At 46.0% G+C, this 71,696-nt stretch overlaps 1 protein-coding gene across 2 annotated transcripts; it reads left to right on the top strand.

Annotated features, from left to right (window-relative positions):
* The first annotated feature begins 22,120 nt into the window (after positions 1 to 22,120).
* MARCO (macrophage receptor with collagenous structure) lies at positions 22,121 to 54,695 on the top strand. Of its 2 annotated transcripts, none has more exons than XM_067025866.1 (13): positions 22,121 to 22,422; positions 34,600 to 34,701; positions 35,615 to 35,767; positions 37,143 to 37,187; positions 41,588 to 41,686; positions 41,795 to 41,830; positions 42,327 to 42,425; positions 42,519 to 42,581; positions 50,883 to 50,927; positions 51,854 to 51,952; positions 52,480 to 52,524; positions 53,013 to 53,189; positions 54,392 to 54,695. In XM_067025866.1, the coding sequence occupies exons 1-13, from the start codon at positions 22,314 to 22,316 to the stop codon at positions 54,520 to 54,522; spliced, it is 1,203 nt and encodes a 400-aa protein (XP_066881967.1). In that variant the 5' UTR covers positions 22,121 to 22,313; the 3' UTR covers positions 54,523 to 54,695. The 2 variants fall into 2 exon arrangements, with proteins under 2 accessions (XP_066881967.1, XP_066881969.1); XM_067025868.1 differs by lacking the exon at positions 22,121 to 22,422 and adding an exon at positions 28,746 to 28,821.
* The last annotated feature ends 17,001 nt before the right edge of the window (positions 54,696 to 71,696 follow it).

Raw genomic sequence — 71,696 nt, 5'->3', positions numbered from 1 at the left:
TTAAACAATGAACAAGATGAGGGAACCAGACCATCATTCTAAAAAGAACTCAGGTCAACGTTAAAATTGTTAACACTGCTGGTGGCAGAGCCACTGGGAGGGAGCCCAGTTCCTTGTACCACGGGCAGCCTAGCCTTTGCTCAGGCTCCAAATAGAAGGTACGGGAAGTGGCACTTGGTGCCTCTGAGGAAACAGTGCCCATGGGATAGGATGTGTGATGGGTGTACTGCCACAATGTACCTGGGCATGGAAGCCACAGCGGGGATTTGAAGTGTGAATACCAGCTATGCCACTAAATTCCTGTGTGACTTTGGTAAATTATATCACCTCTCTGAACCTCGGCTTTTTCATCTGTAAAATGGGGATAAGGAACGTTCCCTTGCAGGGTTTTGTAAAGAATTTCTATCAGTCTCTTGGTGACGTGCCTGGCTAGTTTCTCTCATCAGTGTGGGAACTACAGAAGATTGTAGCTATGCATTTCCCACAACACTGGGCTCTCGCAGGGCAGTCAGGCAGTTCCCCACATTGGTCAGGAAGCTCCCCAAGGCAGGGAGCCCCACATAACAGGTAGCTATTGTTATTCTTATCGTTGTTGCAATGACCATATTCCTACCTGAGGAAAAGGCCAGGAGGAAGCAGAGTAGGAACTCTAGAGCTCTTGTGACATGTGTTAAGTCTCAGCAAACCCAACCTGGTGGTGTTTGTTCTTTCTCTTCATGTCTCCCTGCCTCCTTCCATGGACTAGAGGCTCCCTAAGGCCAGGGACCATGTATTGTCTTGTCATAGGTAGACAAGGACAAACTCATTTACTGCACCTTCATAATATTTTTGATATTTGGTAAGATTTGTCTTGCTTCAGAACTCTTAATTTTCATTTTCTGATTATTCTGCCATGTTTATTTTCTACATAAACTGTAGGGAAAAAAAACTTGTCTAATTCCCTGCTCTCAAAAAATGCTGTTTGTTTTTTTATTGAGCTTGCATTACACTTATACATTCATTTAGGGACAATGGCATTGTGATAACATTGAATCGTCTTATTCAAGACATTTATTGAAGTCTTTTAAAAATGTACGTTAGTAGAATTTCAAACTGTTCTTCACATAGAGCCTTAACATTCTTATGAATGAGATATTTTCTTATATTTATTATGTTTTCTAATTCATGGTTGTTTATAGAAAGAAAGCTATGGTTGCATATTAATTTTGCTACCAGTCCACCTCACTGGATTTTCTTAATATTTTTATTATTTCATCTGATTCTTCTGTTTTCCAGGTATATAATTACAAATCTGACCTCACACCCAAGGGAATGTAAAATGGTACATATATTTTGGAAAACATTTTGGCAGTTTTTTAAAAAGTTAAACATACATGTAACCATATGATCCAACCATCCCACTCTTAGGTATTTACCTAGGAGTAAACTCTAGAAAATACAGACTAATCTAATATGATAGAAAGTAAATTCTTGATTGCTTGTGGGATGAGGGCTGTGGAGAGAGGCAGGATGGCGGCATTACAAGGGACCCAAGGGAAGTTTTTTGGGGTGATAGATGTCTTGATTGTGGTGATGGTTTCATAGATGTATACATATGCCAAGCTTATCAAATTTTACACTTTGTACATTTGCAGTTTATTATATGATGATTATACCTCAATAAAATTGCCTTAAACCCCTATTTAGTATTTTTAATGTAATATAAGCACGATTTGAAAAATTCAAGTAGTATAGAAAATTATTTGATTACGAAGTTCAGGATAGAGTTTTCAGAAAAACAAAATTCACAGAGTAATATTTGGTCATTTGAAAACTAATATTTATTGTCTTTAAACAGATTTGATGGAACATTTGGAAAAACTTAAGGATGGATTCATAGGAAACTAAGCCAATGGAAAAAAATAAGCCAAGTATTAACTCAAGAAAAACAATTAAATGAAAGGGAAGGCAATCATAGTTGACAATTTGGCTCACTCATGAGCATATGTACATGGTCATGAAGATTTAAGCTTTGACTATAGATTGAGTTAAATTTTGGGAAAGCAGGCTTGAGAGAAGTAAAGGGTGGAAGTAGAAGAGAGCTAAATCCTTATTTCCATAACAAGAAATCAATAGATTATGTTCTAGAGTTGGTAAATCCAATATAGCAGCATAAACATATTATCATAAAAACATTGAAGGAGACTTCCCTGATGGTCCAGTGGTTAAGATTTTGCCTTCCAGTACAGGGGGTGCCGGTTCCATCACTGGTCAGTGAGCTAAGATCCCACACGCCTCTGGGCCAAAAGACCAAAACAACACAAAACAGAAGAAATATTGTAACAGATTCAATAAAGTTTTAAAAATGGTCCACATCAAAAAAATCTTAAAAGCAAAACAGGCAAAAAAACATGAAGATAATAACCAGAAGAAACAACTAGAAGAGTTCGGAAGTTTTTGCCCCTGGGGAGGAAATGTGGGGCAGCAGACCGCTCCTTTTTAGCTATTAGCCTTTTTATCAATTTTTACATTTTAATTTATGTGCATATATTATGCTATTCTAGGAGGCAGTGTACGGAAGTGGTTATGAGCCTAAACTCTGGAGTCTGAGTGCCTGAGCTCAAACCCCTACTCTTTCAGTTAATAGCTATGAGGCGTTGAGCAAGTTACATAAATTCCCTGAGCCAGATTTCCTCATCAGCACAAGGGAGCTAAAAATGGTATCAATCCCCTAGGGTTATCATGTGGATTAAACACACTCAAATACATAAAACACTTGGGATAGTGCAAGGCTAATGTAAACATGACATAAAGCTTAACAACTCTTATTATGAAATGGTGATTAAAAATGATTTAAAAATTATATCCCTCCCACCCCCAGTCTCTTATATCAAAGACAGCCACTGTTAAAATGTCTCTGCATACAATTTTACTTGTAAGAAATTTTATAAATAACCTATCATATAGTGAATATATGCATATACTTTTAAATTTGTATCACTGGGATCATACTATTCATTTGTTCTGCCCCTCTTTTTCCTCCTTAATAACTCTTGCAATTCTTTCCTAATTAACATCATCAGATCTATCTTTCTTTTGTTAACAACTGTGTACTATTCCACAATTTATGATTTTTTAATTTTTTATTCCACAATTTATTGATGGTACCCACTACCGAAGGCCATTCAACTACTTCCAGATTTTGCTATGACAAACAGTGCTGCAATGTCTTTGCATCACAGTGCCTTCTGTGAGTATCACTTTAGAATAAATTCTGGCTGTGGAAATGCTGAGTGCACAGCCTCTTTCAGAAGAGGATGTCAAGCAGGGCAAAGGGCATCAAAAGCATATGTTACATATTTCATGATTTTCCTATGCGCTCACCAGTTTCTAGTTTTTTTGTATTTCTTACAGTGGATAGCATCAGCTTTGTTGCCTGAGATAAAAATCCCCTCATAACTGCACCATCTAAATAACTCTGGCCCCCTTCAGGTCCAGTGACATTCAGTGTTCATGTAGTGGACACATCTGGGCTATGTAGTCAGATGGACCCGGCTATGTGACCTTTGGCATGTGTATTTTAATGGCCCCAGGCCTCAGTTCCTTCATCTGTGAAAAAGAAACATTGACATGTACATTTAAAGAGGATCATTGTGAAGAAAGAACCTGTGTAAATGTCTAACTGTGCCAGGCTCAGAGTAGGTCCTAAAATGTAAAAACTCACTTCCCTTTCCTGGGGAAGTGACTCTATAAAATTGACCACTTTGAAAGTGAGTCTAGGGAAATGCAATTACTTCAGCTCCCTCCACCCAGCCTTTAAAAACTCTGCATCAGCACTTCACTTCCTTTCTTATTCATATCCAGTTTGCACAATCATTGTTAGATAACTCCTTTCTCTGATCAGAAATGACACAAAAGGGACAGTAATAGCCTGGGAATTCTGTAGACTAATAATACAACTCCTTGCATGTATGTTTTACATAGTTTCACCATACTCAGGACAGACTTTAGAATCATGAGCCCCAAGACTTCAGCCTCATCTAATGAAAAGCAGTGTCAGACCAAACGATGGAGGCAAAGTTGTATTGTTTATTGCACATTTTCCCACTCAAAAATAGTTTAAAAGGAGGGGCGGGAAGAGTTTGGCTTCAGATGACTAGAAATGCCTTCATGTGTACATTCAATTTCTCAATCAGGGCAGAGAAGTGAGGAAGCACAGCCTCAGCAAAGACCTTCGGCTCCAAGTCTCTCACCTCTGCAGAAATGTAGTCAGTTGACAGTCTAGTGTCTCTGTTAAAGTGTCCAGTTCTTGGGAAGATGAATATCCAGCATCAGTAGCCACTGTTAATATCCTGGGACTAAGGTTAAGGACCCTGAAGAATGAATCTCAGATGGAATTGGCGATAAAATTCCTTAGAGTTTTCTCAGGACAATATTTTGTGCTGGATAAAAACAAACCACAGGTCCCCACAAAGCCTTTCTGGATCACCATTCTTTTGATCCAATCTAACAAATTAATAAGAGAATAAAAGGGCCTCTGACCTGCCCTTTCGTCCTGTCTCCTTCCACATATCACGGGGGAGACACACAACTCTGGGTGCTGCTTGCAAGCTGTGTGGGACCCCCTTCTCAGCATCTCAGTGTTTCCCAATCATTCCTTCATTTCTTCACTCTGGGGTGAACTGGGGTTAAAGCAATGGGAATGTGTGGTTCCTGCTCTTGGGGAGCTCACAGCTTAGAGAGGAGACCAATAAGCACTACTACTGTGGCGTTATTTATACTATCCACAAATCTCTGCAGAATGTACGTTGAAAAGGTGGGTAGGAAGTGTAAGGGTCAGTCCTACTCAATGGGCTTCATAGACCAGGTGCACTTAGTTGAGTGATGGTCATTTGTCAGATGAGATTTAGGAGTGGGGAAGGCTCTTCAAGCTAAACAAACAGCCTTGGTAAACTGTAGTAATTCAGGATGACCAGAGAAACATGGGTAAATGGAGGAGAGGGCAGCAAGAGTCTAGGAGGTAGGCACTGGCACAATTATAGAGGCCTTTATTTGCCAAGCAAATAAGGAACTTGAACTTATTATTTTCCAAAAATCGAAACACTAGGGCTTCCTGAAGGTCTGGATTGCTGATTACATCTCTTCCTCTCTGCAATAGTCTGCAATATTCATTGCAAGCAACAGAAATGGAAATTTAAGCTGAGAAGGAAATTACTGGAAAACTACAGGGAGCTCACAGAATTGCTGCTTAGACTGCAGAACTAGGCTTACAAGAAGGTCAGGGTCAGGGATACCAGCCAACATCATGCTACAGAACTCATCCCGTGAGGATCCATTTGCTGTTACCACTCTCCTGCTGCCTATGCTGCCAGGGAGGGTTGAGATAAAACCCTTGGCATTGCTGCAGCTACTGTCCCTTCTCTGGTGTGCAGTAATCCCAGCTTCTCCTTTAAAGGAATATGGAGCGTGTGCCTGGCTGGCCACATACTCATGCTTGGCTTCCAGTGAGGCTGGGAATTCAAGTAACTAGGCTCATCAGCCTCTTTTAGTAGGACATGATTTCTGCCACCGCTTGACTCTCCAAAGGTGGAAAAGACTCCAGTCACTGAAAGGAGCTCAAATGCAGGCAGTCTTAACTAAGCAAATGGAAAAATGCTTCATCCAGAGTCTTTGGAGCATTCTTGACTTGATACCAAGTCATGATTTGCAAGAGGGAGGGGCCGCCCCTGAGTCATTGCCTAGCAGCTATTTGAAAGGGACACTCTACTCAATACCATCTGATGTTTTTTCTGGGTTGTCATTGTTGTTTTTGTTTAAAAAGTTTTTTGTTGCTATTTTACTATTGAAAAAATTGTTCCTTTCAGAAATAGGTAAAATTGAGAACGGTCAAAAAAGTATCGATAATTATTGGATTTGAATTGGGTTACTGGGGAGTGAATCAACCATATTAGTTCTGAAAACTATGAGCCTCCCCACTCTCCCAGCTTGAGTTCAGGCTGGTTGGGTGCTATGAGGCTAAGGCCTTTGAATGGGGTACCAGACCCAAAGCACCGGGAATCCAGAAACACAGGGCACATAGACCTGAGGTGAACAGAAAGAGGGTCAGAAGAAGGCCCTGGATGCCCTTTGTGAAAATCTAGGGGAACCTGGGTTCTTTAGCTATGCCCAATAAAAACCTATATCAAATCTAGCCAACTTAGCAAGAAGAAATTTATTGGAAGACTGTCAGGGACTTCCAGACTTGACTGAAAGAACTGGGCTTAGAAAAGAGAGAAACTGAGGCAGATTGAGATGGTAGGTAGCAGGGCAGGGCTAAGGTCAAGTAGAAGGAATGGCCTGCTCAGGACAACACTGCTAGGAAGGAGTAAAACCCCAACTATTTTTAACGAGTGTCCCTCCAGCTGTGATTTAAATACCAGAAGGGAATCATGCTATTGGCCTCGCTTTGTTTGCTTGCCTACACCTTGGCAGAGTTACTGCAGATCCTCTGATCACAGTGGACTGAATGACAATAGACAAAAGGTAATACTGATGAAAGAAATTGGGGGACTCCAGAAAGGGAAAATGGGTGTGGACAGCTCCCACAGCCATACTTGTCTACTCTAGCAATCCTGAGCAAGTACCTGGCACAGCTTCAGTAGTTCTGAGTGGCTGGAGGGAACTGAGAACTCATCTCTTCTCCACTTGCATCTGAGCTTAGCTCCAGGGAAATAGTCAAATGAGCACTTTTATAATTTCCCTTGTGAGTTCTTCTTTGACCCATTGGTTGCTTAAGAATATGTTGTTTAATTTCCACATATTTGTGAGTTTTCTGGTATTCCTTCTGTTACTGATTTCTAACTTCATCTCATTGGGGTTGGAAAAGATACTTTGTATGATATCTATCTTTTAAAATATATTGAGACTTGTTTGTGGCTGAACATCCATGCATTCTAGAACATGTCCATGTGTACTTGGGAAGAATGTGTATCCTACTGCTGTTGGATAGAGTTTCTACATATGTCTTTTATTTATTTATTATTTATTTATTTAATTTATTTATTTTTGGCTGAGTTGGGTCTTAGTTGCGGCACATGGGATCTTCGTTGAGGCATATGGGATCTTTTGCTGCAGTGCAGGCTCTTCATTGTGGTGTGTAGGCTTCTCTCTAGTTGTGGCATGCAGGCTCCAGTGTGCATGGGCTCTGTAGTTGTGACACATGGGTTCCAGAGCACATGAGCTCTATAGTTTGTGGCACACAGGGTCTAGCTGAGGTGTGCAAGCTCATTAGTTGTGGTACATGGGCTTAGTTGTCCCACAGCATGGGGGATCTTAGTTCTCTGCCCAGGGATCCAACCCACTTCCCCTGCATTGGAAGGTGGATTCTCTACCATTGGGCCACCAGGGAAGTCCCTACATATGTCTTTTTGGTCTAATTGATTTACTGTGTTGTCCAAGCCCTCTATTTCCTTACTTATCTTCCTTCTATCTGGTCATTCCATCATTGCTGAAAGTGGGGTTTTGAAGTCTCCAACTATTATTGTAGGATGGTCTATTTCTCCCTCAATTCCGTTGATTTTGGCTTCATATATTTTGAGGGTCTGTTATTGGGTCTGCAAATGTATATTATATATCTTCTTGCTATATTGAACATTTTATTAATATATAATATCCTTCTTTTTCCCTTGTAATCTTTTTTAGATTTAAAGTCTATTTTGTTGATATTAGTATACTCACTGCACTTCTACCATTTATAGAGAATAACTTTTGCCATCCTTTCACTTTCAATCTGTTTTTGTCTTTCAATCTAAAATGAGTCTCTCTTTTTTTGTTTTGTTGTTATCTTTGGTTTTTATTTGCTGTTAGCTTTTCTGTTTGTTTTCATTTGTTTTTGTTTTTATTATTTGTCCTGGGTTTTGTTTGTTTGTTTTCTTTTTCTTTTTTTTTTTGCCATGCTGCATGGTTTGTGGGGTCTTGGTTCCCTGGCCATGGGTGAAGCCTGAGCGCCTGTGGTGGAAGCATTGAGTCCAGGCCACTGGGCTGCCAGAGAATTCCCAGCCCCAGGGAATATCAATTAGCATGAGCTCTCCTGGAGGTCCCCATCTCAACACCAAGACTTGGCTCCACCCAATTGCCTGCAAGGTCCAGTGCTGGATGCCTCAGGTCAAACAACCAGCAAGACAGAAATACAGCCCTACCCATCAGGAGACAGGCTGTCTGTAGTCATACTAAGCTCACAGACACCACAAAACACACCCCATGATGTGGCCCTGCCCATCAGAGGGACAAGACTCAGCTCCACCCCCCAGAGCGCAGGCACCAGTCCCTCCCAACAGGAAGCCTATTGAGCCCCTGGACCAACCTCACCCATCAGGGAACAGACACAAGAAGCAACAGGAACTACAACCCTGAAGGCTGTGGAAAGGAGACCAGAAACACAGTAATTTAGACAAAATGAGACCTGCAAGACCAAATAAATAAAGAGGAAATAGACAATCTACCTGAAAAAGAATTCAGAGTAATGATAGTAAAGATGATCCAAGATCTTGGAAATAGAATGGAGTCACAGATGGAGAAGATACAAGAAATGTTTAACAAGGAACTAGAAGAACTAAAGGAAAAACAATGATGAATAACACAATAACTGAAATGAAAAATACACTAGAAGGAATCAATACCAGAATAAGTGAAGCAGAAGAATCGTGGAAATAACTGCCATGGAAGAGAATAAAGAAAAAAGAATGAAAAGAAATGAGGACAGTCTTAGAGACCTCCAGGACAACATTAAATGCACCAACATTTGAATTACAGGGGTCCCAGAAGAAGAAGAGAAAGAGAAAGTGTCTGAGAAAATACTTGAAGAGATTATAGGCTAAAACTTCCTTAACATGGGAAAGGGAATTGTCACCCAAGTCCAGGAAGAGCAGAGAGTCCCATACAGGATAAACCCAAGGAGAAATACGTTGAGACATTTATTAATCAAACTAACAAAAATTAAATGCAAAGAAAAAATATTAAAAGCAGCAAGGGGAAAGCAACAAATAACATACAAGGGAATCTCCATAAGGTTATTAACTGACTTTTCAGCAGAAACTCTGCAGGTCAGAAGGGAGTTGCATGATATATTTACAGTGATGAAATGGAAAAACTTACAGCCACGATTACTCTACCCAGCAAGGATCTCATTCAGATTCAACAGAGAAATCAAAAAGTTTTACAGACAAGCAAAAGCTAAGAGAATTCAGCACCACCAAACCAGCTTTACAACAAATGCTAAAGGAACTTTTCTAGGCAGGAAACACAAGAGAAGAAAAAGACCTATAAAAACAAACCCCAAACAACTAAGAAAATGGCAATAGGAACATACATATCGATAATTACCTTAAATGTAAATGGATTAAATGTTCCAACCAAAAGACACAGTCTCACTGAATGGATACAAAAACAAGACCCATATATATGCTGTCTACAAGAGACCCACTTCAGACCTAGGGACACATACAGACTGAAAGTTAGGGGATGGAAAATGATATTCCAGGCAAATAGAAATCAAAAGAACGCTGGAGCAGCAATACTCATATGAGACAAAATACACTTTAAAATAAAGACTGTTACAAGAGACAAGGAAGGACACTACATAATGATCAACCGATCAATCCAAGAATAAGACATAATAATTGTAAATATATATGCACCCAACATAGGTGCCCCTCAATATATAAGGCAAATGCTAACAGCCATAAAAGGGGAAATTGATAGTAACACAATAATAGTGAGAAATTTAACACCCCACTTACACCAATGGTAGATCTTCCAGACAGAAAATGAATAAGGAAACACAAGCCTTAAATGACACATTAGAACAGATAGACTTAATTGATGTTTATAAGACATTCTATCCAAAAGCAGCATAATACACATTCACATATGCACATGGAATATTCTCCAGGATAGATCACATCTTTGGTCACAAATCAAGGCTCAGTAAGTTTAAGAAAATTGAAGTCATATGAAGCATCTTTCCAACCGCAATGCTCTGAGATTAGAAATCAATTACAGGAAAAAATAAAAGATAAAAAATACAAACACATGGAGGATAAACAATATGTTACTAAATAATCAATGGATCACTGAAGAAATCAAAGGGGAAATCAAAAAACACCTAGAGACAAATGAAAATCTATGAGACACAGCAAAAGCAGTTCTAAGAGGGAAGTTTATAGCAATACAATCTTACCTCAAGAAACAAGAAAAATCTCAAATAAACAACCTATCCTTACACCTAAAGCAACTAGAGAAAGAAGAGCAAATGAAACCCAAAGTTAGTAGAAGGAAAGAAATCATAAAGATCAGAGCAGAAATAAATGAAATAGAGGTGAAGAAAACAATAGCAAAGATCGATGAAACCAAAAACTGATTCTTTGAGAAAATAAACAAAATTGATAAAGCTTTATCCAGGATCATCAAGAAAAAAATGGGAGAGGATTCAAATCAATAAAGTTAGAAATGAAAAAAGAGTACTTACAATGGATACCACAGAAATACAAAGGATCATTAGTGATTACAAAAAGCAACTATACACCAATAAAATGGATAACCTAGAAGAAATGGATAAATTCTTAGAAAGATACAACCATCCACGACTGAATCAGGAAGAAATAGAAAATATGAACAGACCAGTCACAAGTAATGAAATTGAAACTGTGATTAAAGATCTTCCAACAAACAAAAGCCCAGGACCAGATGGCTTCACAGGCGAATTCTATCAAACATTTAGAGAAGAGTTAACACCTACTCTTCTGAAACTCTTCCAAACAATTGCAGAGGAAGGAACACTCCCAAGCTCATTCTACAAGATCAACATCACCCTGATACCAAAACCAGGCAAAGATAATGCACAAAAAAGAAAATTACAGGCCAACATCACTGATGAACATTGATGTAAAAATCCTCAACAAAATACTAACAAACTGAATCCAACAACACATTAAAAGGATCATACACTCTGATGAAGTGGGATTTAACCCAGGGATGCAAGGATTCTTCAATATATGCAAATAAATCAATGTGACACACCACATTAACAGACTGAAGAAAAAAGCCATATGATCATCTCAATAGATACAGAAAAAGCTTTTGACAAATTCAGCACCATTTATGATAAAAAAAAAAAAAGAAAACTCTCCAGAAAGTGAAATTAGACAGAACCTATCTCAACTTAATAAAAGCCATATATGACCAACCTACAGCTAACATCATACTCAACGGTGAAAAGCTGAAAGTATTTCTTCTAAGATCAGGAATGAGACAAGGATGTCCACTCTCGCCACCTTTATTCAACATAGTTTGGGAAGTCTTAGCCATGGCTATCAGAGAAGAAAAAGAAATAAAAGGAATCCAAATTGGAAAAGAAGAGGTAAAACTGTCACTGTTTGCAGATGACATGATACTGTACATAGAAAATCCTAAAGATGCTACCAGAAAACTACTAGAGCTCATGAATGAATATGGTAAAGTTGCAGGATACAAAATTAATACACAGAAATCTCTCACATTCCTATACATTAACAATGAAAGATCAGAAAGAGAGATTAAGGAAACAATCCCATTTACCACTGTATCAAAAAGAATAAAATACCTAGGAATAAACCTACCTAAGGAAGCCAAAGCACCTATACTCAGAAAACAATAAGATACTGATTAAAGAAATCAAAGATAACACAAACAGTTGGAGAGATATACCATGTTCTTGTATTGGAAGAATCAATATTGTGAAAATGACTATACCATGGAAAGCAATCTACAGATTCAGTGCAATCCTTAGAGAAAATCCAGAGATAAACCCACACACCTATGGCCACCTAAGCTATGATAAAGGAGGCAAGAATATACAATGGAGAAAAGACAGTGTCTTCAATAAGTGGTGCTTGGAAAACTGGATGACTACATGTAAAAGAATGAAATTAGAACACTCCCTAACACCATACACAAAAATAAACTCAAAATGGATTAAAGACCTAAATATAAGGCTGGATACTATTAAACTCTTAGAGGAAATTATAGGCAGAACACTCTGACGTAAATCACAGCAAGATTTTTTTCAATCCACAACCTAGAGTAAAGAAAATAAAAACAAAGATAAACAAATAGAGCCTAATTAAACTTAAAAGCTTTTGCACAGCAAAGGAAACCATAAACAAAATGAAAAGACAATCCCCAGAATGGGAGAAAATATTTGCAATCCAAGCAACTGACAAGGGATTAACCTCCAAAATAAACAAACAGATCATGCAGCTCAATATCAAAAAAACAACCCAATCAAAAAATTGGCAGAAGACCTAAATAGACATTTCTCTGAAGAAGACATACAGATGGCCAATAAACACATGAAAGGTGCTCAACATCACTAATGATTAGAGAAATGCAAATCAAAACTACAAGGAGGTTTTGATTTGTACCTCACACTGGTCAGAATGGCCATCATCAAAAAATGTATTGATACAAACAATAAATGCTGGAGAGGGTATGGAGAAAAGGGAACCCTCCTACACTGTTGGTGCTAATGTAATTTGGTACAGCCACTATGGAGAACAGTATGGAGGCTGCTTAAAATATTTAAAATAGCACTACCATATGACACAGCAATCCCACTCCTAGGCATATATCCAGAGGAAACCATAATTTGAAAGGGTGCATGCACCCCAATATTCATTGTAGCACTCTTACAATAGCCGGGACATGGAAGCAACCTAAATGTCCATTGACAGAGGAATGGATAAAGAAGATGTGGTGCATATATACAATGGAATATTAGTCAGCCATAAAAAGGAACGAAATAGAGCCATTTGCAGAGATGTGGACGAACCTAGAGATTGTCATACAGAGTGAAGTAAGTCAGAAAGAGAAAAACAAATATATAATATCGCTTATATGTGGAATGTAGCAAAATGGTAGAGATGAACGTATTTGCAAAGCAGAAATAGTCACAGATGTAGAGAACAAACTTACGGTTACCAAGGGAGAAGGCGGGGTGGAATGAATTGGGAGATTGGGATTGACATATATACATTACTATGGATAAAATAGATAACTAATGAGAACCTACTGTATAGCACAGGGAACTCTACACAATGCTCTGTGGTGATCTTAATGGGAAGGAAATCTTAAAAAGAGTAGAAATATGTATATGTATGACTGATTCACTTTGCTGCACAGCAGAAACTAACACAACATTGTAAAACAACTATACTCTGATAAAAAAATTATTTGGGCATAGGGCATAAAAATTCATGAAATAAAACATCTCAAGGACAAAAAATAAATTTAAAAAGAATGAGTCTCTTGTAGACAAAATATAGTTGAATTATGTTTTTTTTAATCCATTGTTCCAAACTCTGCCTTTTTATTGGGGAGTTTAATCCACTTACATTTAAAATAATTACTGAAAGGAGGAATTTATTTCTGCCATTTTGCCTTTTGTTTTCTACATGAATTATAGCTTTTTTTCCCTCATTTCCTCCATTACTGCCTTCTTTGTGTTTAGTTGATTTTTTATAGTGAAACATTTTGATTTCTACTGTCATTTTCTTATGTGTAAATTTTATTTTCTTTTATGTTACCATTACATTCAACATCCTAAAGTTATAACATTCTAATTAGAATCTATCCCAACTTAATTTCAACAACATACAAAAACTCTGCTGCTGTAGTGTTCTGTGCTGTCTCACAGAGATCCTTATTGAGGATTCCTTGAAGTCACTTCTGTCTTGCTGCTTTCAAGATTCTTTTCATCTTTTGACAGTGTGACTAAAATGCATATCACTATGGGTCTCTTTGAGTTTATCCTACATGTTTATTGAGTCTTTTGGATTTGTAGGTATTAATGTTTTTCAGCACATTTGGAAAGCTGCCAGCCATTATTTCTTCATATATTCTTTCTGCCATTTCTCTTTTCCTTCTTCCCACAAAGTGTATGTTGGTCAGCTTGATGGTGGCCCATAGATCCCTTAAACTCTGTTTACTTTTTCTTCATTCTTTTTTTTTCTGTTCAGACTCAGTAATCTCAATGATCATATCTTCAAGTTTTCTGATTCTTTCGTCTGCTTGCTCAAATACGTTTTTGAACCCCTCTAGTGTACTTTTCATTTCACTTGTTGTACCTTTCAGCTCCAGAATTTCTTTTTGGTCCATCTTTATATTTTCTACCCCTTTGTTGATATTCTCATTTTGTCCATGCATTGTTTTTCTGTCTTTGTCCATGTGTTCCTTTAGCTCTTTGAGCATCTGTAAGAGAATTGCTTTAAAATGTTTTTATAGTCAATCTGACATCTGGGCTTCCTCAAGTATGTTTCTGTCCATTTATTTTGTTCCCTTGAATGGGCCATACTTTCCTATTTCTTTGTATATTGTGTGATTTTTTTGGTTGAAAGCTGGGACATTTGAATCTTATAATGTGGTAAATCTGTAAATTAGCATCTTCCTCTGGATTGCTGGCTTTTTTTAATTTAAAAACTTTGTTGTTGTTTTAATTTTTCAAAAATTGTTCTAGGGTGTCTCTGTGCTGGGGATCAGCCTACAGTGAAAACCTAGGGTTTTCTCAGCTTTCTTTTGAATCTGCCTCTTTCCCTGGACCTGCTTTCTAAATTCCGCCATATATAGGGTTGTTTTTGAATGCCCCAAACAGCAGGTACTGCTCCTATAAATCTCCTCGAAGCTGATTCAGCTATTGAGGGTTGAAACAAGGGCATACAGCCTTCATGCCTTCCCATTAGTAATCTGAAGGAGCAATCTGTAGTCAGAACCCAGAACCCTAATATTTGGAGGACAAGGTCCTTATTGTGCACTCTGGCTCTATCAAGTCATGCCAGAAATGTGTGTTGCTGTCCCTACAGTTGCCTGCCATGGGGTGAGGGGCAAGTAGGAGATGGTTAGCTGCCACCATGCTGATGGCTGAAATTGGTAGAAATGAACTGCAATTTATCAGCCAAGCTGTTTCATAGAAGCTGCAAATATTCATATAAATTTCAGAGTTACACCATAGTCACTTCACACTGTTTCTGTCAGTATAATTGTTGTTCAGCTGGAGAGTTAGATTCCTGCTAGTTTCTACTCCATCATCTTCCCTGACATCATGCCTGACTTATGTTTTAAAAGGGTAACTCTGCTGCTATATTGAATGTGGACCATATGGTAGTATGGACACCAGTTAGAAAATTATTGAAGTAGGGATGAAATGTAAAACATGATAAATATAATTGACACTGCAGAATGTTATGTATGAAAGTTGTTAAGAGAGTAAATCCTAAGGGTTCTCATCACAAGGGAAAAATTATTTTCTATTTCTTTAATATTGTATCTATATGAGATGATGGGTGTTCCCTAAACTTATTGTGGTGACCTTTTCATGATGTATGTAAGTCAGATCATTATGCTGTCCACCTTAGACTTACGCAGTGCTATATATTGATTATATCTCAATAAAACTGGAAAGAAAAGAATAGTAAATACTGTTTGAATATTATATTAATATCTTGTTTCTTTACAAAAAACAAAGTTAGTGAAGTAATTCAGGAGAGAGATTGTGGTGACTTGCACCAGAGTGGTAGTGGCGAGATGATGAGAAGTTTCAAATTCTGCATCTATTTGGGATGTAAAGCCAAAGGATTTCTTAATGGATTGAATGTGGAGAGAGAAAGAGTGTGAGAGAGAGAAAGGAGTCAAGGTTAGTGTCAGGTTTTTTAATCAAAACAACTGGAGTGATAAATTTGCCATCAACTAAGATGGAGCAAAATCAGGAGCACGTAGAGCTTGAGATGTCTATGTAACATGTATGTAGAAATAGGCATCTGAAGTTCAAGAGTGAAGTCTGTTCTAGAAATATAAATTTGTGAATAATGACACATAGGTGGAATTTAAACATGAAACCAGATAACATCACCAAAGAAGTGAGTATAAATGGAAAAGACTACAAAGGATCAAATCCTGGGGCACCCTAACATAAATAGGTGAAGAAAGAGAGAACAAATGAGCAAACTAACCAAGAGTGACCAGTGAGGTAGGAAAACTATCAAGAGAGTGCTATGTCTTAACAACTTATTGACCAGAGACGTCTTAATACGTCCGTCTTTTGTTACCCAAATGTTATTGACTGGAGACGTTTCACTATTCACTTACATAACAAATCTCGGGCCACAGGCATTAGTTTCTGCAAAAATCCGCCAGTCAATAATGTGTTAAAAGACAACATAAAAGATTATTTCAAGGAGGAGAGAGTGAGGAACCCTATGATGTACTTCTGATAAAAAAAAATGAGGACTAAAATTTGACCATAGGAGGGCACCATGTAGAATCCATTAGTGATTTAATGAGAGTAGTTTTGGTTAAGCGATGGGGATAAAAGTTCCATTGGAGTGGATTTAAAAAACATGGAAGGAGAGGAATTACTGACTATGGGTATCAGCAACAATTTTGAGGAAGTTTTCCACAAAGGAGAGCAAAAATTTAGGTAGTAGGTTGCATGAAGTGGACCAAGAATAAATGTTTCAGGATGGAAAAGTAAGAGTATGTATGTTCAGCAGTTGGGAACAGTCCAATGGAGCCTGTATCATTGATGTTGTAGAGGAGGGAGAAGGAAGGACTGCTGCTGGGAAAATACCCGGAAGTAGGTGAGAGGTGAGGGGATTTAGTGCACAGGTTGAGAGAGTGCTTCTTGACAGGGGCTTGGACAGTTCATCTAAGTCATAAGAAGGCAGGAAGATGGCATCCTGGTAGAGATGCCGGCAGTGGTGGGAGTCTGGTGTTTCACTTCTGGTTGCTTAAATTTTCTTAAGAGGAGGGCAAGGTCATCAGCTGAGAGTGAAGACAGGAGATGAAGTGAGGTGAAAGAGTTGTTCGGGAGAGCTACTTGAATAAAGAACTGTAGTCTTATCGCCAGATGGGATTAAGGTTCATTTGCAGTTTATGTCACAAGATTAAAATGAGACCACCACCATGATCACATCATTTACTCCAGTTACATTCAGTTGCACAGAGGGTTAGATCTAACCTCTGCCATGCTTTTTGTCAACTCAGTACAATGAAGCAAAACAGGAGCAAGGGAGTTGAGGATGTGTCCTGGGGGTGATTAAAATGACTGACCATAAATTTAAATGGGAGAAAGGACATGAACTGGGGAATGGACAGTGGAAGGGTGGCAGAATAACAGATCAGAAGTCCTAGAGGCAAGGACTGTTAGAAATAGCATACTGAAGGAAGAGCTGTAAAGATCTGTGCTGTGGCCAGAAGGTAGAATGGATGAGTGATTTTATGAAGGATTTACTATGAGTAAAAATGACAAGGTAGGGTATGACCCTGACAGCATGTGACTAATAGAGGGGAACAACCAGATCATCGGAGAGGTTATGCGTCTGTTTTCTTACCAGTGCAGAGCTTGGGACAGAGTAAAAACTCAATGAACACCTGTTGAATGAATGGGGGATGACTGACAACCACCTCCAGGCAATTCTGACTGATTTCCTATCTTCTCTGTTCCATCCCAATTGTTCTCAGTCCAGGATTGCTCAGGCAAAATTGTTTCAGATCAATGAGAATTAGCACAGGTGACCCTTGGTCCAACTTCTAATAGTGGCTCTTTTTCTTTTAGTGCATATTTAACATTTTCTTGTGCAGAGGCTTCCAGAATCCAGGGTGGTTCCAGCTCTCACCTGCTCCTGCATCTCCTCCAATTCCCAAAACCTTCTCTGGGAAAGGAATAATATTGCTTGTTTACACGTCCATATGAATAATCTCCAAGAAAGGGATACATTTAAATTGGGGTAATAAAATGTTTGGCCCCTGTGAAAACACTGTAGGTGTCCGGAAGACAGAGGGTGGCATCTGTGGTCAGGAGAACTTGTGTTTTTTAAATCAGGCCAGGGAAGCACAGCTACCTCTCTGGCCTTTGTGCTGGGTGTGCCCTGGGTGGGGGTGCTGGGTCAGTGGGGAAGTCCCACCATAAACCAGTCTGCTTCCCTTTTCTCCCCTCTATTCTGAGGACACAGGCTGCAGTCCTGATGCAGCAATCCCAAAATGTGTGTGAGCATCCCTACACAGGGAAGAGAAGCTGTGATGGCTCAGTGAGGCCTCACAGACACTTCACCCCATCTACACCCTCCAATGGCTCTCAAAGGACAAACTTCTGCGAGGTAGGCCAAGGTCCAACAATAATAATGTTCTCATCTTTTTCCTTTAATTTCTGTTTTAATTAACTCTACTTAGGTGTAATTTACATACAGTATATATATATATATATATATATATATATATATATATATTTCAAGAGTAAAATTTGATGAGTGTTGTAACTAACACCTTAATCAAGGCACAAAACACTGCCATCAACCCATAAATTTCCCTTATGCTCCTCTGCAGTCAATTCTCCCCTACCTCCACCCCTGGAAACTGTGGCTCTGTTTTCTGACACTATAGATGAGTGTGGCTTGTTCTGGAAACTAATATGACTGAAGTCATACAATATGTTCTCTTGGAGTCTAGCTTATTTCACTCAACATAATGGCTTTTGAGATTCACCCATGTTGCCGATTCTTTCTCTTTATTACTGATTAGTATCCCATTGAATGGATATACCGCAATTTATTTACCTGTTCACCTAATGATGATCATTTGTGTTGTTGATATTTTTTTTATTTTTAAAATGAATCTGCAGTAATTATGCTTTGTTAAGTATCATTAATGAAATTATTAAGTAGGTGCTGAGCTAGGCCTGGGAGACACCGACCACTACTGTCATGCACGACTGGTAAGAAAACTAAAGTCAATAGATAGAAATGTTTACTATTTGTCTCCTTTACATTTTCTTTAGCCCAGATCCCTCTCTCCATTGTCTCCACTTTCCACTGACAAGCTTATGAAGACGACAGAACAGATGGCCAAACTGCCAGTGAGGTGTGATGGGGACTCAAGGACCATCCCAGAGTCTGGCTTGCCTGTTTGCTGTGAGGTTTTGTTTGTTTGTTTGTTTTGAATACTTTGGTTTGATTTTTACACCATGTGTTAACATGGTTGCCCCAGTTTTAAGCGGGAATGGGGTTGCTCAGGAGTTCTTGGTGATCTGCCAGGTGGCCTATTGACTATACTAGTTTATAGAGAGTCAAGCTCTGCAGAGGCTACCATGAGTTGGGTTGTGCTTGCCTAGGACTCCAGCCCCATTACCCCTGTCTAATGAAGCCAGTTTGGAGAACATCAGATCTTGATGGAACTACATCAGAACCCCTCTGAAAATACATGTAAATTTTCCAGTGCAATTATATGCGCTCTGAAAGAAAAAGAAAGCCAAACCCTGCATCCCTTGAGCAGCATGGTCCCCAAATGCTAGTCGACCACTTCATTCGGTGCTCAAGGGAAGCAACAGCCACAGGTCTGTGTTCTGGAGGTAAAAGTGTCTGAGTAGGACCTAGGAAGAAACTGTACAATATTCTCCAAATTGTGTGTTTAGCACTTTATGGGAGACTTAAGGTATTTTTAAGGGTAGCATCGACAAGGCAGGAGTTTTACATTATGTGCAGGCTTCATATAAGATGTCATTCCCCTGAAAGCCTTTTCGCTCACACTTAGACTTCTATTATTTCGTTTAATCCTCACACCTACTCTATGGACAAACAGGGAAACTGTTGGTATCCCATTTTGCAAATGAGGGTGCTGAACCACAGAGTACGGAGCAGGGCTGAGACCAGGTGAGAGGGTGACCAGAGTCATTGCAAAATGCAGCATGGGATCTTTGTGGTTTATTTAAAATGTTGATTTTGTTTTCATTATGGGCTTTTTGCATTAATTTTGATTTTTAAAAATTGTGTTAAAGTATTACTTAGCTTGATTACTGAATCTTTTGCATGCCATGTTAGTGCCTCATTTGCCTAGTCTGGCCCTGCTGACTAGATGGATTAGCTTGAATCCTATGAAGTATTTATTTATCAACTATCAAATGGGATGAATATCAGTAATTTCCTATTGTTCAACAGCATGGATCCTCCCAGGACGGAGTCCCAAGGGCTCACACAGGTCTCCGTGCTGCCTGTGACTGCTTTACTATTCTGCACAGCAGTCCTCAGCCTGGCTGTGCATTAGAACCAACCATGAGGCTTCTTATTAAAACCAGGATCTCAGGCTGGGGTGGGGGAATGGCATGTGTGTTTTCAGAAAGCTCATCTGGTATGAACTTCTGGATTATAGCCCTTGGATTAAACTAGATTTAAACTGAGCTGTAGAGGGAGGAAGTCCCAGATTTGCATTCTGGTGTCATCACTTTCTAACCACAAGATCAGAGGCAAGTTACAAGTTATTGGGAGTTTTGAGTAATGTATATGTATTAATCCTTCTACGAGCTATTACTTTGTGCTGAGGTTCAGAGAAGCTAAGTCAATCACCCAAGGTCACACAGCAAATTAATGAAAGAGTTGGGTTTGGGTCCCAAGTCTGTTTGATCCCAGAGCCAGAGCGAAAGGACGAAACCTGATATCCACTAAGTGCACCCTCCAAAGAAGGCTACACTCAGTAATTAACGCACAGCATTTTCCAAAGCGTCCCTTCTGCACCCCCATAAGTGAGGACTGCCCCTGGTCAGAGCTGAGCTGACCAGGCGGAGAGAGGAGGCACCCCTTTGTCAGGGGACTTCCTGCCCACAGGGGAGGTCCTTACAGCCCCTGCCCTCTTGGGGGCTACTCCCCTAAACTTGTGACTGGAGCTGCCAGCTGCCTTCATTTCCTCACTGCCAATTCTCTCCTTTAACTTCTTCTGTCCTGGCTCCTGCTCCTATAGCCCTCAGCCCGAACCGGTGACCTCCTGAATGCTGACACGTGAGCAAAATGGGGACCCCTGCCATGTGGGGTGCTGCCAGTAACTCTCTTTCCTGACTTTCTTACCCCTTGACTTTCTGCCATGCCACAGGCCAAAGAAAGCGGCTTGACCTAACTCAACCTTGTCTCCTGCCCCCTCACCTCTCATGTCCCAAATAGTCCTGTGGTCCGTGGTCTGCAAGCATCCGGCCACTGTGGGGCTACACTTGCCATCTTTCCCATCTGCAAGGCCCTCACCTTATTCTGCTCTACAGGTGACCCTCCAAGTCATCCCTTTAAACCCAGATCTGATGGAAAATCTCCTTGTGGCATTCCCAGCCCTGCCTTCTCTGCCTCCGGGCCACCTCTGGCCTCCTAGGTGGTCCAATCACCAACAGCGATTTTCTGGAATTCAGCTGTACCCACGATCATCCTGCATACTAGACTGAGCTCCTTTAAGGCAAAGGCTGTTTCCTTCATCTCCCTGGACACGGTGGGCTCACAAAGTCTCTAGTGATAATGGCAGCAACATGGCGTTAGTACCCATCCTGGCCACCTTATACCATTTAAATCATTTAGTGCACACAAAAATCATCACCACCTTCCGTATTTTACAAGCAAGGAAAGTGAGGTGCTCAGAGCTAACATGACTTGCCCATGGTCACACAGCTGCTTGCAGGAGGTGGAATTGGAACTCAGGCATTCGAGATGTTAGAGTCTGTGTCTTAACTACCGTGGTATACAACCTCCCTGGTAGGGAGTGCCCAGTGTAGGGGGGCAGAGCAAAGGGGTTTCTCTTAAGTAGCTCAGATCTTACTGGGGCCGGAGCAAGCACACATGTGCACGAACACAGAGAGAACACAGGAAAGCTATGAGAGGAGACATAATTAAACACTAAAATGTATGGGGTAGAGCATGAGCTTCCAACTTGAATGTGTACATACACCACCACCTGGGGACCTTTTGAAACTGTGGCTTTGGATTCGGTCTTTGTGGGGGGACCTGAGACTCTGCCTTTATAAAAAATTCCCATATGATTTTGATGTTGCTGGTCCATGGTCCACACTTTGAGTAGCAAGGATGAACTCTAAGGGTTGAAGTAGGTCAGAGGAGGCAGGTTTCACTGTGGGTTGGAGAGGTCCCACGACCATAAGCTGCGTCTGGGATGATGGCAGGGCCCGGACAGATGGAGAAAGTGTGGGGGGTCATCGGCTCTGCTCTCATGGTCCTGGGAGCAAGGGGTGGGTTCAAGGACCTGTGACTTGTGTCCCAACTCCCCACACCCCCTTTAACAAGCAGCTGCACTAAGCAGGAGCTCCACATGTGAATAGCCCATTTTTGAGAAATGCCTAATCCTGATCGTGTCAGGAAACATTTTGCAAATTCAGAAATCAGAGCCAAGGGAAGTGCTGTGTCCTCCACCAGTAGCAGCAGTAGTTAAAAGGGAACAATCTTTCCCCGAGTGGTTCCTCTTGTGGAGAGCATTTCTGCTGGCTCCAGGACTTTGGCCATCTATAAAGCTTAGCAATGGAAAATGAGGAAATTCTCAAGGAGAAAGAGCTCTCAGCTAGCACTGGAGAAAGAACGACTCTGGACCAAACCATGCTGTCTACAATGGAGACCTTTGAACTTAATGGTAAAGTACTAGTCCCCAGTAATGACATTGCCTGTGATGCAGTCTTTCTCTTGGTGGCATAAGAGTAGACAAGTCCATTGAAAGTCTAGGTCTGCACCTTAGAGAGTCCATAATACATTTCTGGAATGCTTTCATGCTTCCATTGGAAATTTGTATAATGCTAGTAATAGATGCTGTGTCTTTAGCATACAGGGGTTTTTTTTAGCTTCATGACTCCTTTAAATTGTATTTAAATATTTTCCCTTCAATTAATGCTAATGCTTATTATATGTCCCTCCTTTTTATTAGTGTCTCATTCTGACACACAGATTATATTTGTGACGTGTGTGGTGAAAGGACGATGCAAAACAAGAGGGATGAAAAGGTTCCACAAAACTGAAGCCAAGTGTCATATTTATTTAATGTAATTCTCTTAAAATTCTTTAAGATGTCTTCTGTGAAAACTCATGTGTTCCTCAGGGAGTGTGTTCTCCATTTGGTGTGGGCTAGGGTATGTTATAGCTTCATAATTAGTTTGTATTAGATTAAGCTCCGATTTTAAAAATTCAGTCAACTGTTGTTTTATTTTCTCCCTCAGTGTTACACAGGTGATGCATTTTTAAAAATCTTCTAGAATTCGTAGCATTCAAAGTCACTGGTGAATGCTTCCCACAGGGGATCTCTGTTTATATATATTTCAGAATATCCTCTTGGAATTGTCTTCCAAGCTGATCAGTCTTTCCCACTCCCACTCTCTTTTCTGGAGACTGTATGTGCAGGAACAACTCCAGCTCTGTCCCCTGGCCTGACTGTCCCTCTCACCCAGGGTCTGTTCATTCAGGTCAGTGGCTGGAATTATGGGGGTACAAAGATTAAGGGTCCAGTGTTCTGCCTTTAGGTGTTCACAGTGGGGTAACAAAGAAGGCAGGAGTGCAAATGACTTTAATAATTGTTGGTTATTCAGAACTTTGGAGAAGGCAGCATTCTGGACACATGACTTTTTAAGATACCAAAAATGTTCAAGTGAAGTCAGGTGATCAAACAGATTTGGCAGCTACTCCATGCTGGACCCTGCACCCAGCACTGAGAAAACAGACAGGGAGCAACCCGGCCTCTGGCCCAGGGAGCCCACAGTCATGTTGGATGGAGAGAGGCAGAGAGAGCCTATTCATAACCCATTTCTATACAATTCATTACTGGCTGTCACTGAGATTTACACAGGACTTTATGGACAGACCTAAGCTGATGTGGGACCCTGGAGGGCAGAGCTGAGACCTCTTCTAAAGTTCCATGGATAACAAGAATTCATTAGAGAAAAGAGACGGAGGCTGGGGCAGGGGTAGGGCACAACGTGTTTATGATACCTTCCCAAGGAATATTCAGAAAAAATACAAATAGCTCCATATTGTTGGGTCAAAATTGGGTGGGGAAGCTCAGTGGGGATTGAGACTAGGACCAGTTAATTTGGACTTTATCCTGAGGGTGTCTACTGAAAAAAAAAAAAAAAGCACAATGTGAGAGATGTGAGTTAAGTTTTATTTGGGACAAAATGAGGACTGCAGCCCGGGAGACAGCATTTCAGAGAGCTCGGAGAAACTGCTCCAAAGAGGCAGGGCGGAAGGGCAGTGTTGTATGTGACTTTAGTGAAGGGGGGACATGCAGTTGGGCACACATGTTGTCAGAGGCTCGCTGCTAGTCAAAAGGAGCAGGTGCCACTGCTAATGGTGTTAGTGCTTTCATAATCCGAGGAGATACAAGAATTGGGCTCATAAAATCTTCTCCTGAAAATATCTAACTATCTGAAGACCTGTTCTCCCAGTTTTTCCCAGAGCGCAGAGGGCCTCATTCCTGATCTCCACCCTGAACTCCTTTCAGGGGGTGTTGAAGGTCAGCCGCTGCAGCGGCTCATGATTTAATCCTTGTAGAGGTAGATGGCAAGTGCCAGTTTGTAAGCGGCAAGGGCCACGGGGAGCTTTGAAGAGACTGAAGTTGGGCTGAGAGGCAGTGATGTGCACTTGAGGTTACTCACCCTTATAGATGGGGGATGAGTTGGAAAGAATAACCCTGAGGACAGAGAGGAGCTTGACAGCAAGAGATGATGTGAGGCAGTGGGTGTGTGGAAGGAAAAGAAAAAGCTCTGGAGAAATTTTAGAAGTCAAATCAGGGATCTCCCTGGTGGGCCAGTGGCTAAGATTCCATACTTCCCATGCAGGGGGCCTGGGTTCAATCCCAGGTCAGGGAACTAGATCCCACATGCCACAACTAAGATCCCACATGCAGCAATGAAGATCCCACGTGCTGCAACTAAGAGCTGGTGTGGCCAAATAAATAAATAAATATATTTTTAAGTCAAATCAGTAGGACTACAGTGGGGGGGACAAGAGTCAAGGGTGAATCCCAGATTTCTGACTGGGGTTATAGATACCACGAAGTAAAAATCTAACCCCAAACCAAAATCGCTGCAGTTTGGATGGAACACTTTCCTCAATGCATTCACAACTTCTATCTCCTCATACAAAGAACATATGGAACTTACTAGATAAGGTGCCATCATGGACATTGCTCTCTGTGAGGGTCTGTAGCACAGTCACCCCCTCAGGGCTCACTGAGATGAAAAAACTACTTACTTCAGCGCTAACTGGCTCCAGCCTCGTTTACCTGTCTATCTATCTATTCATCTATCTGTCTATCTATCTATCTACCTACCTAGCTCTCTGTAGGCTGAAGATTGCTTGAGTTTTCTGAAGAGGTGCCACAGACTGCTGGCTCTTGCTGCCCTGAAGGTCCAACGAAGCCCCAGGTCTTCCCTTATGAACCAGTATCGGCCCCTCTCCCCTTCAACAATGGAGCATTTGAGCCGGAAGGAGAGAATTCACATTTGTCCCTGTGGACCGTATCTTTCTGGGGTGCGCTCCTTTCACCTTCTCGAAAATATGAGCATTTGTCTGGCTCAGGTCTTCCTGTCAGTCTCCTGATGTGTCTGGTTTCTCAAGTTCTGTTACCACATTGGCGACCTTTTGCCGGTCTGTGGAAGGTAATCTGGCCCTCTCACCCAAAGCTCTCAACTATTTCAAGTCTCACACCTTTGTTCATGATATTTCTTGCCACCAATTTCCATCCGAAGAACATCCTTCCTGACAGAGAAGACCCCCAAAAATACAAATTATGAAAGAAAGTTATGGGTTTTTTTGTTGTTTGATTTAATTAACACTAAGCATTGACCCCAACATTGGACCTAGCTGTCCCTTCTTCCTGCTCTGAAGTTAATTTTAAATATTCTGCTAACAAACCTTAACCCTGGAGTCTATGCAGGGTCAGCCTTGCTGATATGACTACTTTCATTTCATATCATTGTTCTGACTTGATTTTTTGTCGTGTCACTAGTTCTTAGAATTTTTTAAAAATCTGACTTTACCCAGAGGTGTTTTTTCACTTTTTATTGTGAAACAGTTGTAAATTGTAAGAATCTGACTTTACCCAGAGGTTTTTTCACTTTTTATTGTGAAATAATTGTAAATTTTTGCAATTGAAAGTTGCAAAAAACAAATGTACAGGGAAGTCTTTGTGACCTTCACCCATTTTCCCCCAGTGGTAACATCTTGCATAGCTCTAGTACAATATGACAACCAGGAAACTGATATTGGTAAAACCCACAGAGCTTATTTAGATTTCTTTAGTTTTACACGCACTCATTTGTGTGTGTGAATGTAGTTCTCTAGAATTTTATCAGATGTGTGTACTTGTGTAACCACCACCAAAATCAAGATATGGATCAGTTCCATCACCACAAAAATCTCCCTCATGATACTTTTTCATAGACGCACATACCCTCTCTCCCCGCCCAGCCATCACTATCCTCCAGCAACCACTAATCAATTCCTCCTTTCTATAATTTTGTTATTTAAAGAAATTTATATAAATAGAATTACACATCATGTAACTTTTTAAAGATTGGCTCTTTTTCACACAGCATAATTCCCTTGAGATCCATCCAAGTTGTTGTATGTATCAGTAGTTGTTTCTTTCATTAATGAGTATTATTAATGAGTATTATTCTGTGACATGAATGTACACAGTTGGTTTAACCATTAACCCATTGAAAGACATTTGAGTTGCTTTCCTAGTTTTGGGCTATTACAAATAAAGCTTCTATGACCATTTACATAAAAGTTTTTGTGTAAGCACAAGTTTTCATTTCTCTGGGATAAATGCCTGAAAGTGCAATTGCTGGACTCTAAATATATGTTTAGTATCACAAGAAGCAGCTGATCTGTTTTTCCAGTGTGGATGTACCATTTTACATTCCCACCAGCAGTGTACAACTGATTCACAATCCTTGCCAGAAATTGGTATTATTACTATTTTCACTTTAGCCGTTTGGATAGACATGTGATAGTGATACATCATTGTAATTTTAATTTGTATTTTCCTAATAGCTAATGACATTCCTAATAGCTAATACTTTTCATGTGTTCATTTGCTGTTTGTACTCCCTCCTCAGTGAAATGTCTCTTCATGTCTTTTGCCAGTGTTTTAATTGGATTGTTTGTTTTTTGACTAATCTAAACTAAAACTAAACATTTTGAGAATTCTTTATATACTCAAGATACAAGTCCTTTGCCAGATACATAATTTGTAAACATTCTCTCTCAGTCTGTAATTTGTCATTTCATCCTCTTAACAAAGTCTTTTGCAAAGCGAAAGTATTTAATTGTATTGAGGTCCAATTTATTGATTCTTCCTTTTATGGATTGGACTTTTGGTGTCAAGTCTGAGAACTTTTCACTTAGCACTGGGTCCTGAAGATTTCTCCTATGTTTAATTCTAAAAGTTTTACAGTTTTACATTACAATATCATGGTTCATTTTGTGCTGATTTTTTAACAAGATGTGAAGTTTAGGTCAAGGTTTGTATGTTTTGCTTATGGATGTCCACTTGCTTCAACACCATCTGCTGAACAGTCTCTTCTTCCTCCAGTAAATTACTTTTGCATCTTTGTCAAAAATCAGTTGGGCATACTTGTGTGGGTCTATTTCTGTGTTCTTTATTCTGTCCCATTAACCTGCATGTCTATCCCTGCACCAATACCACACTGTCTTGATAATGTAGATTTATTGTAACTCTGAACATCAGGTAACATTATTTCCTCGCAATTTATTCTTTTTTCAAGATGATTTTAGCTATTCTGGGGCTTGTGCCTTTCTATATAAATTTTGGTATAAATTTATACCATCGAAAACCTTGCTGGGATTTTGTAGGAGTTATTACACCTCTAGATCAGTTTGAAAATTGACAGCTTTACATCTTTATGTTCAGTCTTACAATCTGTGAACATGGTATGTTTCTGCATTTATTTAGGTCTTTTTTTAAACGAGGATTTTGTAACTTTCAGCATACAGATCCTGTATACATTTTGTTAAATTTAATATTTAAATATTTCATTTTCTTTGGAGCAATTGTAAATGCCATTTTTTATATAAATGTATATATTTAATTTATATATTTTTGGCTGCCTTGGGTCTTCGTTGCTGCAAGTAGGCTTTCTCTAGCTGCGGTGGGGGTGGCTACTCTTCGTTGTGGAGCACGGGCTCTTGGCTCAAGGGCTTCAGCAGTTGTGGCACGCTGGCTCAATAGTTTTGGCTCGCGGGCTCTAGAGTGCAGGCTCAGTAGTTGCGGTGCATGGACTTAGTTGCTCCGCGCCATGTGGGATCTTCCCAGACCAGAGTTCAAACCCATGTCCCCTGCATTGGCAGGCAGATTCTTAACCACTGCACCAATGTGTCCCGCCATTGTGTTTTAAATTTCGATTTCCACTTGTTTGCCAGTTGTATACAGAAAAAAGGAGTGAGAACAGACATCCTTGCCTTGTTCCCAACCTAAGGAGGAAAGTTTTCTGTCTCACCATTAAGACTGAATGTAAGCTTTAGATAGCTTGTTGATGATGTTTTTTTGTTGTCGTTGTTGTTGTTGTTTTGCTGTACGCAGGCCTCTTACTGTTGTGGCCTCTCCCATTGCTGAGCACAGGCTCTGGACGCGCAGGCTCAGCGGCCATGGCTCACGGGCCCAGCCGCTCCGCGGCATGTGGGATCTTCCCGGACCAGGGCACGAACCTGTGTCCCCTGCATCGGCAGGCAGACTCTCAACCACTGCATCACCAGGGAAGCCCGATGCTCTTTCTTTTTTTAAACTTGAGGATGTTCTCTTCTTTTTTAGTTTGCTGACAGGTTGATTATAAATTTGTTATTTATTACAAGAGTGATAATTATGACAATTTATTATAAATTGGATTTTGTTAAGTGCTTTTTCTGCATCAAATATATGATTATATGATTTTTCTTCTTTAGCCTATTGATATGTGGAATACATTGATTTTCTAATATTGAACCAGTCTTGCATACCTGGAAATCCCATTTAGTCATGGTATGTAAATCCTTTTTTAAAAAAGTAAATTTATTTATCTATGTATTTATTTTTGGCTGTGTTGGGTCTTCGTTTCTGTGCGAGGGCTTTCTCCGGTTATGGCGAGCAGGGGCCACTCTTCATCGCCGTGCGTGGGCCTCTCACTGTCACGGCCTCTCGTTGCGGAGCACAGGCTCCAGACGTGCAGGCTCAGTAGTTGTGGCTCACAGGCCCAGTTGCTCCGTGGCATGTGGGATCCTCCCAGACCAGGGCTGGAACCCGTGTCCCCTGCATCAGCAGGCAGACTCTCAACCACTATGCCACCAGGGAAGCCCCTGTAAATCCTTTTGATACATTGCTTGATATGGTTTACTGCTATTTTGTTGAGAATTTTTGTATCAAATTTCATGAGAAATATTGATCTTTAGTTTTCTTTTTGTACTTTCTTTGTCTGGTTTCCATATTAGGGTAATACTTATCATATAAAATGAGTTAGGAAGTGTCCTCTCCTCTTCTGTTATCCATAAGAGATTGATTGAACTTGATGCTAATTCTTCTTTTAAAGGTTTGTTAGCATATTTCAATAAAATCATCTAGACCTGGATATTTCTTTTACAGGAGATTTTAAATTACAAATTAAATTTATTTAATGGGCATAGATATTTATATTATCTGTTTCATCTTGGTTGAGTGTTTGTAGTATGTGATTTTTGAGGAACTGATTCGTTTCTTCTAAGTTGTGAGCATAAAGTTAGTAGTAGTATTTTCTTATTTCATTTTTAATGGCTGCAGCATCTGTGGTGATATACCCTGTTTTATTATTGATATTGGTGATTTGTGTCTTCTTTCTTTTTATCTTTGTCCATCTTACTAGAACTTTATAAATTTTATTGATTTTATTCAAAGAACCAGATTTTTGTTTTTTATTTTCTCTTTTGTATTCTTATTTTAAATCTCATTGATTTCTACTCTGGTGTTTATTATTTCTTTTTTTTCCCTGGTTATTGAGGGTTATTTCACTGTTCTTTTCTGGTTTCTTGAGGTAAGAACTTAGTTTACTGATTTGAGATCTTTCCTCATTTGTAATGTAAGATTTTAGTGTTGTAAATTTCCCTTCCAGTGCTGCTTTAGATGTAGCCCATAATTTGGTATGTTGTATTTCCACTTTCATTCAGTTCTGTTTAAAATTTTTTTTTCTTTGGGACTTTCTCTATGACCCATGCATTATTTAGAAGTTTAAAAAAACTTTCCAAGTGTTTGGACATTTTTCTGTCTGTATGTTATTAATTTCTATTTTTTTTTCCATTATTGTCAGAGAACATCTGTAAAATTAAATTTCTTTTACATTTTGTTGAGGTTTGTTTTATGACCCAGGGTATGGTCTTAGTAAATATTCCATGTATGCATGGAAAGAATGTGTATTCTTCTGTTGTTGAATGGAGTATTCTATAAATGTTAATCAGATCCTGTTCGTTCTTGGTGGTATGCAGTTCTTCTATACCTTTGCTGATTTTCTATCAATTGCTGAGAATGGGGTATTAATGTCCCCAACTATAAATGGGATTTGTCCATTTATCCTTTCAGTTGTATCAATTATGTCTCATGTGAATAGAAGCTCTACTGTTTGGTTTCTTATAGACAGCTTATAATTGGGTCAAGCTTTTCCATTCACTTTGCCAATTTCTACCTTTTACTTGGTATATTTAGACTATTTACATGAAAGTAATTATAGGTATGTTAGGCTTAAATCTGCCATCCTATTTTGTATTTTCTCTGTTTCTTCTGTTTCCCATTCATCTGTTTCTCTTTTCTTACCTTCTGATGGGTTACTTGAGCACATTTTTTTTAAATTCTATTTTTAATTATTTATAAGATTTTTTTGATGCCTCTCTTTGAATAGTTTATTTAGTAGTTTCTCTGGGCATTACAATATACATACATAACATCACAGTTTACTGGTATCAACATTTTACCACTTTGAGTAAAGTGTAGAAATCTTATTTCCATTTATGTCCTTTTATTATCTTCACTTTTTAACATGAATTGTCTGAGGTATTTCCTCTGCATACACTGAGAACCACATCAGACAGCATCATAATTTTTGTTTCAACCATCAAATGTAATTTTTAAAAATCATGAGGAGAAGTATAGTCTAATATATAGCCCTGTAATTTACCCATTCTTCTTTCCTTTTTCTTGTTCTTCCTTTCGGAAGTGCCAAGCCCTCTCTTACTATCATTAACATTCTATTTGAAGAACTTCCTTTAGCCATTCTTTAAATGTAGTTTTACTAGCAATAACTTCTATTAGTTTTCCTTCATCTGAGAATCTCTATTTCCCATACATTGTTAAAGGATGCATTCATGGTTGACAATTCATTTCTTTCCGCACACAAAAAATATTGTGTCACTTCTAGCTGATCTCCGTGGTATCAGATGAAAAATCTGCTGACATTCCAAATTGGTATCACTTTATAGGTAATGTGTCATTTCTCTCTGGCTGCTTTCAAAATTTTTTTTTCTTAAGATTTTAAATTTTCTTTATGTCTAGATTTTTACCTATGTGTCTTGGTATGGTTCTTTGAATGTACCATGTTTGGGATTTGCCCAACTTCTTGGATCTGTAGGTTTATGTCTTTCCCCAAATTTGAGAAATTTTCAGCTACCATTATTTCTTTGATTATTCTTTCAGCTTCACACTTTTTCTGGGACTTCAATGATATAAGTATTATGTTTTTTTTTCTTTTTTATCGACCCACCCATCTCATAGGCTCTGTTTATTTGTTGTTGTTTTTGTTGATGCTTTTCTCTGTTTTTCAGATTGCGCAATTTCTATTGTTCTATCATTTAGTTCCATCTATCTATCAGTCACTGAAAGAATAAGTGATTCTTTCCTTTGTCATATGTATTACACTATTGAGCCAATGTGGTGAGGTTAAAAAAAAAATTTTGTGTATTGAAATTATACAATTTCCATTTGGTTCTTTTATATATTTTTTAAAAGTTTTATTTGTAATTACTCATAAAGGCATTTTTGTGATGGCTGCTTTAAAATCCTTATTGAATAATTCCAATATTTGTGTCATCTCAATGATTTTAGGTTTGGGTTTCTTACATTTATTAGATAGATTCTGGCTCATTTTTGTGGGATATGGTTCCAATCACTCTTTAATTTTTCAGAGCCCTGACCATGCTATTCTAGTCTGCTTTGTTCCCTGTGCTATTGGTGCTCTTGTCCCCTGCTGGTGCTGCCTGCAGGGGCAGAGGACACTGCTCTACATTGCCCTGTGCTACTAAGTAGAGGGTGGGAGACCTCAAACTCATAGGGCAGAGACCACTTCCCTGGACCTCACCAATAGCCCAGTGCTTGGGATGTGGGGAGAGGGGCTCCCGCTTGATCTCCACTAGTGTTACAATAGGAGAGAAGTACACCTACCAAGCCATCTTCTGCCACTTGGTGAGGGGTTGGGAGATGGAAGGCCTGGGAACCCTAAAATTTGTGTGTAGCCTTTTTTCTTCACTGAGCTCTTTTATGGAATTGAAATTTTATTTCTCTCTGGAGCCATATTTTCACTGTGAGTCAGACAATAGAGCTGTCAAATTTCTAAAACCCGCTTCCCTAAAATCTCCACCCAGACTAACCATAGTTTACTCCAGGTAAGCTCATTCTTATTCACCTGAAGCTTTTTTTTTTTTTTTTTAATTGTCATTCTCTCATCTCAAGCAACTCTTGCTCATTGGTCAACCCCAAACCAGAGTAGATATTTCCTTGACAGTTTCTTCTAATGACTAAGAGATGAAATGGTCAACATAAGGGTAAAGAATTTATCAGATCCTCTGCTTTGTATAGAGCGAGTTAGACAAAGCTCACAGATTTGAAGTTCCCAGTTTCTAAAATACCTTGCCTCTATGCCAGGTGATAGCTCTGAATTAAAAAGCATTCTGGGCTTGAACTACTCCCATCAGACTACCATGTCTATTTTTCCTCTCATCATCCTTACTCAAATGCATTGCACCATTGTCCTACCATGTAACTGGAAAATATCTGTATCTTCTGTGCTGACCTTCACCTCCACCTCTGACCTCTGTGGTACCTGTGTCTCTGAAGCATAATTTATCTTTCTATTCCCATCACATGCTATGTTTCATCATGTTTGGTTGCTGTCTATGAGATTGTAGTCACCATCCACCATCTTCTATTAAATGTGAAGCTTCCTCTGTATGTTATCCATCCTCACCATCATGACTCTATGGACACCTGAGGTCCTAGGTTGCTTTCCTGATGCTCTCCCAACACTTCAAAATGTTCAGCTCTGTACACGTTCAGCACCCAAACCACTCATTCATCCATTCACCTAGCCCGTCACCATCTATCCAGCACACCATGTTGGTGCTGGAACGCAGCCTAAGAAACTTCCAGGCCATATGGAGGAGACTGAAACATATATACAGTTCAGGTGCTCAGGGCCACAGTGGATAAAAACACAGTGATATGGGGAAGCAGAGCGAGGTCCCACCCAGCGGAGGGGAGTCTGAGAATCTATCTTGGAGCAGGAAAAGATCTACTGTACTCCCAAAGGATGAGTAAGAATTAGTTATGCAGAAAGAAGGAAGGGAGGTTGGGTATTCAGAGGAGATACTCTGCCTGAAGTCACAAGGGTGTAACCACAGTGGTCTGGCCTGACCATTGGTCAGTGTCAGTGGGGAGGTGAGGTATGGAGGTGTGGCCATAGGAGAGCTGGCTGGAGGCCAGGCTACATGAACCAGCAGGGGAGCCGTTTGTCCTGAGGGCAGTGAGCTGAAAGGCTGAGGGCAAGGGGGTGACTGGAGCAGGTTGTGTGTTGGAGAACTCACTCAGGCTGCTGTGTGGGCCTAGAGTCCAGGGGTGCATGGGGGTGGGGGGAACACCCTGTGCTAGACCAAGCATAACCATGTGTCTTTAGGGAATACGAGGCAACTATTAAAGAGAACAGTTAAATCTCTCTCTACTGAGAAAGCTAGAGGGAAGTCCATGGAGAAATCCTTCACTGCAGAAAGCACATGTGCTATGATTGATGTGTACTGTAATATGTAATTGTAACATGATATCATTAGAGGAAAATTAAAAGAAAAAAAAACAAGTCTATCTAGGAGGATATGAGTTTGTAAGTTTCTGAGAGGAAGGGGAGATGGAAGGAAGGCCACAACCCAGAATGCTAACAAAGTTTACCTCAGCGGGTTAGGACCTCAGGGGATTAATTATAAGATTCTTAATCCTTGAAATGCACTCCATATTGTTTGATACATTATATTAAGCACGTTTTACCTTTGTAATTAAAAAGAAAACAAAGGCCTGGATGTGATTTCCAGATCTCGTCTTATAACCTCAACTGTTCCAAACCCCACTCATTGTTTATAAAACAGGAACAATCCTCCTCCTCCCAGAATTTTGAAATTGAAATATGTTAATTCATCAATTTCTCTGTTGTACCTCTGTTGAGCAACCCCTGTGGGAGGTTCCGTGCTGGGGCTTCGACGGTGAGCAAGGCTGACTGAGGACTGCGCTCTTCCAGCTAAGGACGTGTGCCCAGGGGCTTTTTTTGCCCAGCCACACAAATGAGGGGCTGACAGTGGCACTTCTTGCCTTGTGGCAAGAAGGAGGATCGAGGGGAAGATTTGGGGGTCGTGGGCCTTTGTGTCTTTCCCCTCGTGGGACCCCATGGGCAGCCCCCTGCTCAGACAGAGGGGATTTGGGCACAGTCTGGGGGCCCCTGCTCTCTGCCCTCTGCAGCAGCTGCTGTCCGCCCGGGCTGTGTTTCAGATCCAAAGCCCAAGAAGAGAAATGGGGTGAACTGCTTCATGGTCTTGCTGCTCATCTACCTGATTCTGCTCACCGCAGGTGCTGGGGTGTTGGTGGTGCAAGGTAAAGCATCTGGGTGCTGTCTGGTCCCTCCTGGGGTGGCAGTGTGGCCCGGCCCGACACGAGGCTCAGGTTCACAGGAGAGCCCTTGGGGCCACTGCTGCCTGTCTGCTGGGAGAGAGGTCTCAGTCCCTGGGTGGTCTGAATAGTGGGGGGAGAACAGGGGGAAGCAGGAAGGGGTGTGTGTGTTGCATGCGTGTGTGTGTGTGTGTGTGTGTGAGAGAGAGAGAGAGAGAGAGAGAGAGAGAGAGAGTGAGAGACCAAGAGGGAGGGAGGGAGGTAGAGAGAGAGGGGCCACATGTGTGAGGCTGTGTGTGTCTGAAGCAGTGAAAGATGCAGTGATCTCACAAGGATGTGCCTTGTTCATCTCACATCAAGGATTCCCTGCCTCTGCATGGGAAGTAGCTTTGCTGATCAGAGTGTTTCATTTTAACATGATTTGACTTTCAAAGCGCTCCCAGTCCAAATGGTTAGGTCATGAAGCAATTCCATCAGCAGATAGTGAAGTCACTCAAGAACGCCATGTGGCCAGTTGTCCTAAACACACATCACACGCATATGAAAGTCACACGTGATTAGGTCAGATCAGCATATTAGTGGCCACGCTTTCATGTCCAAGCATGCACAAAGCTCCTAACTGCATGCAGGTTGTTCGTGGATGCAGTGGTTATACAGGGTGTAGGTATGTTCTGTGGATGTGTAACGTCATATCTGAGTGTGGAGTGCACGTGTGCAAGATACAGACAAAGTTCTGTGTGCTCACGCTAGGTCCTCACGGTACACCAAACATGTGCTTACCTATTCAGGACACAGAGTTATGCACATATGACACAGAATGTCAGGGTTACGCTCAAGTGCCTCAGACTTTAATGAAGTCCCTAAAAGGGTGCTGCAGGCGTGGCGGTGGGGTGTCCAGTTTTGAATCTGCAGAAGCGGCTCCGGGCCCTGGAGATGCCCTACCACAATCAAACGCTGGCCCCCGAGCACTTCCTGCAGGCCCAGCTCGTCCACCTCCGCACCAAGGAGGAGCACCTACTACGACGGCTGGACAACTTCACTCGGATCCCAGGTCGGCCCCTCCCCCTTGGGCTGGGACTCCCCAGAGAGGACGGGAAAAGGGGAGCGGCTCGTGAGCTGACGAAGGGGCCTTTGGACCTGAATTCCTTTCTCTGTGCTCGTGTGAGAACGTGAAGGCCAAGACACGGGGTGGAGGCCGTATGGGGATGGCATGAAGTTACAGGCACCCTGGGTGGCTGCAGACAGCTCTCCGGGAGACAGTGGGGTCAGGGACCTAGGAACCAAGGAGGCTGTCCAGATGAGCCAAGGTCCGCAGCAACCAGCCGAAGGCCGGGTCTGAGTCACGGAGCCCTCAGACTGATCCAGAGTGTGCAGGACAGAGCCCAGGGCGATTTCCAAGACCACTCCCAGGCAGCAGACTAATACTGGTCTGTGGCTGGAGACAGTAACAGTGGGTACCCCAAGCCAGTATGGCCGGTGCCTGGACCTTTGAGGGGAGAGGACAGCAGGCCTGTCCTTATAGAGGAGAGCCCTGGCTCCTCCCACCTTGTGAGGGCACAGTGAGAGGCTGCAGTCTGCAGCACAGAGGAAGACCTTCCCCAGAGCCCGACCAGGCCGGCCCCTGATCTTGGGCTTCCAGCCTCCCGAAGTGGGAGAAGTGAATTTCTGATGTTTAAGCTCCTCCCACCCCGGTCTGTGGTGTGTTGTTATAGCAACCAGAACAGACTAACACAAGACAAGGAGCCCTGTCCTGGCCACCCGAGCCTTTGGGAGGCTCTGGTCCACAGAGCAGCCCTGGCAAGGGAGAGATCTGACGTAAGTGGCAGCGGTGATGGGTACCATTTATCAGAGCATGGGTGTGCTTTCCGTGCTGGTCTCCACGTGGCAGCCTCAGAACAGCCCTGCACACCTGGTATGTGAACCCCATTTCACCGATGAGAGAGCTGATGCTCCAGACAATGAGAGGATGTGCCCAGGGTCACCCAACTAAAGTGGCAGCGCTGCCACTCGAACTCAGGTCTGTCTGGCTCAGCCTCCCTCGGCAATCATCATCTGCACAGCTGTGTTTTGCTTGCTGGGCCGTGAGCTCCTTGTAGGAAGGAGCTCCATCTTTTCTTGTCTGCCTTCCACACAGTTTGGCTGGTCCTCGGTGCTCAGTGACACTCATTAAGTGAATGATGGTGTGAGTGGCATTGTCACCCCAGCTTGTTGGTTGGGGCATTGGTGCCTCTGTCCCTTCTCCTCAAGTCTTCCAGGTCCAAAGGGGCCCAAGGGTGTACCTCGCCTCCCCCGTGTGCCAGGGCCACCAGCGGAGAAGGGGGCCCCGGACAAGATGGAGCCGCAGAAACCGGCCTCTGTCTACCGGCCCCATAATCCTTTTTCTCCTCCTAGTCCAGGCTACATTCTGAATTCCTTCTCCTTTCCAGGCCCCCCAGGACCCCGAGGTCCACCAGGAATCAAGGGAGAGGCAGGTGAGCAGGGGCTGGGTGTGCGCTCCAGCATGCACACAAGGCTGTCTCGGAGCAGCTGCAGGGGACCGCAGGCACACGCGCCATCCCCAGAGTCTGAACACCCGGTGGGGTCTGTCTGCGAGGGAGGTCACCTAAAGTGAGACCCTAGATGGGCTGGGTTCCTGGGAAGTACCTGCATCCTGGGGAAGACACCTAGGTGTGGCTGGAGGGGTGTGGATACTCCAAGCCCCTCCTTGGTGCTCAGAATACAAGCCTGTGAGCATCTCTGGGAAGAGTCAAGCTCTTTGGTCCAGACTCCAGAGTCTGACACATCTGCCTTCTCCATAGACTGCCTCTGTGACTTCGGGAGCGTTCCCTTACCTTTCTGCGTCTCAGTTTCTTGGTCTGTAAAATGGGGATAAGAGTGCCTCAGAGGGTTACTAGGAGGTTAAAATAACGATTCAAAGCACACGATTGTCTCTCCCTTTTAGGTTGTGGCCTTAACGTGCCCAGCGGCCTTACAAATGGCCGTGGCATAGCTGGGGCAGAGAGTGTGAGGGCTTGGCTGCCCCCCGGGGGGAGGGGGCCTCCATCACTGTTACAGTCCAATCTGCTCTTCACTTAGACTCTCACACCTCCAATCCCTGGAGGGACTGAGGCTGCTGAGTTGTAAAGATGCAAAGACAAACGTTACTGGAGAAAAAAGCAAAATGAGAGGATTTGCAAGAAAGGGGGAAATAAACAAACCAAGAGCCTCTCAGCCTCCAGGCCACCGAGACAGAATGAAAAACACCACCAATTAGAGAAGGGAAACTTGATAAAGGGGAACTCTTTTTCCAGCAACGAACGTTTGGAAGGACTTTAAGAGAAGGCGGAATCCCAAACTACCTAGTGTTAGGTCACCAGCAGGGTTTTTCAGGGGGAGGATGATTAGGAGGAGAGTTTAGGGGACACACACAGGCACTGGAACGCCCACGTGCTCACACACACGTGCATGCAGGCCCCCACACTCACTCACAGGCACTCACCACCCAGCCACAAACTCACTCACACACGCTCACTCAACCTTCAGAGCCAGGGTGGGGCAGGGTCACTCAGAGGGTGGTGGGCCACCAGGCATCCCAGGGGCACAGCTGTGGCCCCTTTTGGGCAGGGGAGCAAGGGACAGGAATGGGAAGGCTAAGGGCAAAGTGAGAGGGGGAAGAATGTCCTGCCAGGTACAGCTTGTGGCAAGCGGGGACGCAGGCAGTGCTGGGCGCTCAGAGAAGAAGAAGGTGAGGGACCAAAATGGGGCCTGAGGTGGGGCCTGGGGAAGGAGGGGGGACCACTGGCAGCGAGGGCAAAGGCACTGATTCCAGAAGGAGGACTTTAAGCATCTAGAATCTTCCCTTGATGGCCAGTGCTTCTCAAGCTATGGGTCACGGATAAGGACCATCTGAGGTGCTTGTTTAAAATGCAGGTCTGTGTTTTAGAGATCGTGGAGGGTTCTGACCCTGGATGTGTAGGGCACAGGCTCTGAGAAGCACGGCCCCGGGCACTCTGGCTGTGACTGAGCACCTCGAGCTCCTGGTCTCTTGGCCTCCCAAGAGACCGCCTCAGGGTGGCTCTGGGTGCAGCAGGGGAATGAGGCTGTGGGGCCAGTGGGCTTGGTTGTCCCCCCTGCTCTGTGCTCGCTCACCTGTGTAACTAGACACGTTACTTGGCCTGTTGAGGTTTAACCTCTTCCTTTCAGCAAAGAATGACAGTTACATTAAGATAATAATAATTAAATTACACATGCTTTGCAGGACAGCTATAAGGGTTGCAGATCATGTGTTCAGACTCTGCTACATGGTCGGCAGTGTTAGTGGTCCTGTAAACTAGAAAGGGAAGGACTTCAGTTCCAAGATCAGACAGAGCTGGGTTCTAATACAGCTCTAGCTGTGTAACCTCTCCGAGCCTCAATTTAGTCACCTACAAAAGGGAGATAACAATACCAACCTTCAGTGAGGGTTGATTGCAACAGGAGTAGGAGACAGAAGATTGTGACACTGTACCTGGCATGTAGGAAATATTTACATTAGAAGAAACTGAGGGTGCTTGTCACCAGGAAGAGAGAGAGCCCTTACAGGGATGTGTCAGCCATCCTCAAATATTGGAAAGGTTCCTGTGGAAGAGAAAATAGACTTGCTCTCAGTGGTACCCCGCAGAAGAATGGAGGCCGACGGGCAAAGGTTTCTGGAGAACCAATTGTGTCGAGGTAAGGGAGGAGCAAACAGTTAAGACTTGGGCTGCCGCATGATGAGACGGGCAGATGGGGGGGTGGGGAAGAGGGACTGCAGAATTTTCCTGGGCGGGACTGAAGGAGGAATCCTTGCACCAGGCAGGTGGTTGGACAGTTGACCTGTGAGCATGATTCCAAAGGTGGCCCTCCGCATTTCTCTATGGCCCAGACTTTCTCAAGGTGACCCTGCCAGCCCCAGAGAGGGGATGACAGCCAGGCTTTTGCCTGTGGAGTCTCAGCAACACTGTTTCCCATCCCACTCTCACCCACTGCCACGCCCAGACTCAGGCCTGGAAGCAATGTGTCTGGCGAGGGGAAATGATCAGTTTCACTTCTTCAGAAATCAGGACTCTAACCTACCCCTCCTCTTCCCAAATTTCTTTTCCCAAGATCACCAGATCTCTCTTACCCACTGCTTGCCCAATCCACTGCCAGCGGACGGGGCTAGCGGACCAAGTGGGACCTGCCCCAGAGGTATTGAGGTTTTCTGCTCTTTGTCCCAGCAGATGGGTAAAGCCACAGTGATGAGGTTCCAGGGGACACATCTATTTCCCTCACTCCACCTTTAGCTGTGATGACAGGCAGGTTCTGAAGTCAGATGCAGCTGTGATTCCTCAGGTGCCGCCAGACCCTGGTCCTTTCACCGGTACTACTTTGCTTCCCAAGGTTGTAACTTTTGACAGAGACACGGAAGTCATAGCAATACAGACTCAGGCCCAGACCAGTCTCAAGAAACCTCATACAGGAATCCCCTGGCGGTCCAGTGGTTAGGACTCCGTGCTCTCACTGCAGAGGGCCTGTGTTCCGTCCCTGGTCAGGGAACTAAGATCTCGAAAGCCGCGTGGGGCAGCCAGAAAAAAAGAAAAAGAAAGAAAGAAACCTCATAAAGCTACACCATTGCCTTAGCATGATGGCCCTTGGCTGGTCCAGAGCAATAGGACACCAACAAATTCCTCCAGGGAAATCATTCCCAACCTTGTTTAAGAAGTGCCATTTGGCCCTTCCACTCACGTGGATGCTCTGAATGACCAAAAACACGTTTGCTGTTTGTGCCTGAGTCTGTTGTAGGGACTTCAATTGTAAACATGTTCTTTATGGCTCTTTTGTCTTCCATCAAGGAATCATTATTCTTCAAGTATCCAAACCGCCTCAGAGAAGCTAATTCCCAAGCCTTGCACCTAATGTCACTCAAACCTTAGACCCAGAGAGTTCTGTATGACAGTTGCTTCTTTCCCTCCACTCCAGACCACTTTGTCTACTTTTCCTAAATCACCAGAGAGGAGGCTGGCTCCCTTCTGAGCCCTCTCCAGCTCTGAAATCATGAAAATAATGGAATGGAGCCCTTTAACCAAATTCCATCCCAACAAGCTGGTCCCAGCCCCGGAGGCAGTTGCTTGGGGTGGAACTTTGCTGATGGTGGGACCTGGCTAGCTTCCTAAGCCAGTGGGTCCCGATGAGCAGTCCCTGTGCGGGGCAGCCGGCAGGTTCGGGCAGGGGTTGCCGAGCCTTGCTCGGTTGCTAGGGAGGAGCCTCCCTCGATTGACATGCGCTGGGCAGGGGTAGAAAGGAGAGGGAGACACGGAGGACCAGGAGAGGACAGACTGGGGTGAGCCCGGAATGCTGATGACAAGGGAGAACTCTGAAACCCTGGCCACCAGGAAAGCCAGGCTCTGAACCGCTAGGGGGATAAGTGCTGCTCCAATGTTTTCCTCTCCATCGGTGCCTCAAAGCTTCTGTTCTCAGCATTTGGGATCTGCTTTCTGGAATATTCAGATTTCAGTTTGGGAAGTTTGAAAAAATAATTCCCCAAATTCACACACTGAAATAAACCAGGCAGTGCTGGATGAGCCTGGGCTGTGGTCCCTCCTCCAGGGACCAGGTCACTCACCAGGGCCCTGAGAGCCCGGCTTCTGGGAACTTCTGCGGCCCATCAGCCAGGCCAGGTCACCTCATCCATTTTTCATGAGTTTATGTCTGGTCTCTGGGCAGGGTGGTGTGCTCCTTGAGGGCAGTCATTGTATCTTCCACTTCTGGGCACCAAGTAGGAGTTCAAGGAGCCTGAGTTTGGAACTTGGGTGGGAAAGGATGTGTCAGGGATGGACGCGGCAGCCGGGTTTGCCCTCCTCCCATGTCTGACCACAATCTCTTGGTTTTTCAGGAAGAAAGGGAGACACAGGCATGAAAGGAGACATGGGGGTCATGGGACCCCCTGGAGCCCGGGGGGATAAAGGTGACTCAGGGATGCCCGGTTCCCCAGGTAGGAGTCTGCACAGTCAGGTCTGTTGTCCCGTGGGTATTCCCTTTTTGTCCGGCGGGCTGAGCTAGAGGGAAAAAAAAAATCCCTAAGAGTCCTTCTGTATTTTAGGTGTGGCTGGAATTCCTGGACTCAAAGGAAATCAAGGTAAGAGCTGTGGGAATTGGCATCATTCCGGCTACCGCTGTCCCTGGGCAAAGTCAAGTTCAGGACCTGACTCTATGATGTCTTATTTCATTGCAGTGTTAACCCAGAACCTCTGGGGTTTTGTAAAACCTGGCCTGTCCTAAGAGGAACAGAGCAGCTTTGGAGGGCAGGCCTAACTGATATTCTTTTTTAGAGCTTCATTCCACGCTGCCACCCAGGGGTATGAAGCAGGATGCTCACACCCAGAGTTCCTAGTAAGTCCATAAATCTCAAGCTCTGCAGCAGTGAATGGAAAAAATTAATAAATTGCTGAGACTGTAATTTCCCTCCCACTAATAGGGCTAGTTCAAGGCGTCTAGAGTTTAAGCTGCCCAGGGAACGTATGAGGTGTTAAGAGATGCATGTGCCACTGCAGAGAAGAGGTGTGTTGAAGGCGTTAGTCAGCCAGGTCCTCTGCCAACCACCTCCAGCCTTTCATTCATGACTTACCTTTCAGGACAGCCTGGAGCCAAGGGTCTTCCAGGCTTTCCAGGAGCTGCGGGATCCCCCGGTGCCAAGGGTGAGCCTGGCAGCGCTGGTCCCACTGGGCCCGCAGGTGAGGTCCTGGGTCCTGCGGTGGGCATGGGCAGTGATGTCTGAAGACCCGCCCAGCCCAGACCTCACACGCTCCGTGGTATCTGTTGTCCAGGACCATCAGGGAGGCCCGGGAGTCCAGGAGCCGAAGGCATGAAAGGAAGCAAGGGGGACACAGGTAACAGAGGGCATGGGTAGGCAGGTAGGGGGAGTTGCCGGGTGTCAAGGACGGACAGGGAGGATAATTGCCTCCCAGCAGGCCCACCAGAAGCTGGCAGAGGGTCTCCTGTGCTCTGGCCCCTGACGCACCCGGATTAAAAAGGGCACCTTCCTCTGCCAGAACCCTCTGAGTCCGAGGCCCTGGGGTTGTTTTTTTCTGCCCAGAGTCCCTGAGAGGCTTTGAATGCTGTGACCAAACCTCCACTGTCAAAGAGGAGAGCAGGGGGCGCCTCGCCCTCACTGTCTCCTGGCCTGCATTCCAGCTGCGCTCATAGCACCCTCTCTCTCCCACTGACCTGCCGTGGGGTCCCAAGTGTCAGGGCTCTGGATTTGGACAACAGCTGTCGAGAAACACCTTCTTGCACATTCTCCCAGGGAGGCTCAGGCCGAGAGGAGTGACCCACAGTTACCCAACTCACAGAGACTAGTTCATAAACCATTGTGCCAACCTAGTCAAGGTTATAAACTGTCAACGTCAATTTAGTCTAGGTTATAAACCATCATACCAATGTGGTCTACTTTATAAAGAACCGTGCTTTTTCTAGTCTCTAAGTAAGTCCAGGCACCGACGATGGTCTAGAAAGTCTGGTTCACTGTGTTAGGTGCTGGACCCCCGTGATTCATAAGACCTGGTTCCTGCCTTCAGATGTGCAGGTTGGTGCAGGAGAGAGGTAAATGGACTATTGCCAGATGGTGTCAGGCACTGTGTGCTGTGGGTTCTGCATGGAGAAGTGCCACATGCCATTCAGAAAGCCAGGTGCAGGCCAGGAGGTATTGTGGCCAGTGCAGCGTTGTAAGAAAGGGCTGTGTATCTTCCAAGGATGTCTGTGGACAGTTACTGCCAGAGCAGAAGGTCATACTTGAGTTAGACAACCGGGATGCCTTCACCCCAGAACCATGTTAGAAACCTACGCCAGGGGCAAGCCCTCTCCGTTTTCATTGAACAAGTGGTCAACGGATTGATTTTTTTAAACAAATGCAACTTGACCCAAATCCTTCAAGTTCACAGTGGGCCCTGGTGGGGTTAGCAAAAGGTAGGCAGTGCAGGAGAGATGGAAGAGCTGGAGCTGAGTCTTGGAGGATGAGTAGAGCTTAGGCATGTGGGGAGAGGGAGGCAAGTCCAGAGAGGGGGAACCGAGCAGGTGAAGTCTTGGAGGGTGAGGGAGGGCTCTGTAGGTGCGTGTCCCTGGAGTCCAGGTCTAGGATGTGGTAGAGGCTCAGGAGCTCTGGCCAGAGAGCTGGGCCATGCCACCTCCTGAGCCTTGGACTCTGGGCCTTCGACCTTTGTAGTTTCCCTGATGGTTGTCAAGAGCCCTGGTACAAGCAATTCCTATATCCATGTCCTTCCAATCCATCCAGCCTCGGAGCTGATTTCCTTTTCACAGATGGTGGGTCAGGGCAGGCAGGGGCTCTGCTACCTGATGCCATATAAATGCCACTTGAAGGCCACCAGCAAGTCTTGCCTTCCAGAAAAGTTCCATCTGGGTGTGGTGGTCAGGTGACCCCGATTAATTGGCTGCCTCTTTCTGATTTTATACTTCCATCTTCCCTGACTCCAGATCTTAGGGTGCCTGACCCTGAGGCCTGAGGCTGTCTTACCACTGAGTTTTCTGCTTGGCTTCATGGAGATGTTGGCTCTTCTCCCTCAGTTATAAACTGGGAGCCCCGCCACCCGACCCCACCACTGCCAGACTAGTGATTCTTGACTAAGCAAGAGTATGGGTGACAAAACATGATTTTACCCACAAGGGGCACTGCACCCACTCCCCAGGCCCCTAAGCCTGTGTCTCCCACTGAAGGTGGAGAATCTTGCCTGCACTCTGCATCCTGGGAGGGTCTGCATAATAAGAGCAGCTCCTGACAATGAGCATTCTCATGACAGCCCAATGGAAGAAACACTCTTGTTAGCGCTGCTTCACAGTAAGAGATGCAGCCAGGGCTGGAATCCAGGCCTGGCTGGCACAAAGCTTGGGGCCTCATCCATTATACTCTGTCATGCTGCCTTCCTCCACGGGCAGCCTGAGCCCTCCCCCACCCCCATCAGGGCACTCCGATGTGCAGCACCTTCTCCCTTGTATCCAAGTCCTGGAAGGATCAGAACAGAAGCTGCAGCAGCTTCTTCCACTCTGAGAAGGAAACACGGAGCTCTCAGGCCCTGTTATGGCTCTTTGTTATTTACCTAAGATCCCACAGATACTTTTGGCCAACTGTCTGGGAACCGCTTTAACTCCACTATAGAATCCCTGCATATTTGGTGAACACCTTTATGGGAACCTCCATCCATCAGGCCTAGTGGTAAACACCAACCAGGCAAATTCTAAGGGTTATTCCTTAATTCCGGCTGCCCAAGTAAACATGGTGAATTACATTTTCAATTTGGGGCATGCGCTGATGAGAACAAATTCCAAATTGCATACGCTGCCCTCTCAAAGCCAGATGTTTGTCTTGATCAAGTAGCTGATGGTCTACATAGACATCTCAGGAGGGAAGTCCCTTAGGACCATAGACTGGCTAGCTGTAGCCAGGGCTGCGTTTCACCCTGAAGTCATAGGGTAATGAACTTTTGGAAAGGTCAGATTCTGAAGTGGGAGAAGGAAGAGTGGATTGTGAGTGGGAGCTGAATCATCTCATCATGGAAGACAATATATATTTGCCAATGTCAGGATGTTGGTATTCCCCAAACTAGAGGTACTGGGGTGTTGGTTCAGTTTTGATTCTATCGAGCCAGTTTTTCAAACTGATGTATTTCCCATTTTGTAAATAAAATCATTAATCTCACAGGAGACTATCTAGCAGTATGGGATGAAAACAGAGAAATTCTGGTGCCTTGGCTTAACCTAGGTAACAGCTAGATCTCGTTATTGTGCATTAATTACCAAAAGTAAGAGGTCTGTTTAGTCCTAATGATGCCTCCAGGCCAGGCACTGTGTTTGGGCCTTTCCTCCCGTGATCTTAGTTCATATCCACACAGCTGAGTTTCATCATCTTTACCTTACAGCTGAGGAAGCAAAGGCTCCCAGAAGGTAAAACCTTTCCTCAGGGTCTCACAGTTAATATACACTGAGTCCAGGAGTTAATCCCAAAGTCTGATTGCAAAATTGTGCTTTTCTAAATTTTGTTGTGTAGAATAACATAGAGTATAGGATTCAGAGAAATCAGAATTGCCCGCACCTCTCACCCCACAGTAGATGGGTAAATCCTAGCTTAGTCACCACATCTTCCTGCTGCTGTGAACACTCACTAATTACACTCCAACCCGTTCTGGTGGAATGTGTCCCCATGTTCACACCGCTTGAGCAAGATTAAAAGATGGAGAAGAGGAGACTCCTTCCATTCTGTTGGGAAGATAGACTGCATAGCTTATTTAAGTAGGACATTATCACGGAGAAGAACTTTCTGTAATGGTAGTTTCCTTCATCATTCATAAAACAGGGTTTTATCAAACCCCCAAAACTTAGTTGTTTCTAACCTTTGATCTTTCAAACGATTGCAAAATCATTTGACTTTGGGGAAAAAATTACCAAAAAAATCCACAACAAAACAAATTTCAGCTCTAAATCCTTCGGCCATTTTGAAAAGGAAAGTTTGCTTGGAAATAAGGAAGGGCTCACTTCAACTTGTGATCGTGGCATTTCTCTTTCTACCACCTCATCTCATGAAATGAAGTTAGATGCAGCCAAAACATTGAAGCTCCAAAATACCAATCTGATCAAAATTTCTGCATCTCAACAATCTTCATGTTTTAAATATAACAAGAATCTGAATTTTCTATGTCCTTTTATGTTTCTCTTGAGGCAAAGCCAAAGTGCAAATAACTTGAAATCTAGTTTCTCATCTGTATTTTAAGATGTGTTTTACTTTAAAGATAAGTAACAGGGCTTCCCTGGTGGCGCAGTGGTTGAGAGTCCACCTGCCGATGCAGGGGACGCGGGTTCGTGCCCCGGTCCGGGAAGATCCCACATGCCGCGGAGCGGCCGGGCCTGTGAGCCGTGGCCACTGAGCCTGCGCGTCCAGAGCCTGTGCTCTGCGACGGGAGAGGCCACAACAGTGAGAGGCCCGCGTACCACAAAAAAAAAAAAAAAAAAAAAAAAAGTAACAAAGAATAATCCATAATAGCAATTAAGCCCTATATCATGAATATAATTTCTTAGTTGATTTCATTCCCCATGTCTAAGTATTGACTTAGTCCAAGAATTTATTAAATTCTACCAACTTATATTACTAAATTGTCACTTAGAGTTTTCCTCTAAGTTTCTTAGAGACATCTGAAGAAGTCTACATGCGTCCCAATTTTGGGTCCCCTACCTACCATCTTATTTCTTGTTATACAGCTCAATTTGTTAGGTATTAAATTAACCCTAAATTTGCCAGGCTGCACTTAGCCTGTAAGTTGGGTTGGTATTTAAGGAAGTTTCCTAATGTACTGGAAATTTCTACATTAAATCAGAGTGAGGAGGCCTGTGCATCAGCTTGGACTTGCCAACTAGCTAGGTGATGATGGGTTGCTTCATGACTCCAGAGCCTTGGTTTCCTCCTCTGTGGAGTGTGGGGTGAGTTCTAGAATAATACCCAGGTCCCTGCCAATTTGTCAGCACTCTGGGTTCGAAATAGGCAATTTTCCCTTCCAGCAGGGACCTTCTAAGATTTTAGGCAGAGCACCAGCTGAACACAAAACAATAGGAAGGCATGTGCTTTCTAACTAAACTATTTTCTTGGGGGAAAATTGTTTCCATAAAGAAGCACCTTGCAAATAAATATTTTGAGCTCTTTCAGCGTGATGAGTCTGTGACACCCAGGGAATCCCAGTTTGCTTGTGGTTAAGAGGACAAATCCAGCATCCATTCCCTTCCAGTGTAGGTTTATAACATGCACTTCTAAATTCTATTTTTCAGCCATTTCTCCTTCTCCCTGATCCAATCAGGATGCCACCTTGATTTATAGTGAAGTCATTACTGGTCCCTGCATCCATGCACAGCCACTCAGCGAGCACCTCTCAGAGTCTAGCCCTGGAGAGAAATCACACACCCCCAAAAATCACACAAAACTCAATTCCAGTTTCCTTGCCTTGAAGAGGGGAGTTTTGAAGACATAAACCTACACCTACTATATACACATCTCAGAGGGTATTTTATCAAGGGCCACTGTGTTACGGGAGAGCTCAGACAGGGAAGGAGCCGTGAGTTCCTCAGAGACAGGAAGGCTGCTTGCAGGACACGGGCTGTGAGCTGGTCCCTGAAGATTGAGTGAGATGTGTTTAGGGCAATGGTTACTCAAACCATGGTCCCTGGACCAGCAGCATCAGAAAGACCTAGAAACCTGTTAAAAATGCAGCGTCTCGGGCTTCCCTGCTGGCACAGTGGTTGCGAGTCCGCCTGCCGATGCAGAGGACGCGGGTTCGTGCGTCCGGGAGGGTCCCACGTGCCGCAGAGCGGCTGGGCCCGTGAGCCATGGCCAATGAGCCTGCGCGTCCAGAGCCTGTGCTCCGCAACGCGAGAGGCCACAGCGGTGAGAGGCCCGCGTACCGTAAAAACAAAAAAAATGCAGCGTCTCAGATTCCCAGACCAGGTGCAGTGAATCAGGAACCCCGGGGTGGGGGGTTTAGCAAGTTGTTTTTAACAAACCCTGTGCAGGTGATTCTGATGCCCACTCTAGTTTGACGACTTATTTAGGAGTAAGGGATGGCCTAAGGCCACTGGGAGTCTTTGGAGCGAGGTGGAGAGCCCACGTGAAACTCCAGGAAGTAGAGAGCTGGCATGCTGCTGGAACACAGGCAGCCACAGTGCCCAGTGGGAGGCCAACCCCGGGTCCTAACCCCAACGTCACCACTACCCTCCCTGTGTGCCCTGGGATAAGTCACCTAGCGTCTCTGAGTGTGGACTTCCTCCTCTGTAAAGGGGGACATGGCACGACCTCTCTGGGAAGCTGAGAGGTGCATGTGAAGCTCCTGGTGTGGTGCCTAGAGCAGTGCTTGCAGCAGCAGAGGCTGAGTCCCCAAGAGGTGAGGGGCTGGGAGGGAGGGTGTGAGAAATGAGGTGGAAGGGTCAGGCCTTGGGGACCGTGGACCTAGTGAACAGGGGCTCCCCTAGGGCTCCTGTCTGTAGAGGACATTTGTTGTTCGGTGCTCTGGAGACTTCTTCGGTGGCGGAGAGGCAATAAGGGGAGATCACAGTGCCAGGTGTCCCTCAACCTTGCGTCTAGGGACAGGCTCTTAAGGTAGAGATCTGTGCAATATGGCATCCTTTAGGATGTGACAGAGAGGGTCAAGAGTCTAGATATGAACCGTTTTTCTATTTAATAACCAAAGACATGTTTCTGAAAGTGGTTTCTCCTCCCTCATCTTGACACCTGCAATTCAGGTGCAGGTAAAGCAGAGAGGACACATCTACTGCCCGTGCTGGGTCACCTGAGGTCAACAGCAAACATCTGGGGGGGCCTTGCTGGGCAGCAAGCCTGGAGCTCCTGCAGGGGCTTCAGCGACAGTGTTGTGTCCCAGGCGCTCTCCGCTGGAGGAGAGACAGACACGTGCCGACAGGGTCCCGGGGTCCTCATGGCACTGCTTGTCAGACACGAGGTTTAGCACTTGACACAGACAACTTCATTTCAGTCTGACAACCACCCCGAGGCAGCCAGAGGTTCCGAGGAGAAAGGTGAGGCTAAGGGAGAAGGAGCCTGGCTCAAGGTCACAGAGGCAGACGCAAGCCCAGGCTCTCTGACTCTGGCCCCTGTGCTGCCTTGGGAGGAAGTGCATCAGCCACGGGCGAGGCCAGAGAAGGCTTCAGAGCCAGCAACATCTAGCATCTTAGCAGCTTTCACAGCCTTGATCCCATTCCCCAGGGGAGCGAAGCAGTGAGGTTTTCCAAATGGAGGGAGCGGAGTGGGCACAGCTGGTGTGGGGTGACCTGGGGCCTGTCTGCCAGGGCCAACCTCGAAGGTCCCTCCAGCTTTTAGAAGATGCTCTCTGAGCCTCAATCTGGTCCTCATCTCAAACCTGAGGGGCAGAAGTAGTTGCCCTCTCAGATCTTTCCAGGGCTTCCCTCTTCCCTCAGTGCCCAGGCTTGCAGCAGCAGCTCCTAGCTCCTCGGCCCTCGGACCCTCCTCCCCAGGCAGCGCCTGGCCTCAGACGAGCCCTCTGAAAGGCTGCCAGGAGCCAGGACTCCTTGCTCATTATTCCCAGAAGGGATCCTGAAGAGGCCTACCAGGCCCCTCACCTGCCCTCCACTGACCAGCACACAGTAGGTGTTCAGGAAAGCCAGGAACTGAAGTGGAAGGCAGGAACTTCCCCCAGGCAATTGGCAATGAGGGTAACTGAGTTCCCTGTGGTCTCTAGTGGTGATCAGATGGGTGGGTTCTTGGTTAAGGCTGAGCTGGCGTGTTGGGAGGGATACTAGTCAAGAGCATGGTGGGAGTGCATTCCCACTGTTACCCTCTAGTAACTGTTACTTCATGGTCAATAATGACCTTTAATTTCCCCAAGTTTGGGTAACTGTCTTGGAGAGTCCTGTTTCTCTGAAATAAAATCAATATTTGCACTTAAAATTGAGAGACCATGGAGTTGCTAAACCGATAAATTATTATCCCACAATAAATTATGACCCAGCATGGTGCTGGGGATAGTGGGTCTTCCATGTAAGTTAGTGAATAAAGAGATGAATGGGAGGAAAGAAGAAGGAAAGGAAGGAAGGAAGCAAGCAACTTTCACATCAGAACCACAAAGAGGATCATCCCCAATGATTGCAGTGGTTATTTTTCCATTTTCTGGACGTGAGATCCTTTAGCTACACCGGGGGCCACAATGAAATAAACCAATAAACGCAATGGAATATCTACTGAGGGTGAGGGCCCCCCAAATCTCCTAGTGGCCACTGAGTCTCCTCCGCAGTCTTTTAGAAATAAAAATAACTTTATTTTCAAAAGATCTCTCAATTCTCTTACAATAAAATGCAACAGAAAGGAATGGGATTGAATTTAGACACCAAGTCAGGTTATTTCTGGACAAGGAAGGCCAGCCACTGAGTCCAGGGTCTGTCCATCTAACCTAGACTTTCATCCAATACATTTCTGTTTCACCCCAACACACGTCTTCATTTATCTGCAGTCTGTCTACTTTTATGCTCTGCTAAAGAGGCTTTAAACAATCGTGGAGAACCAATGTAGCTTTCCTTCTGCATTAATCAGACAGAAGGTAGAGGTTGTCTAAGATTAAAAGCGGTTAATATCTAAGTTTTATTATCTTCCCCCCTTTTTTGTATTTTGATCTTAGGACTTCAAGGACAGAAAGGAACAAAAGGAGAATCAGGAATTCCAGGTAAAGTGCCGGCTTCATTTTCATTTCTCACAGTGATGACTGGAAGGGCTTGTGCTCCAAGGGTGGGTCTTGTCGACCCTGAAATCACGGCGGGAACCTCAGTAACCTTTCCCCAGAGTGTCTCCGCCTCCAGGGCTCTATCGCTCAAGCCTCAGACCCTTTGGGTGACAAACCTGGGGAAGGGGTGTAGAGAGAGGGGTGGGGGCTGAGGGGGTGGAGGGTAAAAAAGGCCAGGAGAACTGCCCCTGGTGGTGGCTTCAGGCCGCGCAGCCGTTGGGGAGCTAGGCGACCTTCCTCTCCAGTTGCCAGGTTGGTTGCATGGCCTCTATCTGCCTGTGCACATCTGCTGCGGTCCATCCCCCCCTACCCTTTGGCCCTCAAGGCGCCCCCCTCCTCCGCTGCTTCTCACGGGACTATCATCACGGCCCTTGGTGGCCCCCGCCTTAGCCAGTGGTTGGTAACTGCGCCCTGCCCATGGCATTTCTAGCCTTCTCGCCAGCCCTACCCTGAGAAGCCAAAGCGACACTCCTCAGACACATTTCCTGAGCAGTCTTTCCTCCACCTGAGCTGGACATTCTATCCCTATTCTAACTTACTGAAGGAGAAATTGAATCCTATAAATGTTCTAGCAAATTCTCCCAGAATGGCTAGAACGTCCACACAATTATGCCGTCCAATGAGGACCAACAGCCTTGGAATACTGTCGGCGATTTTCACCTGCTCGTCCTCAACCAAAGTTGACACGGGAGTCGGGAGATCAGGGCAACGCCCTGCCCGCACGGGCTGAACATTCGAACAGCCCATTGATGGGGGCAATGGGGGCACCTGGTGGTTTAGGACAACTCATGCACTAAACACCAAGGCCCTTGGTCCCCCTTGGAAAGCAGAGCAGAGCATCTGATGGAGGTGGTCTCTCTCCTCCGCAGGCCCTGCAGGCGTGAAGGGAGAGAAGGGAAGCCCAGGCCTGGTTGGCCTCAAGGGGGCACCTGGACCAGACGGCCGAAAGGGAGAGCCCGGAGCGAAAGGTAAGGCCTCAGTTTCCCATGTGAGGGTTCGAAGGAGAGGCCTGTCATAAGGTGATGGGAGTTTTCAGAACCAGAAGGGTAGAGGTTTAGTGGTTCTGTGGACAAGTCCTGTGCTGGGTCGCCCTCAGCGCTGAGCTTACAGAGGTGAATAAGGCATGGCCGGGCATTCCAAGTGGCAGGCAGGTGACCATGTGCTGGTAGCACGCCCAGTCAGGCCCTGGACTGCACAGTCTCCATGACTGATGTGGCAGGAGAGACTTCCAACTCCATGTCTCTTGAATGTTCCTCTCTAATAGAGCTTAAATCCCTCCTGCTGTGGCTCAGGCCCATTTCTTCTCGCTCACCCATGGGAGCCCATGGCACGTCCAGTCCCCGTGACGCCAGGAGCCTGGCAAAGCTGAAGGAGGGAGTCTGACCCTCCCCCCTTCCCCCTCCTCCCCACCCCTCCTCCCCACTGCTGGCAAAGGAGGGCAAGGGGGTCCTGGTTTGGTTTCCTTCGAACTGTGTGGTTTTTCTCCTCATGATAGGATCTTCTGGGCCACAAGGAGCAAAGGGAGAAAAAGGTCAAAAAGGTAACTGCTATTTCTGCTCTTTAATGTGTGTTTCAGAGGTTACTCTGTACTTGAAAATGGAAGGTGTGCTAGGGGGAGAGGCCTTGGTTCTCAGAAAGATTCCTCATTTGGGGGGAAAGCTAAGCGCTTGTCCCTTGAATAAGCCTGCCCGTGGCACAGAGCCACAGATAACACCTTCTTCCCTCCCTTGCTTCTTTCTTCCCCCTTTTTAATTGACAACACAAGGCAAAACATGGTGGGCTGGATTTGCAAGGCCAGCTGCAGAGGGACCTGCCCCCATGGCCTCACACCTGCAGGCCCAGGTACACAGAGGCCGCTGGTGGTGCTGGTGCCAGAATGTGGGATCTCCCCAGCTGTGGTGTCAGCCAAGCAGGAGGCTGCTTTTCCCTAACTATATAGGACTTCCAGAAATGAAAAGGCAGAGCCTGCATTCACACAAAGCCCTGGGCTGCTTCCCTCACCTCTCCCACGTATGTTTTGCCATCCAGGCGAATCCATGGTATCCGTCCGGATTGCTGGCTCTAGGAGCCGAGGCCGGGCTGAAATTTACTATAATGGTGCCTGGGGGACAATTTGCGATGATGACTGGGACAATTCAGATGCCACTGTCTTCTGCCGCATGCTGGGTTACTCTTCGGGAACTGCCGTTTTCAACGTGGGAGCTGGTAAGTGAATCGATCCTCAACCAGGAGCCTCTTTCCTTGAGGTGCTGATGTGGGCTTTCTCTCCCTGGTAGGGTGTTGGCAACCATTGGTTGCAAGTGACTCAGCTTGGTTGGGTTAAAACAAAAGGATTGGTTCAAGCAACTGAAAAGTTCTGCAGCCCAGGGCCCCAGCTTACATCCTGCAGGCTTGGCAGCCCCAGGAGAAAGAAGGCTCTCTTCCCCAAAGGGACAGCAAAGGCTTGGTTGAGTTGCTGTCTGTCCAGCCCTAAAGCCAGAATGCCATGTGTCGGAGGGTGTTGGTGAGGGACACTCTCTGGACAGCTGAGGGGCTGGAGCTGGGAGAACAGAGAAGGATGCAGGGTAGGCCAGAGCAGTGGTCATCCCAGCTCTCTGGAACCCGAAGGTCTAGGTGGCCCAAGCTTGATCATCTTCAAGGAGAAGGTGTGAAGGGAAGAGAAAACGAATCAGAGCAGGGACTTCCTAAAATCAGTTTTGGAAAGATGTCCTGGGGTGCTAGAGACTCAGCTATGTCTTGCAGCAAAAGGTTTAGACTTTCAGCAAAAGAGTTAAGCCCCAGGCCTGAGACCATTTCTGAGCTGATCTGGCAGGGACACTAGGCCCGTTTTCTCCTGCTTTCACCCCAAAATGTTCTCTGCCCTTACCCCTCCCCCCAACCCCACCAAAATGCATACCTACTTTTCAACCTGAGTCCAGTTAGATTACAAAACTCCTTTAAAATACACATTTTCCTCAAACAGATTAAGCCTATATAGATGGTCACACTGTAGTGTCAATTACCCCAATCAAATAATCCAGTCATTCCTCTGAGCTCCTGATCTGAAATCAATTATATCAGAAGGAAGGGGGTTTGAGGAAGGTGTGAATGCTTTAGAACACGTGAATGGCCTGTTTACAAAGGCATTTAAGGAAGAGACAAAGCCTAGAGATCCCTAGGAGGAGATTTCAAATCATGCTTGGGTTACATATGAAATACTCGGATGAGACTTTTGTCAAAGGGTCGAAAGCAGAACAGAGGCAGAGCCATCGTGAGAGAGCAGACCAGCTGTCAGCACGGTGGGCCTGGGCACACGTGGGAGAAATAGGCCGTCTAGCTCCCCGTGGAAGCCCCTGCGGACAGACGGGCCACGCTGCTTGGACCCTAATCCCACACTCCTCTGCCCCCCTTGCTTTTTACGCATCCAGGCACTGGGACCATCTGGCTGGACAACGTTGCGTGTCAAGGGTCAGAATCGACCCTGTGGAATTGCCACAAGAACAGCTGGGGCTCTCACAACTGCAACCACAGCGAAGACGCGGGTGTGGACTGCAGCTGACCCCCCACCCCCCGTTCGCCGCTCTGCTGCCAAGGGGTCCACGGCCAAGACGCCCAGCCCACGAAGGGAGGCTGTGCTCTGAGGGGCTTCCTGGGGTGGCGGACAGCTTCTGAAGTGGGCTTGCTAATAAAGCTCAAATCGCTACCTGGCGCCGCCCTGCGCTGTGGCTGAAATCGCTAGCTTATCCCTCCTGCCCCGTAAGGATGCGTCCACTCCCTGCACACAGCCCTTTCACTGAGCCCTCATGCCGCCTGCACCCCCATCCCCACGCACTGGGACAGCGGGGTCTCAGCTCAGAGCCGGGGAGGCTGAGGGTGCAGGGGGGCTGCAACGCAATGCCGAAAGTGAGGCTCACCTGTAGACGGGATTAGTCAAGACCAGCCTTTCAATCAATCCGATGTAGCATCTCTGCACAGCAGTGGGCACTCCCTCCAGCCCTGGAGCTGCGCGGCAGCAAAGGAAGAGGCCGCTGGCACCAGCTGCATGGAAAATAGGAAAAGTACCATTAAGCATGAAAATTTGTTCTCGTTAGGATGTGAGCTCCATACATGCAGGAACTTTTGTCTGTTTTATTCACCCCATAGGGGCTCAGTAAATATTAATGGAATGAACGACTGAATTAAACCAAGAAGGTAGAGCACCTCACCCTCTCTGAGAAATTTGGCCTCCCTCTCCCCTTGCAGCCTTCCCCTGGGATATATATTCTCTGAGTGCAATCACATGCTCTGGCTCTCTCCCTCCAGCTGTTCAGATAAATGTGAAATCTGGGACAGTGGGATCCACGGGTGGTGGCTCTGAGGCACCACCGTTCACACTTGGGCTGTAAGGAGCTCAGCCTCAGGGCGTTAGGAGACTTGCCCAGGGACACCTGTAAACGGTGGGGCCAAGGAGGGGCAGTGGAAGGGCTGGGAGATGGAGGGGACACCTCAGGGCTTTCTGCCTCAAGAGCTCAACCAGCCACCCGGGACCCAACATGCACTTTCAGAGGCTGCAGCTGCACACTCTGCAGCGAGGGCAGAGCTGCAGGCGGACGGGAGGGCTCTCTGGCCCTCGGCAGGGAGAGGGGCATGCGACTGGGAGTTGAAAGCTGGCTGTTTTCATTTGTCAGAAACCTCTATAAGGATGCAGGTTTTCCTGGCACTTTGAGTTAGGGGAGTGGTAGGTCAGTCGGGGAGGAAAGAAGACATTTTAAGCCCTATCAGGGGTGCTGGGATATAATATTTTGCAAATGGTAACTAATGTGTCTTATCAGCCTCCTTATGTCTCCAATCTTATTGCCTGTTCCTTATCTCCCAACAAGTTTCCCACCCCCCTTCCCCCACCCCCGTAAAGGAAGGAAAGGGCAGGTACAGCCTGAAACAAAGATGTCATCTCTCCCATCTGAACCTCAGAGCTGACTTCCTGAACCTCTTTAGAAAGAGGAGAGCCATGAAAATAGAGTTGAAAGCAGAAATGGTTTTCTAGTTTTTTCCATTTCGCTTATCAAGCCTGGCTGACTTGATTGTAGTGTTTTAAGTGCAGGAGGTCTGAACAGAGCAATCAGGAAGGGAGGGTACCATGAAAGCCCCCAGCCCCTCACAGGGGAAGGTGGGAAAGGAGATGAGGAGACAAAAATAGAGGAGGGTCCTCCCTGGAGTCTCAGACCCACCTCTCCCACCTTTATCTCCTCTCCCAGGATCTGCCTCCTCCAAGAATGATGCACTCTGGGACTGGTTCCTTCCGGGGGACCCCTTCCATCATCCTTAGGGATGTGTCAGTAGGCATGCTGTCTCCCTCTCCCCCCACCCTCTCTCTCACACACACACACACACACACACACACACACCTTTCCACAGGAACAAACAACAGTTTACAGGCACAGAAGAGACAAAATCCTCGCAGAGGATGGACCATCCCCCCCACCCCCCCATCACAGCAAGGAAGCTGAGAGACTCAGCACACCCAACATTTCCCTTCCATGGTTTTGGTTGTCATCTCTTGGCTGTTGATTCCCCAACCTATACTTCCAGTGAAGACCTGTCTCCTGAACTCTGGCCACCTGAATGTCCACCGACTGTCTCCACACGGGTGTCTCGAAGGTCAGGCAGCTAAAGCCTGCCCCCATCTCAGCCGATGGCTCCCTCCATCCGGGGTCCAAGACAGAAACTGAGTGTCAAATGTCATGCCTCCACCAGGCACCAAGTCTCACTAACTCTACCTCCCGAACCTCTCTCCAGTCCACCCAAACCTCTCCATCTCCGCCACCAAGATGATCCAGGCCACAGCCCCAGTGGCCTGGGTGCTTGGAACTTCTCCTAATTAGTCTCTCCCATCCACCGTGCTCCACCAACCACCTATTCGTTCTGCAGGCAGCAGCCTGAGAGATCTTTAGAAATGATGCAGCTCACCATGCCACTCCCTGCCTATAGCCTTCAGTGGCTCCCCATTCCCTTAGGCAGTGGGTCAAACTCACCATCGCGGCTTACAGGGAGGTGCCCCTGACAATCTCACCTGGTCCTCCAGCAACCTTAATGTTCTGTTTCCCCTCTATCACATCCAGTCCTTTGTTCATGCAGTTTCTCTTAGGCCATGTCTCTTACACAATAGACTCATGATAAATATTTTCTGACTGGCTCCCTGAACAAATGAAGGAATGCTAAACAGACCACCTAGCTTCTCGTACTGGGATTGCTTCACAGTCTCTCCTCAGATGGCAGGCACATCCTTGTTGTGCGCTGTACTCTAATTTGTGTGACTAAGACCCCCGCATCCCCACCCACTACACAGGTTCCGCCATACCAAGGAATGGTCTTCTCCAGAGGCAAATCTAATCCGAGGCCTTTTACAAGCTTAGCTTTCGAAACAAAATCATGGCGTCCGAGTTTTACAAGGTATATTGTAAATTTTAAAAGTTCTTATCTTCCTGCTGCCTCAGCATCACCACAAACAGGCCAGGTGACCAGGTGCACCAGTGTGATAAGCTGGGCCCTGCCACAAATGCCCCTTCCTCCCTTCCTGTCGCTGTGACCTGATGACATTCAAAAGCACCAGTGAAATCCCCTCGCACTGTTTGATTGTGTACCCCCCCAGCCCCCCAACAAAGGCTCTCACCCACGGGTTCTCGCCCTTTTCCAGCTCCCTGCCTGCGTGGCTGACCCACTCCCTTGGTGCTCTCTGGGGGTGGCTCCCTCTCAGCCTGCAGTGACTCTGTCTCACTAGGACCTGTGCGTGTAATAGACTTTGTTTTCCCGCGCCTCTCCTGGGTCCCCTCTTGAGGCTGCACCAGACCGACCCACCCCTAAAAGGACACAGCACACCAGAGCGTCACATGATACAAGCAGCATCATTTGCATCTTATAAATAAGCAAACTGAGTCACTGAGAGGTTCAGTACTGTGGTGTGCTGGTCCCAGTTCACCACCTTTCTATTCACAGCCTTTGCAACGTGACCGCAGATCTTCTCAACAGGAACCAAGGCTGTTACTCCTCCACTCCCTCGCTTGGAACTCCTGCCACGATGTGAAACCAAGCCCAGGCTAAGCTGCTGGGGGGAGAAGTGAGCATGTGAAGACAGACCCGGTTACCCCAGCAGAGGCCATCCTGCGCGAGCCAGCCAACAGCTGGGCCCCGTCACGTTAGCGAGCCCAGCAGAGACTGGTCAAGCCTGGCCCATATCAGAAGCCCTCGCCGCCCAAGCAACCCGTAAACTCATGAGTGATCACAGATGGTTGCAACTGAAAGCCACTAGGTTTGGGGGTGGTTTGCTACGTAGCAACAACGGCCAAACGAAACCATACACAGCTAGTGAGAAGTAGAGGGGGATTCACCCAGCCCGGAGAGTTGCTGCCTGCACCTCCGCCTGGCGGGTCCTCTGCTAAGCTCTCAGGCCGAGCCAAGCTGAGGAACCCCCTTCAGAACCGCAGAGACCACAGACAGTAGCCTCAGTGTGTGGCACGCTGCTGCTGTGGCTGATCGGCAGCTGATGGTGGGACTGAAGAGGAACTGGCTAAAATTAGCAGGACGGCATCCTCAACGGTCAGAGAACAGGCTGGGCGGCTGGGGCCGCCATTGGTTGGGCATGACCTCTGTGTGACACTACCGTCCACTTGAAATGACTCTCCTCCCTCCTGCTTCCGTTTCCTGGGGACCCTGTGCCCTGTCTGAGGCCGGCAGCACAGACACCAGCACTGAGCATACTGGCTGGGCACATCGGAGATGGCAGGGTCCTCTGTATGCAAGACTCCCATCATTTCCCCGCCTGGCAGGGCAAGCACAGAGAATTTCCCCGCATCCAGCTGGACAGGTGCAGCTCAGAACTGAGGTTCTGGAGTCAGACTGCCTGGGTCAGGATCTGGTACTGCCACGTAGCAGGGCTTTACCTGCACAATCAAGTTACTGAAGCTCTCTGGGCTTTCCTCATCTGCAAAATAAAGACAGTAACAGTTCCTCGCTCTGAGTTCTTGTGAGGATTAATTGAAAAGGTAAGTTAAAAGAAAGTATCTTAAATGGTGCCTGGCACGTGGTAAATGCTCGGTCTCGGTTATTAGGATCCTTCAAGACCCTTCACAGCCATCCCTCACCCCCAACACGGCCCCACTGAGCCCCCTGCACCAGGCAGTGGGTCTTCTCAGGGCCCACCCATCTGCATCAGGCTTGTGGGGAGGATGGACCAGGATGGTATGTCTGTGGGTCCTCCAGAAGCCCACACATATGGAGCTGGGGGTGGGAGAGGTTTATTGGGAAGAAGGCCTCTGAGAACTGTTCCCTGTGTAGACGTATGCTTGATGTGCTTGGGAGGAGATGCAAACTCCACGTCCTCCTTTTCTGCCATCTTGACTCCTCCCCCCAATGTACGTACCTTAATTAAAAATACTTTATTGTTGGGCTTCCCTGGTGGCGCAGTGGTTGAGAGTCCGCCTGCCGATGCAGGGGACGCGGGTTCGTGCCCCGGTCCGGGAAGATCCCACATGCCGCAGAGCGGCTGGGCCCGTGAGCCATGGCTGCTGAGCCTGCGTGACCGGAGCCTGTGCTCCGCAAAGGGAGAGGCCACAACAGCGAGAGGCCCGCGCACTGCAAAAAAGAAAAAACAAACAAACAAACAAAAAACTTTATTGTTAAGTATGTTAACGATCATCTGACAATGCAGGGTTGCCACAAACTTCAGTTTGTAAAAAATGCGGTATCTGCCAAGTTCAATAGAGCAAAGTGCAGTGTGCTTTCCCCCTATGAGCTGAGCTTTCTTCTCTTGTAAAGAGAAATTGGAATTAGTCAATGGCCTGCAGGAGGATATTGATTAACTAAATTATATACATAACTTGCATATACTAAATTATATACATAACTTGCAATTGCAGATCATTCAACTATCATAAACCACATTACAGAGGATATTAGGAATATGAGGAAGTATTCATGATACTTTAGAATAAAAAAGTATGTACAGAAGTTATAAAAGTATGTACAGAAATTAGAAAACAGTGTGTACAGAAAGACCACAATTTAATAGAAAGCTTCCTCCTTCTTCCTCACCATGCCTACCCCAGATTCAATCAAGCACCAAAGACCTCTGAGTTCTCCCTCAGATGCTTCTGGGGTGTGTCCTCTTATCCCTCCCTCCCCAGCATGGCCTGAGCCATAGCGACAGTGGCCTAGATGATGGCTCTGGCCTCTCGCTGTTCTCTCCCCCTTCAGTCTTGCCCCTTCCTTGCCATGCACCCAGAACAGCCAGAGTGGCCTTAGCTCTTGTCACTTTCCTTGTTTCCAACACTTCAAAGATCACCCACTGCCATTACAAGGAAGTCCCCACTCCCAGCCACGACACAAGGGGCCCTGGTCCTGCAGCCTTTGAATCACCACTTGCCACGAAGCCCAAATTTACTCTCCAGCCTGAGGCATTTCATTCAGTCCCTCAGAACAGCTGTGGTCATTCATGCCCATTTCCTCTGCGTCCCACACACCTGGATTCAGCCAGCACCATGGCACTCAGCACAGTTTAGCACATTGCCTCTCTCGGCTCTGAGAGCAGGAGCTGTGTCTTGCTCTATTCCTATTGTTGAGCAAAGGACATGGCACACAGTACATATATTTCTATACATTTTTAAATGTGTATGCTTAGGGGAGAAAATTGGAAGGAAACACACCAAAATGTCTCTGCTTGGCAGTAGAATTGTGATGACTTTTTCTTTTCTTTTTTATGTTTTTCCATGATTTGGTGGTTGTCTGCCATGAGTATATATTTATAAACAGAAAAGGAATTGTCATTTAAAGTAAACAATAAAAGTGCAATATGCATCATCAAAGAGTCCAGAATCTTCCCCAGCCTGAGCTCAGACGTTCCGTCCCAGTATCTCTGTGTGTCACTGTGTGTCGCTGTCGCAGAAGCACCTGGGAGGACAGGGGTACAGTGTCCAGAGAATACCTTTGCTGTGTGGCTGTGAACAGAAATGGGGCTGCAGCTGGAGCGAGACAGGTGGGGTGCAGGGGAGGACTTTATTTTTTATAAAAAGATAAAGTCCCATTTGTAAGCTGATGGGAACGACCCAGTAGAAAGGGAGAGATTAATAATTCAGGAGGGAGGGCACAATTTCAGGAGCCAGGTCCTTACAAGGACTAGAGGGTTCTGAGCAGTTGTTGGCGGGGGTGGGGGGGAATAGCCCTTCTCTGATAGCAGGAAGGAAGGGGAAAATCTGAATAAAGATGCAGAAGCTGGTGGATTTGGTGGTGGCAAGATAAGGGACAAAGGAGCTCTCATCTGATTGCTTCTATTTTTTTCAGAGGGCACGAGCCAAGGTCAGCAGCTGAGCGGGCTCAGGGGAAGAATGGGTGCTGGAGGCATCGAGGGAGAAAGAGCTGAAGCTGGAGTGGAGAGGACTGCACTGCCGCCTTTACTGGAAATGCTAGGAGTCGTCGGGCAACCTTCATTGAGGATTCCCTCTGTGACAGGCCCACATTCTCACTTATCTTCAGAATATCTGCAAGGTAGGAATTCCTGGGACCGCTGTAGAGATGAGGAGCTGTGGGTTCAAGCTCACACAGCTAGCAAGAGGCAGAGGCCGGACTTGAACCAGGTACGGCTGATTCCAGAGCCGAGTGGCCCTCCGCACGCACGCCCTGCTGGACACGTCCTCGCTGAGGCTTGGTGCCCTGCCTCCCCTTCTAACCCTCTGGGCACCTCCTCATCCTAGCGCTCACCTCCTGGTCAAGTCCGTTCCCTGCAGGACCAGCAAAGTTGGGGGCTCCGATATGTGAATGAGTGCCGAAGGTTTAACGTCCTACCAGAAGAGTATAGGGGGGTTCTTAACGAGGGCCCCCTCTGTGCTTAATCCAGTGTGGCTTTTCCTTCCACCGGCCACAATGCTGTTCCCAGCCTTACCGCCTCACACTGCATTTGACCCAGTAATCTGGCCTCTACCTGTCCCTTCTGTGAGTGAGGCGCTGTGCTGGGAGCCGCTGACACAAAGATTGAAGACCCAGTTCCTGACCCCCGAGGCCAGGGCTCACAGGGGGAAACCATGAGCGAACACATCAGCACAGAGTGATGGGCTGGCCCGGCCCTGGAATGTCGGGGCCAGAGGGCTCTCTGCTCTGAACGCCCCCAGGCCAAGGGCCAGGCTGGGATCCCTTCCCTACCACCTCCCTAAATCTCTATGGTAACATCTTAAAGAACACACACCAAACAGCTGCACGGTATCTCCCCTCTAAATATGCTCAAAATTATACCAAATAGCAAATGAAATTTGCGTGTGTTAAAATGCATGTTACAATGGCATTTTCTTGGATTTTCTGATTGGAGTCCTCTCATAAGCTGATGGGAGCTCTTCTCTGGCCCTCGGCCCCTTTTTGTTTGGGTCTGGGGAGAACACAGCGGGTGCACCGTGGGGCACAGTAGGTGCTTGGTACCACAGGCTTGGCGACGCTCCAGGAACTCGGTAAACACTGAGCGATGACTGACCTTTGCAGGCGGTGGCAGGGCTGCGCCCGGAGAACAGTCTGGGGAAGGGTGGGTTTCAAGCCTCCTGCCCCACAAACATAACCTGGCCGCTTCCCCCTCCGCGTGGCCTGCTGGATCCCCGCTTCCGCTCAGGGTACGAGGCCTGGGGGGCATTTAGCTGCAAACCCACTGCGGCCGGGGAGGCCGCCTTTTCGCTGAGGGCACGAGGGGGCGCTGCAGGCCGTGCTCAGCCCTCCGGGAGCCGGCCTCGGTCTCTGCCCGGCGCCGCCGGGGGCGGACCTAGAAAGACTGACCGGTCCGGGCTCCAGGGCCGGATCCAGCGCACCGCTCAGAAGAAATACACCCCCTTCATCTGTGCCCAGTCCGGGCCTCCGCGAAACTCTCCTCGCTCTCTCCTCCTGATGGCGCAGTAACAACCAATCTACCGCTGACCATGGACAGAAGCCATTCAAAAGGGCCCGTTCGGGGGGGGGGGGGGGTCAGCACGCTTAGGATGTTGGGAAACTCCCATTCACGAAGCACTCACTGTGAACTGGTACTGTGTGAGGTTCTTTAAATACGTTAATTCTTCAGAACAGTCTCATGAGATTCTATAGCTCCCATTTGACTGAGAAGCTCAGAGAGGTTAGGTTATTTGCCCAGGGTCACCAGCAAGCTGGTATGCAGCAGGGCTAATGTCCAAACCCAAGGCTGACCCAAAGTCCATGTCCTTCCCCATCCCTGCCAGTGCCTTCCCATACCCACACCCCAGGGTAAAGGATCTGGGCAGGAGGAGGGGCTACCACAGCAGGTTTGATGGAAGGATTTCTGAAGAGCTTGGGGGAGACAGAGTTCTACAGCGGAAAAAGCACCAAACTAGTCAGGGGACCTGAGTCCCTCATCTCTACTCAGTCAAATATTAGCTGGTGACCTTCAGCCAGGTCCTTCCCCTCCATCACCCATTCCCTTGTTTGGAAAATGTGGTGTGGGGCTAAGTCATTCCCAAGGGCCCCGGCATCTCCAACAGTTTGCGCGTGGAGGACTCCCTGACTTTAGGCTTCCTCCAAGGGCCGGCCAGAGAGGTCAGAAAAGAGCCAAGAGGGAGCCTTTAGGCAAACGGTCTCGGGGTTATGCCACCTGTGAAGTGAGGTCTGGGTACCAGAGGACCAGAGCCCCTGAGAAGTTGCCCCACGCCAGGCCTGCCTGAGGGTGGCCAGTGGTCTGGGAAGGCAGGGCAGCAGGGGAGCACATACCCACACCAGCAGGTGGCCACCCAGGGTCTCAGTGAGCCCCACAGCCACTGGCATCAGGCGGTGCCCCCAGCACTCGACAGCCCACCTTCTCCTTGCCAGAAGCTGTCTCCCTCCTCCGGCTCTCTCTGCTCTGAACGTGTTGGGTTTAATTCTGTTGCAACATACCCTGAGCAGGCATATTGTACGTGTCAGACCCTGCGGCTGCTGTGGGACATGGGGACCGAGACGACCTGCGGCCAGGCCCTCGAAAGTTCTCAGTCCAGCTGGGGAGTCAGAACCATCAACGGACAGCTAGGCCATCCAATACAGGGTCCAGGGAGACCCAGAGGAGGACGGTGAACCGCCGGGGGTGATGGAGATCCTGGGTGGCTTCCTGAAAGAGTTCCCCCGGAGCTGGGAGGATGAGTAAAGTCAGCGTGGGCAGTGAGGGTAGAGGAAAGGTGCTCTAGAGAGAGGGAGCTGGACGTTGAGGGGACAAGAGCTGTGAGGAGACAGAGGACGAAGCCTGGAACAGGGGCAAGGGGCACGGGGTGGGCCCTCAGTGCCTGGAGAGGAGCGTGGACCCCAGCCCGATTCCTGGGTTCCAGGCTCGGGTACCCAGGAGCGCAGATGTGCTAGTCATCCAAACAGAGGGCAGTTTCAGGGAGAGAGAAGCTTGGGTTTGACCTCTGGGAACCCCTGAGGAGCTGTGCAATTGGCGTAAACAGGAGGGCCCGTTGGGGCTTCCTGGGCCTGCTGAGGGGGATGTCCCAGGGCACCCGAAGTGTGGAGAGTTCTCAGAGGCAATTAAAGCGATTCTGTGATGCTGATTGTGGCCCCTGCTGTTATTGATAAAAGAGGCTGCAATTAATTAAAAATGAGCCTCCTTCCCCCGTGAGTGGCATTTACAGATGCTCCCCGGAGCACCTGAGGGCTCTTTATCTCCTGGATGAATGGACTTGCCTCTCCCTGAGGTCCCTGGCTGACGGCTGAATCCCCACCAGGCACGGGGCCCAGGGCTCACTGCTTACATCAGTTTGCCCAGAGAGCCCTCCCCGCCCCCATCCATACAGGAACCCTCCTAGGTTAGCTCAATCGGAGCTGAAACATGTGGGCCGAGGGTAGCTTGGGCCTGAGGCAGAACCACCACCAAAGCCTGCAGGCCTCTCAGGCCTACCTGTGGCAGGTAACCGGGTGGGTACGCTCACTTGACAAAGGTACATCTGTGCCAGGAACTGGGGATCATGATTCAGGACCCCAAGGATTTCACAGTCTAGTGGATGAGACAGAGACATCAGCAGACAATTTCAATAGGACATGACACACAGGTCAGAGGTGTTGGGACATGGACGCCCAGAGGAAGGGCATTTGACAAGACTTGAAGGAGGCAAGGAAGTCGGCGTCCTGGGTCCTCCTATCATTACTTTCTGAAGACACTGTAAGCATTTCCCTTTTTATTGAGCACCTATTATATGCCAGGCCCCTGAGATGGAGATGGTACATCTCTAATCTCTACCACCACCTTGAAAGTACTGTATAGAGGGAGAAACCAAGGCTCAGAGAAGATAATTGACTTATTCCAGGACACACAGCTGGCGAGAGGCAGAAATCGTATTCAAACCCAAGGGTACCTGCCTCCAAGGCCCAAACTCTCCACCCCAGGGAGCTATGGACTCCAGCCCTTTGCAGGCTCAGTTCTACAGGAGGCTCTACAGGTAAAGTAGAGAAATGGAAGAATACATAACCAAGCCCTGAGATGAGGCCTAGGAAGAAATGTAGAAAAACCAGAAAGTCTGACCTGCAAGGATCATTAGAGACCATGACTCCACTGGATTCCTTCATTTTAGAGACAGGTGATGGAGATCGAGAGGCACAGTGATGCCACAGGACACAGCTGGTGGACTGCTGAGCTGGACTGGAACCAAAGGGCCCTGGTCCTTAAGTCAGAGCTACTCCTACTCATCAAGCTGTGCTGCTCACCGTGGGACACACACACACACACACACACACACAATTATTCAACTTAGTGATTCATTCTAACTTTGGCCAGACCCTACTGATGTTTTGGCGTTTCAAAGAAAGAGAAATTACTCAGAACAAACTCCTGTCCTGGCTGTATCTTGAGACAAGATGGTGGGGCTAGCTGTGGTGGGAACACCTCAGGCATCTTGCAGGAGGTTTTCCTAAGGGCCTCCATGAACAACATGCAGTGACAGAAGGATTTCACAAAATAGAGAAACAACATGATACGGAGGGGTGATCAGTGAGACTTCCTGTCCTGGCCATTTGGGGGGACAAACTCAATGATGTTTCTCACACGTGGCCTTGGGCCAACTGCTCAAGTATTGTCTTAATATGCAATTTTATTTAAAATCTATTATAAAATATTTTATATATTATAAAATATAATACTTGAACATAATAGAAAAATTCATATAGTACTTGAAAACATAAACTAGATAATAGCAGCCTTCCTGTCTATATTGAACCCCACTCAGTCCTCCTCCCAAGTGTACTTTAAACTCAACAGTCAACAGAGTCATGATTTTCACCCAAAGACCTGCTCCTGCATTTCTTACCTCACTTGATGGAACAAGCAATCACATAGTGTGTCAAGACAGAAATAGTTACTAGTTTCACAGGTCTACTTCCAAAATAAAATTTGGTATAATCCACATACAGTATATATGCTTTTTATCAGTGTAATGCCCTAATGAAAGACACCCTGCTCTCTACTGAGCTGGTTTCACTTCTAGCTCATCCTTCCTAATGGCTACTCGCTATTCCGCAGTCTGGACATAGCCTAACTTAGTTTTCCAGTCCCCAGCTGATGAATATTAGGTCGTGTGCCGTCTTTGCCACTTGTGAGCGTCCTTCCTGGTCCACTTGGTGTCTATGCAAGACACCTATAGAGCTCATTCCTAGGGATGGAATTTCTAGGTCAAATGGGATATGTATTTTAAATGTTGACATGGTCCTAAACCGCCTTCCAAAAAGTCGGTGCCAGTTAACTGGTACCATTAGTAAGTAGCTGTCTATTTCCCCACACTCCTCATGGCACTGGGTAATAATGAGCCTCTTAATATTTGCCAACCTGAGATGTGGTTAATGAAGTTTTGAATTACATTTCTTTCATTATGAGTTAGGTTGAGAATACTTCCATATCAGCTTTCATTTTTAAGAACTTCCTGTTCACATCTGCTCATTCGGGGTCTGTCTCTCAGTGATTCTTGCAATGTAAATGAAGGAAATTAGTCTTTTGTCTGTCAAATTTGTCCTGAAGATTTTTTTCCCTTGTACTAAAGCTTTTAATTTTTTGTGGAGTCAAATTTATCAATCTTTTCCTTTGTGGCTTCAGGGTTAAACTGTTATTTAAATATTTTATAGCTAGTTTCAGTTTTCAACTGACTAGAATATACGGTGCCTTAACAGCATTGCCTGCAGATTCTAAGGTGATGCCTTTTTCTTGGCAGGCATGTCTTAAGTATTTACTGACTAGGCAAATGGATTATAGATAGATAGACAGAGAGATAAATAGAGAGATATTGGATGTATTTGACTGTGTTAATCATTGCCTCCTTTCAAAAAATGTTTTTTTAAATTCAAAATGCACTAGGTACTTTTTGAAACATTTCTCCCCCTGATTTTCTCAACCTTTTTTGGAATCTCACCCCACTTGTCTCCCTGATTCCTCCTCAGCCTTCCTCCCTGGCTTCTTTCTCTCTGCCTGTGGCTTAAAAATGGACACTCACTGTCTCTCTCCGCTGGCCACATGCTCCCTAGCAGGGATGATACCAGGGGGTCCCTGGGGGTGGGTGCCCTCCGACTCCATTTGCTTCCTCCCAAAGCACCCTCCAAAGCAGGTGAAGAAGAAAGTGGAGAGGAAAAAGGTGAGTGAAGTGCATGTTTTCTCATTCTCCAGTAGAACTTGACTGAACACACGGTAGAAAACCTCGCTATTTCTATTGGTGTAACCTAAGCCAGAGCAGCATGCCGTACACGTGCACACGGCCTCTCCCCTCTCAGCGGTGCTGCTGTTCTGTCCCTCCTGGAGGTCACCCCCTGTCGCCTGGGCCACCTCACCTCCGACTGCTGCAGCTTCACCCCCCCCCGGGTGCCCCACGAATGCCTCCACTTCACAGTCCCACACCAGGACCTTCACACCAGATCACTTCTCCCACTGGAAGATGCTGTCGTCTGTGCAGTCTCTTAGATAGGCAACAGTTCCTGGAGCGAGCGCTCCGGCAGCCACTGTCTTATCTGGATCTTTGTCCTCTCTCCCCTGAACCATCCTCCAGTTAGCTGCCTGCCTCAATCCTCAGCCCAGCCAATCTCTGGGCCCGCTGCAGCCCAAAGGCGTCTCTAACATTCAAATCTGACTTCATCATTCCATGGGGCAAAATTCCAGCCCAGAACCAGGCAGAGTGGGCAGCTGACAAAGGTTTGTGGGTCTGAAGTGAGATGGGGCTCCAGCACATCCCTCGGGGATATCTCCAAGCATTCCTCCCAGGCCCTGATTCAGACCCTGCGCACAGTGGTTTCCTACATCTATGTGTTGAGTGAATGAATGAGTGAATGAATGAAATGGAGAAAACCTAGTTGTTATCTGTCCTGCCTTTACTTCCCTTCAGGTCCCACCTCCTCGGTCTGCTGCTGCCTCAGCCTGAAGTTTCTGAGCACCCTTGGCCCTCTAGCAGTCCTCCCAGGGCGGGGCACCCGATGCTTCAAGTTTGCAGACAACTCCCTCCTGCCCCAGGGCTCCTGGGAGGCGAGGTCATGGAGGAAGATGATGGGGGCAGAGCTTTGGGGAAGTGACGGAGGCTGCAGGTAAGACACGGAAGGTATCGTTTCTATCTTTTCCTTAGCTAGATTTATTTTTTAATTGAAAACTTATTTTCACAAACAGTAAAACAGGAAAGGACTACAATGGGATATATTATGAAGAGTAAGTCTCACCCTCACTCAAACCCTAGTTCCCGATCCTGGTCTCCATTAGCGGTTTCTTGTGCGTAGTTTCAAATATGGTCTATACCTGTAGAAGCACACGTGCTTTTCTTTCTACATAGCTGTCAGCTTACTCTTCATTCTGCTCTGGTGTCACCTCTTCACTCAGCAAGGTGTCTGGGAGATGGATCTCAGCTCTGCTGTTTAGGTCTTCGGCAGCCTAGGATTTCACCAAGTGGGTGTATCATAACCAGTTGAACTAGTCCACTACGGAATGGTTAGGCTTTTCTTTGCTAAGTTCTTTGTTGTTACAAGTAATGCTGCCATGAATATCTTTGTGTGTAAATATCACTAGAAGATTAACTTCACAAGTCTGTGTTGCAGACAGAACAACAGCTCCCAAAGATGCCCACATCCTATTCCCCAGGAGCCGTGACTACGTTCGTTTCTGTAGCAAAAGGGACTCTTCAGATGTGATTTACATTAAAGATCTGGGGATTGGAAGATCATCCTGGATTATCCCCACGGGCCCTAAATGTAATCACAGGGTCCTCATAAGAGGAAGGCAGGAAGGTCAGAGAAAGGATGAAGGGCCGTGAGCCAAGGAGTGCACGAGGCCTCTACAAGCTGGGAAATCAAGGAAACGCATCCTCCCCTAGAGCCTCCGGAAGGAACTCAGCCTTGCCGAAACCTTGATTGTAGGACTTCTGACCTCCATAGCCGTCAGATGATAAATCCACGCTGTTCTAAGTCACTCGCTTTATGATGATTTGTTACAACAGCAACAGGAAACTAATCCAGGCATAGCTGTGTTTTGCCCTCCCCTCATTGCATCCCAATGCCAAGAACAGTGCCTCCAGCAGGAGTTTACTGCAGATTTGTTGACTGAACAGAGGTGCACATGTAATTACAACTGTAAAATAGCTTCTAGCCGTGGCATTGCCCTCTCAAAGGGAACAAGCCTTTAAAATACCGGTAAATCTGTCAAACCGCTGTCCCAAGAGGCTGCACCAGCTTACATCCCCACTAACAGTGCATGACTGTCTTTCTCCCCGTCCTCTTGTCTGACTGAATACTGTCATCATTATTTTGCCAATATAATTGTGAAAATGGCATCTCATTGTTCTGATGTGCATTTTCAAATAATGAGTGAGTCTGAGCTGCTTTTCGTACGTTTATTGACCGTCCGTACCTCCCTTTTTGGAAACTGCTTCATGCGTTCATTCCCTGTTGTTTAATTGAGTTATTATTCTTTTTCACTAGTTTGTAAGAGCTCTTGGTATTGCGTGGATTTGAATCTGTAAATAGATTCCCTTGGTTTGTCCTTTTACTTTGTTCATGGTATTTTTTTGCCATGGAGAAAATTTTAATTTGACAAAGGCTTGAATGAGGTGCTCAGCCTAGTCTGGCAGAGAGGAGAGGGGAGATCATTCTGTAGCACCTGACAGGGGCAAAGGCTCGGAGATACGAAAGAACAAGGAAGATTAATATGACTGGAGCAGTTAGGGGAGAGAAGGATTGATGAGGTGCGTGTTATCAGGACTGGGGGTGGGGGAGCAGACAGGAAAGCAAGGGCGGAGACGGCCGAAAGCCGACGGGAGACTCGGATCATCCACTGCTCATAGGCAGGGCTACAGGCAAGAGAATCATCTTTTTAAGAAATTCCTAATCATGCACCAGGTACTATGTTAAGTATTCTATTTTTATTTATTTATTTATGTATTTTGGAACATCTTTATATGTTAAGTATTTTAAACTCTTTATCCTACTCCGTCTCCACAGCCCTGGGAGGTAACACTATATTAGCCCATTTCAAAACTGGAGAAATGAAGGTTCAGAAGAGGTTAGAAAACTGCCCAAGGTCACACAGCTAGTAAAGAACAGAGAGCCTGCCTGACCTCCAAGTCCTCGGTCTCAGTTACGGCGTCTGTGACAGTCCGAAGAGGCAGAGTTCTATCCCATTTACGGAATCAGAAACTGAATCTCAGAGAGGTTAATTCACTTGTCCAAGGTCAAACAGCTTGTAGGTGGAGGCACTAGGATTTGGAGTCAGATCACTGTTCCCTCTTCATGCATTCTCTGAGCACTGGAGCCCCCAGAGATTCTGATTTAACTGGTCTGGGGTGGGACCAGGACATCACCAGATTACTCCAATGTACCTCCAGGTTGGACACCCCTGCCCTGGCACCGGAAGGCGAGGCCCAAGGAGAAGCACCGGCCTGCTGAGTTACCCTCTTCAAACAGTGGCCTCCCTGGGGGACCTGGGTCATCACTTTCCAAGCCAAGCCCCTCTGCCCCACCACAGCCAGCCAGGCCCAAAGCAAGCAGGGTAATGTTGGATGGGGCAGAGAAATTCTTATGCAATTTGGTTTTTCATGAACCTCAGATGTAAAATCTCTTTCAGTGTTTTCTTTGGAAGTACCTCCCTTAGGCCTAGGCAAGCAGACCCCTGCCCTGGCCCTGCACCTTAAGGGGCCTCACTTTGCTCTGCTTTTCTTGAAATTCTCTGAGACCCCTTGGGTACCTGGGACAAGCTGGGGCTAGGAGTCATGTCCAAGCAGGGTACCCCAGGCCCAGACCAGATCCCGTATGTCCCCAGGTTCCAGGTGCACGCTCCTTGAAATTTTCTAAGGTCCCTTCTGGTACCTGAGATCCCCAGGGCTGGCAGAGCCTCTGAGCTGGGCACCCCTGGTCCAGATTTAGACTGATGAGGGCCTCTCGCCCTATTTCTGCAAGTGTTCTCAGACCCTCTACCCCACACATGGGGATCTATAAGACAACTGGATCGCCCAAGGACTCATGCCGTAGGGATCATCCTAGGGCCCCGTGGCCAGGCCATGGTCCCAGGGGCATGGCCAGCTGAGTGGATCACAACTGCTGGCTGGCCGGCTAGTTCTTTCACTTGGCTGGCATGGGCCTGCGCCCCTAGAAGGGAACTGACATGCTGCCTTGGGGTAACTCTCATTCGTGCCAGACAGAGGATGAATTGGGGCCTCTGAGTTATCACAGTCCACCGTGGACCCTCGGGCTTGAGCCACCACTGTGGGCCCACGTGCTGGTTCTTTCTGGGTGTGTTTCCATCACAGTGCT

Source organism: Kogia breviceps, chromosome 2 (assembly GCF_026419965.1).
Source record: "Kogia breviceps isolate mKogBre1 chromosome 2, mKogBre1 haplotype 1, whole genome shotgun sequence".
Classification (NCBI taxonomy): Eukaryota; Metazoa; Chordata; class Mammalia; order Artiodactyla; family Physeteridae; genus Kogia; species Kogia breviceps.
Note: the sequence above shows the minus strand (reverse complement) of the source record. Positions and strands in the feature narration are given on the sequence as shown.

What these genes read in the sequence shown, in the direction of transcription:
- MARCO (XM_067025866.1), top strand. Translation starts at nt 22,314, where the DNA reads ATGGAAAATGAGGAAATTCTCAAGGAGAAAGAGCTCTCAGCTAGCACT. An exon ending in TGGGGTGTTGGTGGTGCAAG is followed by an intron (nt 34,702 to 35,614) that starts GTAAAGCATCTG and finishes TGGGGTGTCCAG; the next exon opens with TTTTGAATCTGCAGAAGCGG. An exon ending in TGGACTCAAAGGAAATCAAG is followed by an intron (nt 41,831 to 42,326) that starts GTAAGAGCTGTG and finishes CTTACCTTTCAG; the next exon opens with GACAGCCTGGAGCCAAGGGT.